Below are 72,089 nucleotides of genomic sequence, written 5' to 3'. Positions count from 1 at the left end.
TTGATAACTTCTGAACGAATTTTACTTACACGTTCAAATATATCTCGAGTCTTTCAACGATCTCTTACGGTAAAAACAATTTTTAATTAGATATCTTTGATAGTATATGCTAAATGTATTCATAACTTATTTAAATCACAGTGAAGTATACTTCATCGTTTTGCATTTAAATCAGGAGCCTGTAATTCAGTGGTTGTCGTTTGTTTATGTGTTGCATATTTGTTTTTCGTTCCATTTTTGTACATGATTAATTAGACTGTTAGTTTCTTTGTCATTTCGGGGTCTTTTATAGCTGACTATGCGGTATGGGCTTTGCTCATTGTTGAAGGCCGTACGATGATCTATAGTTGTTAATTTCTGTATTATTTTGGTCTCTTGGGGAGAGTTGTCTCATTGGCAATCATACCACATTTTTTTTTTTTTTATATAAGATACATTGTAGCAACTGTCATTTTCCCGACTTGTTACAGGACGTTTTAATAAAAATGTTGGGTTGGACCTGGTTTTGTGTCTAGCCAAACCTCGCGCTTTTATAACAATGTTAAATATACCACTAAAATGACAACATTTCATTACATGATAAAATTTCAGTACAAATAAACCATAAGCATTGAGGACAGATAAATACACAAATAAACAGTACATTAGTACATTTCTACATGTTAACAACAGAATAACAACAAACACGTATAACAACCGAATAAAATTAATCATTATCGGAATAGTGTTTTGCTGTTGATTTTATTTTTTTTTTATTCGAGGACCAAAACTGAATACAGAAAACATTTAAAACTTGATGAAAATATTACTCTGAGTTGCTAAAAAAGCTAGGGTTTTCATCATTACCCGTATGCAAAGATTGTCAGAGCCGTATTCGGCACAATTTTTTCGTAATTTTCGTTCATTTTAAAATACTCTTTCAACTTCGTAATTATATTTGACTTTGCAATTTTTTTCATCCCATGTCCACCAATGAGTCTTTTGAAGACGAAACGTGCGTCTGGTGTATCGGATAATAAGCCTGGTACCTTTGACGAGTTTTTAAAACGATGACAATTGTTCTAAATCAGATGTTATTATATTATGGATATATGTAAAATTGATTAACTTCGTGTTTCATTTAGTCTTACACTATTTATAATTCAAATGAACCCCAAAAAACTTCTTGATGTTAAGACTTTTAGAATATTTTTGCAGCAAAAATTAAAATTAACTTCTAAGAAAATCGTGATGATCAAACTTTAAATTATTTTTTTAGAAATATTGCGCACATTTAAGTCGTTATTTCGGTTATGACTTTCATTTCCTGACAATGAATGTTTATTTACGAGTTTTATTTCCTTCTTCCTTATTAAACAATTTCAGACTTGCATCTATTTATTAGTTTTCAGTCTACCTAGACGCTTAGATATCACAATCACTAATAAGAGTTTTCTATTATGGTAAAATATTTCTTGTGAAAATCTTCAATTCTCGCGACAACAGGAAGTAAAAAAAACAAGAGAAACCACGAAAGATACCTCATTGGAATAAATAGCAATGAATACTGACTACTCATTCGGAAGAAGATGTCAATAGATAGTTTGGCCAGGATCCCAGACTATGGATAGGAAACCATGACTATAAAAAAACATAAAAACTTTGAAACTTTAACATCTCAAGACACATCAAGGGTATGTGAATATCAAAAATGATAACAGTAAAATTGAGAATGGAAATGGGAAATGTGTCAAAGAGACTACAACCCGACCATAGGAAAAACAACAGCAGGAGGTAACCAACAGGACTTCAATGTAACATATATATAAATACAACAATGAAATAAATGGAATGACATGGTAATATATGCAATAGTATAATCTAAAATATCGGATAACGAAAATTTTTGGTGCATGACGATAAAATGTACAAATAAAAAATAACGGTAATTATTCAAGACGTCTAACGAATCACGATTAGGATATTTTGACGATTCGCGGTAATATTTTAACCAATTCGATGCTAACGGTAGCCGAAAATGGCCGTTTGACGCCTGACGGTAAAGGTAATTCCTACCCTCTGATATCAAGATATATGGAATATAACTTGGCAGGAAATAACGTAGGTATGGGGCATATGATTCGCGGATAAACTTTGCCGCATAGTCCACATGGTTCTGAAAAGATTATACGGCATAGTGATGCAAACGGCCATTTGGAAAAATTATCAAGCTTTATTCATAAATAAAACGTAAGCAGAATCACAGCGGTCTTGTCCAAATAACACTTTCAATATTCATTAATAAAACGTCAAAATGATGTTGTTTAAATCACTTATTTGAAATAAGATTGCACTTTAGGGTGAATGTCGTACTTAATAATACAATAATGTTTCCAATAAACAAAGTATAATTGTTTTTAAACGTTCGATAATAAGGCAAACTGAGGTCGTCTGTCAATTTTTATTGTGATTTTTCTTGTCTGTTTACGTCACAACTTGTTGACGTGTTTACGTTGTACACAATGATAAAGCATAATTGAATATAATCAGGCAATAAACTGTGACCATGGTGTTGACCCTACTGGGGAAATCCTTATGTATGAGGGTGTGGATGGAGTTTACAGAATAGATAATAATGGACTAAATGTGGAAAATAAAACTTTAAAAAAAAACATGAAAAATTGGAGTAAAATAAGTAAAAAATTAAATGTAAAGAATAGAGAATAACAGGCCAATTTTAAATGAATAGAGAAAATGGCTTAACAAATTAAAGAATGAAAAATTCGAAGAAGCAGACGGATCGATTATCGGCTGTGTGGAACCAAATACTTTAAAATTATTATTAGCTGCTTCTCTACTAAGCATGACTTTTTGTGGTATTTAACGGTAATATCAAAGACTGCATGGTCGGCTTTGAGACAGAATAGTGTGTTTGGATAGATTGACATGTATGTCTTCCTGTGGTCTGTTAAATCTTGAAATAGCAGATAAAAAATCAGACTTAGATTGTCTGTAGATTGTTTGTCTAGTACGAAACAGGATTTAGTATACCCGGTATAAGTGGAGATCACTTCTAATCTCTCATCAAATCTGCCAGAATCTGTCAGGAGAACTGTTTTATGACAATATATATAACTAGCACCCTGACACCTTTTAGACAGTTCTAACTTAGAACTGATTTAGTCAGTTCTACCTAGAACTGATTTAGACAGTGTTACCTAGAGTTGATTGTGACAGTTCTACCCTAGAAAGTTTTAGGCAGTTTTACGAAAATACCAAACTTAATTATGAACGACAGGAGGCATTTTGCGTGTGGATTTATCAACAATAGTAATAACACTAAATGGTGACCATTGAGATGCCCTAACTGCCGTGACGTCATTCATAGCTGTTCTAAAATCCTGACAAGTTCGGTCTGTTCTACGGTTAGGAACAGTTTTAGACAGTTCTGCTGACAGTTATACGGTCGTAACTAATTTAGACCCCGTTTACACTGGCAACGAAATAGAATTGATCTTTATTCGAATCGATCTTAAAAAGACCAGTTCGCGTTTACATTGCGCAAGCAAGATCGATCGAGATCGTTCTTATTTAATCCAATGCGTTTACACTAAAACATAAAAAGAATCGGTCTGACCTTTATTTTTTTATCTAAATATAACAAACACATGAAAAACATAAACGTTTACACCAAAAATGGATCGATTCAATTAAAATCGATCTTTTTAAAACCACCTCTAGAGGTAGACTTTTTAAGTCCGATTGAAGATCGATCTAAAAAGATCTTTTTTGTCAGTGTAAACGGGGTCTTAGTCAGTTAAGCTGAAAGTTATATGGTTAGAAATGATTAAGACAGTTAAACCTAGAACAGATTTGGACAGATCTACCATAGACCTGATCCTGTCAGTTCTACCTAGAACTGATTCTGACAGTTCTACTTAGAACAGTTCTATGGTAGAACTGTTGTAGAACAGTTTAGGACAGTTCTATGACAGATTATTCTGACAGTTCTAAAGAGAGGTTAGAAGTGATGTCCACTGTATGTTCTCGTCTTGAATATGTATTTCTTTGCCCATGGGCATGAAACAGCCACCCATCATTATATTCTTAATGATAAATTATTTTAAGTTTATCTTTATATTGATTGATTGATTATTGGTTAGAAACGTCCAGTGGCAAATATTTTATGCATGTTCAGGACGATTTTTTCTCAAGAAAATTGATTTTTAGTTTAAAAAGATTTTACAGTTCGTTTAATACCACAACGTTTTGAATACGAAATTGTTTTACTTTAAAGTAGTTAGGACAGAGGAAATTGAATGGTTAGGAAAGTAAAATAATGAAAGCTGTTACAGTCGATTGCATTAGGTGTGTAGACAAAAACTATAGCCGATTCTATTGAGTGTGTAGGAAAAGGTAATTTCTTTGGTTAGCTAGCTTGCTAGCTGAACCGTGAAGTCGTTATTGGTAAGGTATACTACCCTTCTTTCGAAGTAGCCTAGTCCTACAGACAGATAGATTGGTTATCTGTCAGCAGACTAGTCTACTCATAAAGGAGATTAGGTTACCTAACCTAATAATGACTTCACAGTTAAGCTAGTAAGGAAGCTAACCAAAGATATTACTTTTTTGTATACACTCAATGGAATCGGCTGTAATTATTGGAAATGATCATCGATGTTGACCTTTACATTACCGGTCTTTACATTATCGTATACTAGTATCTGGTGTCGTCTGCTTCGAACTAGTCTCGTGGCCGCGTGATAAAATAACATATGGCTGCTGAATTTGCAGTTTTGTTATTATGAAAACGACTAAAATATGAATAAATGTTTTTTAATTGTTTAAACAGGCATTCAACTTGGTAATATAAGCCATAAAACAATGACGTCAAAGAGATAGATTGAGGACTGATTGTAATTTAATATTGTAAATTTGTAGCCTTTGTGTACGTCAGACTTAGGTCTAACAACGACCTTTACTCGTAACTATTTTTTTGCAATATGGTTTATTAGCTATTTAACAAAAGCCATATTTCATTTGTAATTGTTTGTTTCCGTTTTTTCGCAATGGAGTTCCGTTTTTAACAAAATGTTAAGAGTTTCACGGTTTAGAAACTTTTAATTAAGGCGATTAATCTTAAATATTATTTTGTATTATTAACGTATAGTACCAATTTCACTTTTGTAACGAGTTTTTTCCGATACTCTCGAAACCGGAAGTTGGAGAACCTATATATATGCATGAAACTTTGCTGTAAAAAAAAATAAAAAAATAAAGGATGAGAATTTACAAAATATCGAACGCTTGTCCGATTGGCACTGAGCGTTTTTGATGCGAAAACGACACTCATACATTGTACCAATTGGGCATTTTTAAATCTTTTTATACTGTGTAAATGGAAAATGTAGCATTTGTTTAGTTAACTAGTATAATATATACTACAACATATAATTGTGGGATACCGATTCTACTGTGCATGACTCGCATTTTCGGAATAACCTTCATCAGGAACACTCTTCAGCAAATTAAATGCAAAAAACGTTATAAATTCAGAACTTCGTTAATTTCAGATTTTTATTTTATTTATTGTCCATCAAAGCAATATATCTTCTAAAACATTTCAATATATTAATTACTAAAGGGGTTTAGCGATTTAATTAGATCACTATTAGCTTGACAAATTGGTCTCCAAAGACCAAAGACAGAATCTGGGAAATATTTGTCTTTCTTAATTAATGACTAGGAAGAGAATTGAAAAGTTCTAAAATAAACACGACAGAGAAGGGTATGTGGGGAAGGGGTTTACAGATTAGGAAATTATCGACAAGGGGCGCAAAATAATTGGAGAAAATATCAAAAATAGAGAGGAAAAAAAACAAGCCAAAATTATAAGGAAAAGAGAATAATGCGTTACTGAAATATAAAGAATAAGAGAATAATGAACACTTTACATAAAGACCAGAGAAATTTGGTTTACAAAACAAAATGAATAAAAAAATAAAGCACCCCATCTGGACCCTCAGAAAGGATTGTCCTAATACAGTTGTATAGGTGTCGATTATTTATTCACTTCCTTATGTTAACCTTTCCGGTGATTTTTTTTTTTTTTTTTAGTTTTAATATCCATCATTAACGTATGAAATATATAATGTAAAATACAAAAAAGTAGGATGGGATACGATTTGTCGATGGTTGAGAGTAATTAGTGGTTAAACCTTTACAGGAGGTTATATGTCACTGACCAGAAATAAAGGCACGACGATAGCGTCAAATGTCCTGAAGACTAAATTCTATTGGCTTCGTTTACAGAAAAAAAATAGATTGGTCGATGAAGGATACATATGAAATAAAGTACATATTAACTAGACTGATTCCCTGTTTTTTTTTTTTTTTTAAATTATCTTTATTACTCTGACACTCGATATGAACTGAGCCAGATTAATTAATCCTTGCTTTCACATTGAGATTTTAATGGTTGTTTTTATTAAAGAGTTAACGCATATTTTTTCTCGTTGCAATTTTCCAAAAATTATGTCATAATTAGGAGTAAAATGAAACATGTAACCATGAATATTATATATAACCTCCTTCAGTTGATGTAACCAAGTGGAATCTGTTGTTTGCTATTCAATGTTCAACGCTACAAAAGTAGAAACAAATACATCGTTTAATCAGTGTTTACTGACCCTGTTTAAACTTTCAATAATGCATGCACATTCTCAATTTTCAATTTTCATTTTCATTCTAAATTTTACATGTTGTTGGTAAACATATTTTTTACAAGTTAACGTAGAAACAAATACATCGTTTAATCAGGTTGAAGTTAGAAACAAATGTAGCGTTTGTACTAACAAACGGTGAACGACAAACTGAAGACGCATTTTTAGCGAGTGCATAGTTTGTCAAAGTTTATGTAAATTTTGCAGCGTAATGTTAGAAACAAAATTAATATCAAAACATGTGCGCGCTTGGTCGTTTGTATCGTATGTGTTAGAAAGAAATGCACTATTAATTTTGCAATTCAAATGGAAACAACAATCGTTAACGATTCCTCTCAGTCTAGTAAACTGTTTTCTCCGATAATTGTTGTTTTTGGTATATTAAATTACTTTTTAGACGGCAATGAATGAACGCGATTCCCCGAGCAAATATTTCTCAATTATAAAATAGTTTTTTATACAAAAATGAATGGAAACGAAGGATCACTGTGTAATTATGTAATTGTGTAACATATAATGCCTAACACATGGTCAACAGTCCATATATATCAGCGCATCTAAAAAAAATAAACAACGGTGTACTGCTAATAAGTTACACTGTGAAACTAAATCGATGGAAAATAGAGAGATCACAGATCATAGATCAATGATAGAACATTGCCCTATCAAGGACTAAATTCGTCGAATGGTTCCCCAGTAGAGACGTGATGTGCTTTTACGCGTCGTTAATTATCTGAGGAGCTGAAGGATTTAGTCATATGAAGAACACTCCGAAAACCGCTTATAAACTCAGTGAATCTCGGCCAGAGACAAAATGACGTAGAAATTAAAAACAATAAGTCACCGTATGGGCTTTAATAATGAATAAACCTCATACAGCATAGTAAACATTGTTGCTCACATGTAAGTGAGGGAGTTCTAAATTTGAATACTGTGTATATATAAATATATATGTAACAGTCTGAAAGAGTATAACATCACCAAAAATAACAATAAAATGAACAAATGTTAGATATTTCGGACAGCAGATATCCTTCATCATATGATCACGATATAAAATGAATTATTTCAATCTATTCTGATTATGAAACTTAAGCAATCTTGAAATCTATATACAATAAAACAGTTTTACCCAAACATCCAAGGGGCATATGCTATATGCACCTGTATGTGTATTGTGCATGCTGAACTAGATATCTTTGGGATTTTGGTGTTGTCTTTTTTTATTCACGTGCATTGTGGTATTTAACGGTATACACGATACAGTTTTGATTCCACGATGATTTCTGCACGAAAATTTGCATACCAGTAAAATTGAGAATGGAAACTACATATATGTTTCATGTTATAAACATATACTGCATGTGCTAAATTAACCGATAGATTAGATCGAAATTTTATACGTCACATTTACTTTTCTATCTTGTGGACACCCAGCATACTTGACTTTTATTTCAAAATATAATGCGGAATTTTGTAAAACGATTTAGAATATCTGCGTTACATTTGCCCTTAACAATTACTTCAATTATGATATGTTGGTATTTACTTCTACGTCTGTGAAACTGAAATATTATAGTTATATAACGCTGTAAGCGCTAAAGCGAGTTCACCGAACTGTTTTTATGCAATACATTCACGCCTGGTTGTCAATTAATGAACTTATAATTAAGAATGTATTTGCTTTGCTAGTGAAAACTCATTCTCCTACAAAATCATTTCCAGGCAAGTCATATGTCAGTGCCAAAATGATAGAATAGCTAAAATCAACTTTGTCAATAAATCTAATATTTGCAATTCATTACTTTGCGAAAAGACAATCAAAGATATATTAGTTGTGTAACTGATTAAGAGGCAAGTGCTATGAGAGACAAACATTCCCTTAATGAGATTTTTATTTGAATCCATCCGAGTTTTATGAATGAAAAATTGGATAACGTTCCACGTACTCCCATCCTAGAATTCTTCTTTTCATTGATTATATGCATTTAAAATTACAATGTTTCATGATTTATTCCAGGTTTATCTTTTATATATTAATTCTGTCCTTTTGGTTTATAGTTACGAGTGCATAAATAGTTCATCATGTAATAAAATATAGATTCGTTTTGTCGTCTTTTATTTGAAATATAGAGAAATCTTGATTATCTCTAAATATCATAGGGAAAAATACTATCTGTACGTATTGAGAATATTATTGCGTGTGTTTAGTCCCATTCCTGTCTATCAAATGGATAAAAGTGGGGTACCAAAGAGATACAATTCATTTCCACTCGCTACAGGATAACAACTCTACATGCCTGTTTTGTTTCTGTTTCTAAATCTGGTTCAAATAAGTATTGTATGGGATGTACATGTACCAACATATCCACTTGAAATGTGGGCGGTACAAATAAATATTAATTGTCAGGGACGTAGCTACCCGGAGGCACGACAGCACGTGCATCCACGTCGTTTTCACAAAAAAAAAAAAAAGCAGAAGAGAGAGAGATGAGTTGGTCAATCGGAATCGGAGACTGTTGGTGTCTTTTCCGTCTATCCCGGATATTAGTTTGACAACCTAGTTACAAGTGTTGATGAAGCTGTTCATTCAGAAAAAAATCGTAGCTCCTAAGTTGCGTGCACATTGATTCGGCATGCAAAAAAAGAAATGGCAAAATAAAAATTTATAAATTGAATGTTAAAGGAAACAACTATGTTGTCACTTTTTTTAATTGATGAAATATCATTAAATAACGACATTTGGTTTCAAAATAATTGTTTTTTTTTGGAGATTATGACAAAATCGGAAGGTTACTTGTATCTTTTACAAGATTTTTACTTTTGAATTTGTAATACTCAGTCTAAGATATGTAGTTTTGGAGCACATTTTACAGTGTACAGTTCATCAGTTTGGAATGAGATGTACCAATCGGCATTAGAATTATCAGATCCCTTCGATATCGTTGAAAATATGCTGAGGCGATGTGGTTGACAGACTACCGGAGCCAATCACCCTGCAACCACGCCAAAACAGTATTGGAAAGTCTCATTATTTTTTGCGTTCATAGACCATATGATAAGGCAACTGGAGAGTGGGGTCGCGTCAAGTTATCAGAAAATCGCTTCTTTGTGCTGTATCTGCTTCATCGTGTTGTAGGAAATATCACAAACGAACAAATCTCAATATTGTCTGAAACATACGAAACTGACCTAGCATGTAATTTTGACGAATTCAATTGGGAGGTCGCTCGATGCCGAACACGTACGCTGGTTTATAACATCTCGCGAGTGCTACCATGCCATGATGGCCCTGAGATCTATCAGTCACGGTACTACGTATGTAATTGAAAACAAATGTACGATCAACAATGAACAACGAAAGTTACATAGCATTACTGCATATTCATCGGGATTTCAGTGTGAATGTTGACAAAGTAATAGAGAAGTTTGTTTCTGCCCAGACCCGAAGAGCAGATTTTGGACAATTTTGAGTAAATTCTGTATCACAAATATGTGTTTTTTATGTATTACTATATTCAGAAGATTTATTAATAGTTTTACATTCATAAATTACATATAGCTCCTCTTTTAACCGTCCTATGACCGAAAACCGAAAAAAAAAATTGCTGCATAATAGGGTCCCAAATTTTTTTCGCCTCGCTCCGCTCGGCGGTATTTGCTTCCACATCGTTTCTTTCTAGCTACGCCCCTGATTGTGAACCAAATACGCAACATGTGGGCTTCAATCAAATAAAAGACCCTGATTTAGTGAGCACCAAACTCTCTGCGCGCTAAATTACCCTTGCAACAACTTTTGGTGTTTTTTTAAGGTGGCTTGTTGAGAGGGCAATTGTCTGGCCTCGTCCAAGATGAAATTTTTAATCAAAGTCCCAAATCAATCTGCCGACCCATTTTGCCGTACCTATACTTTTTCGTGTATTGTCTAATTTGTTTTTCTGATAATTGCAATCTTTTAATCAAATTGATGAACGAACACATTGTTTATGGTGAACAGTATCTAAAATGAAGTATAAATCAGTTTCCGTACCAGTCCACTTGAGTTGATATGGGATTACACGGACTAATATGAAAAACGACAAGTTAAATTATGATTTGTCAGAAATTTTAAAATATAGAAAGTTTAAACAACGGAGTTGTTCCCGATCTCGTTCAAAAATAAAGAGCAACTCGTTATTTAAATCAGTGTCGAAATACTTTATATCCAGTGTAACTCTAATAATCCTCAATCTGCGCCTACTTAGGGTAAATGTATTATAATCGGGGATCAGTCACAGATGGGTGGAATAAAGCGACTGACATACAATAAAAAAAAATCGCTAAACAGGAAGTGCCACAGTAAAGATGAAAACGCAAACATGGTACAACCCATCATAATAAAGTTTCAGACCAAATATAAAAGTTGATCTTTAGTAGCGAAGCTCAGACATGTGTGACGGAAACATTACATATTCAGTGAGTATTTTAAGAATTAAAAGTATCTTCAAACTTCCAGGCAGGTGATACCGATGATAATTAAGGAATGACTGTAATATTTTTTCTGTCTATGAAGAAATAACATAAAAAATTTGGTGCACACTGAATAACGCGCGTAGCGGGTTATTTAACAGTGTGCACCACATTTTTTATGTTATTTCGAATAGACAGAAAAAACATTACAGTCATTTCTTATAATTTAATTCTAAATTCCATTTTAAACCGTAGAAAACCATGAAAAAACGTTGATGACGTCACGGTCACATGACTAAATAATGTCCATGGGCTCATAACAAAATAACGTCAGCCAATCAGAAGACGCGTTACATCCAAAATTAAATTATTGCAAAATACCATCCACTCAGCAAGAAGCATATAATTTAATAAACGGGATATACGTACTAGTATATGTCAACAGGGACTCAAACATACACTGTCTCTTTACTAGTTAGTATTATAGAATGTCCCTAATGTCAATGAGCAATCACCCGAAAGCCACAAGCGCATGTCATCTAGTTTAAGAGGCAAACCCAAAATTTTCAACAGGGACACAGTCTGTGTCTTAACAATATGTCAAGCTCTAAATAAACCAACGCTAAGATGATGTGAATTTAATCAGTTTAGTAGACTATAAAAGATCTGCAATCAAAACTAACATGTTAAAATGACTAGAAACATTCAGCTTTATAAACTCACACACACACAGTAGAAGTGACAAGCACGAATATAAACATTTTACAGCGATAATTAAGAATTTAAAACCTGTATCTCAAACACAATATGATCAGTTTACCATTACAACATTATATTTCTCCATTCAATATTTTTTATAAATCATTTGATTTCTAATGACATGTCTTTTATGAATGATGTCGATTAATTCCATAAGAGTACATGTTTTAACTTACTGGTAAAACTAAACTGACATATTTATCAGTGATGTTCTACTACATTTTGGCGAAGTCATGCATTCTTGTGCACAGAACATCATAAATAAGAGATGCAGTATGAAATCATGTAATATCTTCAAATAAATAAAATAATTTTGAATGTCTTCTTTTCATGATTTATTCATTAACTTCACAAAACACCCTCCCTTCATCAATAAATGATTAATGTTTAAATTTGTTGATGCCCAGTAGCATGTATTTCATGTATATTCTTTGCGAGAAGAGATTCCCGATTAATCTACGGTACACTCAGTAAAGTGGATGGATCTAGGTGAAGGGAGTCGATATATTATGTATGTCCCTGTCCCAAGTCAGGAGCCTGTAATTCAGTGGTTGTCGTTTGTTTATTTGTTACATATTTGTTTTTCGTTCATTTTTTTTTTTTTTTTTTTTTGTATAAATAAGGCCGTTAGTTTTCTCGTTTGAATTGTTTTACATTGTCATTTCGGGGCCTTTTATAGCTGACTATGCGGTATGGGCTTTGCTCATTGTTGAAGGCCGTACGGTGACCTATAGTTGTTAATTTCTGTGTCATGTTTTGGTCACTTGTGGACAGTTGTCTCATTGGCAATCATACCACATCTTCTTTTTTATATTCTCAATGGAAAATGAGGGTCACGTGTGTTGGATAGGAGCATACATATTCCATTTTAACAAAATTTATTTCCTATCGTATTGGAGACAATAATTATAAGTTTCCTGCAGTCGATCCTTACATGAGGTTTCACGTATACGATGAGAATTACGTTCAAACCACAAGCATCGTTTTTAGTGAATTTCTATATCAATTTTCTATAAAAGGAATATGCGTAAGCAGAAATCTCAAATAACGATACCAATTGGAAACATTTATTATGCATAACCACGCTAGATTCGTTCAGAAATGTGACAATATATATCCTTGTCGACATAAAATAGTTCCATTGTCCATTAATGCTACATCGTTTTCAATTCATTAATTTTTCATATACAAGATATGATATTAGCTCCGTGTCTGGATATTCACAATGACTACGTCATTGATGAAACCATATCGTAGTAGACAAATATTAAGGTTCATTACGTGGTAAAGTGGGCATTGTGGGGGTTATTGGATAGCCTTGAACTTTACAAGTCTGTCATACGAGTGTAAAGCTAGCAATTTATTAGCTTCGTATTCTTAAGTGTGAAATGTTTCAAGTTAAATTATGTATAAGAGAGGCTAGAAAGATACCAAAGTGATATTGAAAGTTCAAACTCCTAAATCGAAAACATACTGACAATAACATGGTAAAAAAACAAAACATCGAAAACTAAAACTATATTGAGCAACACGAACCAATCAAATACAATACATGAATGTCAGATCATTCGGAAGAGTAAGCAGATCCTGTTCCACATGTGGCCCCATTCGTTTTAGTTTGCAAGTACAAACCCAATCATAGAAAGTATGATTAAATAGCACTAATATTTTATATAGCATAAGACGTTCCTTAATCTCTCTTACTTGTAGTATTGAGTTGGAAAAGAGAATTAAATTGAAAAACAGCTGTTTCGTTTCTTCGGTCAAATCTATTAGAAATATATGTATTGTGAATCGAGCACGCCAAGTAATAATTACAAGGACATGCATTGCTGTTTAAACCATAGACGCCTTTCTTTATAACGGAATTGATTCGAGGTTCTAAATCCCAAACACGTCATAAACAAATGATTACAACTATTACACAATTGTTCGGTTTCCATAAATTGCAAAAGAATGCAGTCATTAATGAAAGAAAACCCCGACATTGCAGTGAAAACTCCAGGAAAACAACCATTTACTGTGTAAATTAGTTATGTCTAAAGGATTTCGATTTAACCGATAAGATTGAAAATTTCAGAGAAAAATAGCCTAAGATTGTAAATACGATACTTGATACAATAATACCCATATACTGCCTGTTACGATGTTTTTTTATTGACTTTCTGGAATGAATTGACAATTTTCGTGTTTACTGGTAAAGCGATTAATGAGGCAGTAAATTAAGGGTGGTTCTAGACAATGCCTTGTACAAGATAAATGTTTAAGGTTATATTAGTTAAATCGTTATTAAATGATATTTGTAGTTTAAAGTCGATTGGTATTTCAAAAACAATTCGAAAAAGGAAAAACGAAAAATGGGTAGAACACATCAAAGCAACGGGGCTTTAAACTCAATACGTCTTAAAAACAGACAAGAGAATAAGAACAAATAAAAATAAACAGTTATTGTCCAAAAGCCATAACACAAAAAATTTAAGACTGGGTAACACTTATCCCTTCAAAAATCCGGGATGATTTCGTGTGTTCCGGAAGGGAGCACAGTCAGTTCTTATCCACTAGTAACAGCTATCGTGGTGCACATGAAAAATCGATACCTAAATAATGGTTGTGCAAAATGGGGAAATGAGGATATGTCTCGACAGCTAAGGTAATATTTTAAATGAAATGATGTTTCAGCAATCTAATATAAAACCGATCTCTCATCGCTCCCGTTTTCAGATATGTCGCGATAGAAAACTGGAGCGATGCGAGATCGGTTTTTAATTAGATTGATGTTTAAGGTATGGGTTAAAAATGTAACTTGGTTTTATACTTATTAAAATAACACAATTTTCAGGTACTAATAGAAATGTCTTATTGAATTTTCAATGCTATTCAGCTTCATGTTTTATAAGTCATTCCACTTTTTTATTTACATGCCACCGGTGAGTGTTAAATAGACGAAAATAGCGTCTGGTTTAACCTAGTATTATAGGTCTGTCATCTTTGAATATTCAAATATTCTTATTCTACAAGGTTTTCGAAAACTTAATATTTCAGTAAAATGTATATGACCTTATCTTGACTTTCAACGGTCAAGTATGTATCCATAATTGGGTCCTGGACTTCGTAAAATCAAAACAAAGAGACAATTCGAGTTCGAGTCTAATTAATTCTTGTCTATTGTGGAGAGTTGTCTCATGTTCTTTTTGTATACATATTATTTAATTTGGGTGGCAAGCAAGCGAAGACTGACATAAAGTTTACATAATACATGTCGTACCTGCTGAATCATATGAAGATGAAGCAAGAAAATGTTTTACCAACAGAATAGGCCAGATTAATTTTTATCAAAATCGAAGAAAACAAAATTAAGAAAGAAAATATTTGTATTTTACCCCTTTTGTTTCATTTGTGGTTTGCCTTTGTTGACATGGGGATCAAAGTACATATATTTTTATATCAAATACCCCAAAATGATTTTGGCAACGTTTAGTTGAATTTGACATCTTAGTTTCAAAGAAAAGGTCAGTTATAGATGATGGATGACAGATGGTGGACAGTCACAACAAGTGATAGCTCTAGTTCACCCTGGCCCTTTGTCATCTGTCATTTCTGTTGCTTTGGTTATTATACATTCAGTTAATATCATTTGTACAACTGTATCTTTGTATTATTTAATGTTACACTATTTTTTCAGGTTAGAGCGAAATTTCGCGCATGATGAAACTGAAACTCGCTGCATTTGTTTACATCTTCCCCAAGTCAGGAACCTTTTGTTAAGTGGTTGTCGTCACAGTTGTTGATGTGTTTCATAAAAGAGGGACGAAATATACCAGAGGGAGAGTCAAACTTAGAATTTGTAAGGTGTACATTTTTTACTTCTGCAAGGTTTCAAATAACATTGACCTCATTATCATGCATCATTTGGCAATTTTCGTTATATGTTGTTTGGCCTTTTATACCTGTATGCTATGGCGCCACGGTATTTGGTGTATGGTGTACATGTCTGTCTGCATGTTTCATATATGACGTCAATTGTATTTGATATATTGAATGATAGTAAGATGTCTATGTCTGGCTGTCGGTCAGGGTTCATATACTTCGACCTTATGTTCCAAATTAATTGACCAAACCTAACTTTTACATTTGTCAGTTCCTAAGGTACTGTGAGGATCGGAACAGCTATATTTGGTGTACGGAATGTTTGTAGAGATCTTTATGGCATGGTTCATCTGACCTTGACCTCTTTTTATGAATCATTGACAATCTTAAGCGTATTTGACTCTTCTAGTAAAACCCTTAATATTACAGACGTTGAACAAATATACTATCATAAGTAAAGCAGACGAGACATTTCAGCATTTGCGCTCTGGTATTCTTTAGTCTGTAGTACATAGTTATCTCATTGGAAATCAATTGACATCTGGTACGTTGTATATAAAGACAAATAGAACTTAAAAAAGTACTGTTGCACAAAATGTTGGTTATCGTTCAATCTCAAATTGTTCATGAAAGATGCTGTCTTTGCTGTAAGTTTTTTGTTCATGGTTAATATTTTGGAGTAACGTAGCATACCCATATTATTGGCTAAATAGTGGCGGTCTGCCTGAATTGTACTAGACCGATTCTCAGAGCTGAATTTGTCACACTGATTTAGACACGATTTTAGTTGTTGTTTTTTATTTTTCGATGTAAAGTGTTGAATTAAAAAAAATAATAGCTTTAATGTTCATTCTAATCAAAATAGTTACAGGTTTCAACCAGTTGCAGATATAGAAAATGGTAAAAGAAATATTGTTTAAATTGAAATTCAAGGTTTTCGAAAACAAATTAACGCTTTTAATGGAAGAACATACTTTTATTTTACTGTACTATCAGATACACCAAAGTTTAAATTTCAAATATAACATGATATATTGAAATATGAACATTATAGGTACGAATCGCGTGTTTTTTCAAATTATTTCCACAGACATGCATTGCGCCTTTTGTGTTTTTTCGTAAAGTACTGCATATTTTCTTTATCTTATTGCACAGTAATGTTGAGGAAGTTGAACCATTTTGACAGACATATTTTTTTGTTCGGATTTGTTCCGCGTTTTAAAATTAAGCGATTTTTTTTACAGATTCTGGCCTAGAATTTACATTAAAATTCTTTCACGATCTGGTACCAGAGCTTTCACGATCGTCTCGCAATACTTGACCACCGTTAGATATTCTTTCACTGATTTCACGATCATTTCTTTCGTTAAACCGAATGACACTCGTGTAAAGAGAGAGAGCTAAGAAAACTAATCAGACAGCTGATAAGTTATCCTTTATTGACAAAAGTCCCACCTTTCATTCTGTAACACATACTCGGGGTAAGAAAATCGTCATCAAATATAGCAACACGAACAGAGCTTGGTCGCCTCCCTATTGAAGAGTATAAACTCTCACAAACATTGCTATACTTTTCCCGTTTGGAAATTCAAAATGTAAACCCTCTATTAAAAGAGATTTCTGAAATGTGTAAAAAACAATGCACTCAGACGGAATATATACATGTTATACTTATACCTTACTGATATCTTATTAATCCAGAAATGCTTAAAAATGTATAAGATACAAATATAGCCATAAATAACATTAAAAAGCCAACTACATGTAAATCTAATTGCAATGTCGTTTTTAATAATCTATTTGAAAATAAGATTAATGACTTAGGCAGCAACCATTTGATTTTCTGGGGGGGGCTATGGTTTTTTTTTCTGTGCAAACTTTTTTTTTCGCCTTCGGCGAAGAACAATCTATTTTTTTAGCGACAAACCGAAGACAATTTTTTTTCTTTCAATTTTAGCATTACATATAGTGGCAGCTGAGGGTGAAACAAACAATTTTTTTTACTCAGGGTCCAAAACAAATTATTTTTTTCACCAAAACCTGGAAACAAACTTTTTTTTCCAAAAAAAACCATAGCCCCCCCCCCCCCCCCCCCCCCCCCCCAGAAAATCAAATGGTTGCTGCCTTACTAGTAAATGAAAGTAATAAAATTTTCCTATACAAAAATATTTAGATTAACTTAAAACAAGAAATCTACCTAAAACATAACCATTCTGACTCCAGAAAACTATTAACTAAACTCAGAATTAGCGAACACACTCTTTTAATAGAAAAGGGTAGACATCTCAAGATCCCTAGAGATCAGAGGTACTGCAAATTCTGTAATGAGATAGAGGACAAAACACTTCTTTCTCAGATGCCCTAAAAATGACCTTTAAAGAAGAAGAAAAAATTGACTCCATGAAAATCAATTCTGAGTGGAAAGATACTGCTAAAGATGACATGCTAAACTTTACTAAACCACACATCTCACAGTCACATTCAAAATACAGTTTCCTTTAAAAGACAGTCATTAGAACTGAGGACGGGAGACCCAAGCCAATAATTTGAACTGCTATTTTGATATTGTAATTGTTTATTTTTGTATATATGTTATGTTTGTCACATATCATGTTTTTTTTTTTTATTTATATGGAAATAAAGTATTTGAATTTGAAAAAGATACAAGATCAATTTTGACTAGATATTATAAAGTTAATATTGATATTAAAAGACCTCCGAACAAAAAGGGATGTTTAGATCCCCAAGCCCGAAGGTCGAGATGTCTTTTAATGTCAGTATTAACTAAATCATTGAACTTTAGCTGTCTTACAAACCGTCAAAAACATAAGAAAAGTACACAAAAGCACCCCCGATTTGGACAAGTTGATATAAGATAAATATATTTTATTACCAATTAAAATCCCACAAAGGGAAAGGGAGGGGGCATATAGAGAATACAAGTATAAGCAAAAAGAACATGGATTCAGATACATAGAATATACATACACAATTACGATACAATTAGACTGTAAAAAATAAAACTGACCTTGGTTTACAGTATATGAGAAATTAATACATTTAACTCAAATTGATTTGAATAAATGTTCCAATAACTTAAAGAACCTGATTATAAATATATAATTTTTTGCTGATTGTGTAGTAAAGTTAAAAAACTTAAAACAAGAAATCTACCTAAAACATAACCATTCTGACTCCGGAAAACTATTAACTAAACTCAGAATTAGCGAACACACTCTTTTAATAGAAAAGGGTAGACATCTCAAGATCCCTAGAGATCTGAGGTACAGCAAATTCTGTAATGAGATAGAGGACAAAAAACACTTCTTTCTCAGATGCCCTAAAAATGACCTTTAAAGAAGAAGAAAAAATCAACTCCATATAAATCAATTTTGAGTGGAAAGATACTGCTAAAGATGATATGCTAAACTTTACTAAACCACATCTCACAGTCAAATTCAAAATACAGTTTCCTTTAAAAGACAGTCATTAGAACTGAGGACGGGAGACCCAAGCCAATAATTTGAACTGCTATTTTGATATTGTAATTGTTTATTTTTGTATATATGTTATGTTTGTCACATATCATGGTTTTTTTTTTATTTATATGGAAATAAAGTATTTGAATTTGAAAAAGATACAAGCTCAATTTTGACTAGATATTATAAAGTTAATATTGATATTAAAAGACCTCCGAACAAAAAGGGATGTTTAGATCCCCAAGCTCGAAGGTCGAGATGTCTTTTAATGTCAGTATTAACTAAATCATTGAACTTTAGCTGTCTTACAAACCGTCAAAAACATAAGAAAAGTACACAAAAGCACCCCCGATTTGGACAAGTTGATATAAGATAAATATATTTTATTACCAATTAAAATCCCACAAAGGGAAAGGGAGGGGGCATAAAGAGAATACAAGTATAAGCAAAAAGAACATGGATTCAGATACATAGAATATACATACACAATTACGACACAATTAGACTGTAAAAAATAAAACTGACCTTGGTTTACAGTATATGAGAAATTAATACATTTAACTCAAATTGATTTGAATAAATGTTCCAATAACTTAAAGAACCTGATTATAAATATATAAATTTTTGCTGATTGTGTAGTAAAGTTAAAAAACTTAAAACAAGAAATCTACCTAAAACATAACCATTCTGACTCCAGAAAACTATTAACTAAACTCAGAATTAGCGAACACACTCTTTTAATAGAAAAGGGTAGACATCTCAAGATCCCTAGAGATCAGAGGTACTGCAAATTCTGTAATGAGATAGAGGACAAAACACTTCTTTCTCAGATGCCCTAAAAATGACCTTTAAAGAAGAAGAAAAAATTGACTCCATGAAAATCAATTCTGAGTGGAAAGATACTGCTAAAGATGACATGCTAAACTTTACTAAACCACACATCTCACAGTCACATTCAAAATACAGTTTCCTTTAAAAGACAGTCATTAGAACTGAGGACGGGAGACCCAAACCAATAATTTGAACTGCTATTTTGATATTGTAATTGTTTATTTTTGTATATATGTTATGTTTGTCACATATCATGGTTTTTTTTATTGATATGGAAATAAAGTATTTGAATTTAAAAAAGATACAAGCTCAATTTTGACTAGATATTATAAAGTTAATATTGATATTAAAAGACCTCCGAACAAAAAGGGATGTTTAGATCCCCAAGCCCGAAGGTCGAGATGTCTTTTAATGTCAATATTAACTAAATCATTGAACTTTAACTGTCTTACAAACCGTCAAAAACATAACAAAAGTACACAAAAGCACCCCCGATTTGGACAAGTTGATATAAGATAAATATATTTTATTACCAATTAAATGCCCACAAAGGGAAAGGGAGGGGCATATAGAGAATACAAGTATCAGCAAAAAGAACATGGATTAGCATAGATACATAGAATATACATACACAATTACGATACAATTAGACTGTAAAAAATAAAACTGGCCTTGGATTACAGTATATGAGAAATAATACATTTAACCTTAATTGATTTGAATAAATGTTCCAATAACTTAAAGAACCTGATTATAAATATATAAATTTTTGCTGATTGTGTAGTAAAGTTAAAAAAACTTAAAACAAGAAATCTACCTAAAACATAACCATTCTGACCCCAGAAAACTATTAACTAAACTCAGAATTAGCGAACACACTCTTTTAATAGAAAAGGGTAGACATCTCAAGATCCCTAGAGATCAGAGGTACTGCAAATTCTGTAATAAGATAGGGGACAAAAAACACTTCTTGCTCAGATGCCCTAAAAATGACCTTTAAAGAAGAAGAAAAAATTGACTCCATGAAAATCAATTCTGAGTGGAAAGATACTGCTAAAGATGACATGCTAAACTTTACTAAACCACACATCTCACAGTCAAATTCAAAATACAGTTTCCTTTATAAGACAGTCATTAGAACTGAGGACGGGAGACCCAAGCCAATAATTTAAACTGCTATTTTGATATTGTAATTGTTTATTTTTGTATATATGTTATGTTTGTCACATATCATGGTTTTTTTTTTTATTTATATGGAAATAAAGTATTTGAATTTGAAAAAGATACAAGCTCAATTTTGACTAGATATTATAAAGTTAATATTGATATTAAAAGACTTTCAAACAAAAAGGGATGTTTAGATCCCCAAGCCCGAAGGTCGAGATGTCTTTTAATGTTAATATTATCTAAATCATTGAACTTTAACTGTCTTACAAACCGTCAAAAACATAACAAAAGTACACAAAAGCACCCCCGATTTGGACAAGTTGATATAAGATAAATATATTTTATTACCAATTAAAATCCCACAAAGGGAAAGGGAGGGGGCATAAAGAGAATACAAGTATAAGCAAAAAGAACATGTTTTAGCATAGATACATAGAATATACATACAGAATTACGATACAATTAGACTGTAAAAAATAAAACTGGCCTTGGTTTACAGTATATGAGAAATTAATACATTTAACTCAAATTGATTTCAATAAATGTTCCAATAACTTACAGAACCTGATTATAAATATATAAATTTTTGCTGATTGTGTAGTAAAGTTAAAAAACTTAAAACAAGAAATCTACCTAAAACATAACCATTCTGACTCCAGAAAACTATTAACTAAACTCAGAATTAGCGAACACACTCTTTTAATAGAAAAGGGTAGACATCTCAAGATCCCTAGAGATCAGAGGTACAGCAAATTCTGTAATGAGATAGAGGACAAAAAACACTTCGTTCTCAGATGCCCTAAAAATGACCTTTAAAGAAGAAGAAAAAATAAACTCTGGGACCATATAAATCAATTTTGAGTGGAAAGATATTGCTAAAGATGATATGCTAAACTTTACTAAACCACATCTCACAGTCAAATTCAAAATACAGTTTCCTTTATAAGACAGTCATTAGAGCTAACTTAAGGACGGGAGACCCAAGCCAATAATTTGAACTGCTATTTTGATATTGTAATTGTTTATTTTTGTATATATGTTTTGTTGGTCACATATCATGTTTTTTTTTTTTTTATTTATATGGAAATAAAGTATTTGAATTTGAAAAAGATACAAGCTCAATTTTGACTAGATATTATAAAGTTAATATTTATAGTAAAAGACCTTCAAACAAAAAAGGATGTTTAGATCCCCAAGCCCGAAGGTCGAGATGTCTTTTAATGTCAATATTAACTAAATCATTGAACTTTAACTGTCCAATACAAACCGTCAAAAACATAAGAAAAGTACACAAAAGCACCCCCGATTTGGACAAGTTGATATAAGATAAATATATTTTATTACCAATTAAAGGCCCACAAAGGGAAGGGGGGCATACAGAGAATACAAGGCCCACAAAGGGAAAGGGGGGCATACAGAGAATACAAGGTCCACAAAGGGAAAGGGGGCATATAGAGAATACAAGGCCCACAAAGGGAGGGGGCATACAGAGAATACAAGGCCCACAAAGGGAAAGGGGGGCATACAGAGAATACAAGGCCCACAAAGGGAAAGGGGGCATACAGAGAATACAAGGCCCACAAAGGGAAGGGGGGGGCATACAGAGAATACAAGGCCCACAAAGGGAAAGGGGGCATACAGAGAATACAAGGCCCACAAAGGGAAAGGGGGGCATACAGAGAATACAAGGCCCACAAAGGGAGGGGGCATACAGAGAATACAAGGCCCACAAAGGGAAAGGGGGGCATACAGAGAATACAAGGCCCACAAAGGGAGGGGGCATACAGAGAATACAAGACCCACAAAGGGAAAGGGGGGCATACAGAGAATACAAGGCCCACAAAGTGAAAAGGGGGCATACAGAGAATACAAAGCCCACAAAGGGAAAAGGGGGCATACAGAGAATACAAGGCCCACAAAAGGAAAGGGGGGCATACAGAGAATACAAGGCCCACAAAGGGAAAGGGGGCATACAGAGAATACAAGGCCCACAAAGGGAAGGGGGCATACAGAGAATACAAGGCCCACAAAGGGAAGGGGGGCATACAGAGAATACAAGGACCACAAAGGGAATGGGGCATACAGAGAATACAAGGCCTACAAAGGGAAGGGGGCATACAGAGAATACAAGGCCCACAAAGGGAAAGGGGGCATATAGAGAACACAAGGCCCACAAAGGGAAAGGGGGCATACAGAGAATACAAGGCCCACAAAGGGAAAGGGGGGCATACAGAGAATACAAGGCCCACAAAGGGAGGGGGCATACAGAGAATACAAGGCCCACAAAGGGAAAGGGGGGCATACAGAGAATACAAGGCCCACAAAGAGAAGGGGGGCATACAGAGAATACAAGGCCCACAAAGGGAAGGGGGGCTTACAGAGAATACAAGGCCCACAAAGGGAAAGGGGGGCATACAGAGAATACAAGGCCCACAAAGGGAAAGGGGGGCATACAGAGAATACAAGGCCCACAAAGGGAGGGGGGCATACAGAGAATACAAGGCCCACAAAGGGAAAGGGGGGCATACAGAGAATACAAGGCCCACAAAGGGAGGGGGCTTACAGAGAATACAAGGCCCACAAAGGGAAAGGGGGCATACAGAGAATACAAGGCCCACAAAGAGAAGGGGGGCATACAGAGAATACAAGGCCCACAAAGGGAAGGGGGGCTTACAGAGAATACAAGGCCCACAAAGGGAAAAGGGGGCATACAGAGAATACAAGGCCCACAAAGGGAGGGGGGCATACAGAGAATACAAGGCCCACAAAGGGAAAGGGGGGCATACAGAGAATACAAGGCCCACAAAGGGAGGGGGGCATACAGAGAATACAAGGCCCACAAAGGGAGGGGGCTTACAGAGAATACAAGGCCCACAAAGGGAAAGGGGGCATACAGAGAATACAAGGCCCACAAAGGGAGGGGTAACTCGAATGATTCAGCGCCCTCTATCGGTCAGTGTCCTCTCGATCATGTAGCGATCGATAGTGAGTCGGAATAAAACGACTGGATTATTCGGGTTAAGGGAGGGGGGCATACAGAGAATACAAGTATAAGCAAAAAGAACATGTTTTAGCATAGATACATAGAATATACATACACAATTTCGATACAATTTGAGTGTAAAAAATAAAAGTGGCCTTGGTTTACAGTATATGAGAAATTAATACATTTAACTCAAATTGATTTGAATAAATGTTCCAATAGTTTTAAGAACCTGATTGTAAATATATAAATTTATAAATATGTTTAGTAAAGTAAAGTTATGTATTTTAGGGCAAACAAAGTCAAAGAGAGCATCTCATAGGTATAGGAAGATGTGGTATGAGTGCCAATGAGACAACCCTCCACACAAAAAACAACTTATGAAAGTAAACCATTATAGGTCATGGTACGGCCTTGAACACGTAAGCTTGGCTCACACCGAGCAACAAGCTATAAAGGGCCCTAAAATTACAGTGTAAAACCATTCAAACGGGAAACCCCACTGTGTTATCTATATAAAAAACGAGAAACGAGAAACATGTATAAACTACATAAACAAACGACAACTACTGTACATCAGATTCCTGACTTAGGACAGGTGTCTCTATCCGAGTTAAATTTTTCACGTGAAGTTACAGAAAAAAAAGGATTTCATCTTCACAACAGCCAGAGGAGTACTTTTTGAAAATTCATCATTTTGTGGAATATTAGAAAAACGACCAAATTCAATTTGAAGCTTATGAGCAGATATACGTAATTTACAAATAGCTCTTATCAAATCAAAGTTCTTAACCAAAGAGAGATAATTCTCATAGCCAATATTTTGTTTAAATTATATGTTCAACTTAAATGATAGTTAAACTGTATTAAGACTGATATTGTGACGTTAACGGGTCATTGTAAATGCTCCTTGGTTAATTTTAGATATATGTATTATATATAACTAGGTTGTTTGTTCACTTTTCGCGGGGACCGTTTTTCTCGTGCTTGAGACTCAAATTGAATGTCCAGACTTGGGTATTTAAACCTCGTCTGGACACTACTTCTTTAGATTGGGGAAAACTTTCGCACTGGTAAGTTGTACTTTAAATTTCATTTTTTCGTTTTCATTTATTTCTTTCCATTTGATATTAAAAAAAAATCTCGATTCTAAAGTCAAACATTTCTTAATTACAGGCACTTGTGTCAGAGGAAAAAAAATCCTATATATTAAATAGGAAGATCATAATTTAGGATTTAGGGTTTTTAAAGAGATTGGAACATTTTGATAGCGATATTGAAGGGGATGTTGGGGTTAGTTACCAAATTGCAATGGAAACGGACTGATAAAATGACCGTACATCAATTATTTATTTATTTTATTTCATTTGCATTAAAATAACGGCAAATGATAGTTTTACAAAATTAAGGGGTAAATTTATTTTCTTATTTGTTAAATGAGCCATTGAGGCAATCAAAACCCTATACAGACCTTTGTTAAATGAGCCATTGAGGCAATCAAAACCCTATACAGACCTCATTTATAAGTTACAGGTGTGGATTGTACGAAACTCGTTTTGTTTACTTACAGTGTAATGTCTTGTTTCCTTTTTTGTACGCCCGTTTACGGTATACCGTTGTCCGTCCGTCCGTCTGTCCATCATCACCATGTCGGACATTTAACTCAAAAACGCTTGAACAAATTTGAATAAAATTTGGTGGATTGTTTATATCTATTGACCTGAGCTGGTTTATGTTTTTTATAATTTTAGATTTTACGTTTCCGAGTTCTGGGGTTTTTATTCATTAAAAAGGGGAGATTTTCCCGTTTTCGGACAATAACTAAAACTGCTTACAGTAGTTCTATTTAAACTTTGGTGAATTGTTTATATCTGTCGACGTAAGCTCCCTTTCAAGTTTCGTGAATTTCTGATTTGACATTGAGAAGTGATTGAACTTTATTCTTCGAAAACGCGATTGGCGTATCATGCTCTCATGGCGCAGCTGATTATTTGATATTGCACTTCAATATATCGTCAAGTTTTTAAAGCACTTTCTGTTCATATGGTAATTTTGTTTTATGTATTTATTTTTTAAACAAACTGGTATATATCGTTGTAAAATTTTACGATTACAAATGTGTTTTTGTCGAGCCTTCGACTTTAGTCGAAAAAGCGAGACTAAGCGATCCTACATTCCGTCGTCGTCGGCGTCGTCGTCGGCGGCGTCCACAAATATTCACTCTGTGGTTAAAGTTTTTGAAATTTTAATAACTTTCTTAAGCTATACTGAATTTCTACCAAACTTGGACAGAAGCTTGTTTATGATCATAAGAAAGTATACAGAAGTAAATTTTGTAAAAATAGAATTCCATTTTTTCCGTATTTTACTTATAAATGGACTTAGTTTTTCGGCGAGGAAACATTACATTCACTCTGTGGTTAAAGTTTTTAAAATTTTAATAACTTTCATAAACTATCCTTGATTTGTACCAAACTTGGACAGAAGCTTGTTTATGATCATAAGATAGTATCAAGAAGAAAATTTTGTAAAAATAAATTTCCACTTTTCCATATTTTACTTATAAATGGACTTAGTTTTTCTGCGAGGAAACATTACATTCACTCTGTGGTTAAAGTTTTTAAAATTTTAATAACTTTCATAAACTATCCTTGATTTGTACCAAACTTGGACAGAAGCTTGTTTATGATCATAAGATAGTATCAAGAAGAAAATTTTGTAAAAATAAATTTCCACTTTTCCATATTTTACTTATAAATGGACTTAGTTTTTCTGCGAGGAAACATTACATTCACTCTGTGGTTAAAGTTTTTAAAATTTTAATAACTTTCATAAACTATCCTTGATTTGTACCAAACTTGGACAGAAGCTTGTTTATGATCATAAGATAGTATCAAGAAGAAAATTTTGTAAAAATAAATTTCCACTTTTCCGTATTTTACTTATAAATGGACTTAGTTTTTCTGCGAGGAAACATTACATTCACTCTGTGGTTAAAGTTTTTAAAATTTTAATAACTTTCATAAACTATCCTTGATTTGTACCAAACTTGGACAGAAGCTTGTTTATGATCATAAGATAGTATCAAGAAGAAAATTTTGTAGAAATAAATTTCCACTTTTCCATATTTTACTTATAAATGGACTTATTTTTTTTGCCAGAAACAAAACATTCACTCTGTGGTTTAAGTTTTTAAAATTTTTATAATGTTCTTAAACTATCCTGGATTTCTACCAAACTAAGACAAAAGCTTGTTTCTGATCATAAGATATTATTCAGAAGTAAATTTTGTAAAAAAAAAATTCACTTTTTCCGTATTTTACTTATAAATGGACTTAGTTTTTCTTCCAGTTAACATTACATACAGTCTGCAGTTAAAGTTTATAAAACATTTATTAGATTCATAAACTATCCTGGATTTTTTACCAAACTTGGAAGCTTCTTTCAATCAAAAGACTGTATCGAGAGGGAAATTTTTATTGATGTTTTTCCTCATTTTTGTTGAGTCTGCGATTAACAGCAAGCGTAGGCGAGACACTGGGTTCCGTGGAACCCTTACAAATTTTTCTATATTGTGATGTTATACTATTGTTTCAGAAAAAGGGAGAAAGTTTGGTACCATTAAAACGTTTAATCCCGCTGCAAATGTTTGCACCTGTCCTAAGTCGGGAATCTGATGTACAGTAGTTATCGTTTGTTTATGTAATTTATAAGCGCTTCTCGTTTCTCGTTTTTTTTTATATAATTAGACCGTTGGTTTTCTCGTTTGAATGGTTTTAAACTAATAATTTTGGGGCCCTTTATAGCGTGTCGGTGTTCGGTGTAAGCCAAGGCTCCGTGTTGAAGGCCATACATTGACCTATAATGGTTTAATCTTATAAATTTTTATTTGGATGGAGAGTTGTCTCATTGGCACTCATACCACATCTTCCTATATCTAATTAGAATGGGATTCACTTTATTTTAATGTTTTTATTCATACATGCATGTACACTTTCTTTTTCGTTTACTTATTTAAGGTTCATAAGGAATTCAAAAATATGGCCGCGTTTACCCCTCAAAATTTACTATGAGTACAAACAAACTGGTACATCTAGGAAAGTTTTAAGGCATGGCAGGAACTAGATATATAAAAGTTATATGAAGTACACGTTTCAGAAAATTAAAACTTACCTGGATTTTTATGTCCAGTTTTTTCCCAGTCTGCAGAAGATAGCAAAATAAACAAACACCCGAGTTTCATTTGATACGGTCCACTCATTTACAGTTTAAATCACCTATTGTCTGCAGATGTCAATTGTCCATCTATTGTCCATTTAAATCAATACTACTCACAACATGTATTATGAGGAGAGATTCTCAAACCTCTTTCCCCGACTTGGTTTATTTTGGCACCTTCTGCAGGAACGAAAAAAACTTGATAGCAAAATCTAGTAAAGTTTATAATTTTCTAAAACATAAAATGCAGTTACAATTTATATATCTAGTTCCTGCCATCCCTTAAAACTTTCAAGTGCAGGTGAATAGGTTTGTCTGTACTCAGAGTAAATTTGTGGTGTAAATACGGCCACATTAGCCAAAAGGTTATGATGAACCTTAAAATTGATTAAATTATGCCAACAATTACTTTCTCCAATTGACCGTAACAAAATATTTTTTTATATAGAACAGCGTATAATGTATCGCTACATGTACTCTATAACTTAAATTATTTTATTATTTTTCGATAAAAATAATAGAAATATATAAGAGTTGTTTTACCCTTATTGCTTTAGAATTATTTGTAATGAGGAAACCTATACTATTATCAAAAATAATCATAATCATCGGTACAATCGCACACATTTACCCTTGAAAAGATCAAGACAGTTTTTTTCAAATTTCTTCTATAGCAGAAATTCTGAAGTTCTAACATTAAAATACTAGTAGTTGATGGGCAGAAATTTTGTTCTGGAACGGTTTTTGACGGTACTTTGTCGGATCATTCTGACTGATCTGAACAGATAAAAGAATTGATTCCAACTGTTATCATGTTATCATTATACATAACACATCAGCAAAGTTAACAGTTGTAATTATTTACTTGAGCAACACAACGGATATAGTATGTGGAGCATGACATGTTTACCCTTCCGGGGCACCTGTTTTTGGTGGGGTTTGTGTTGCTCAGTCTTGAGTTTTCTGTATAATGTTTATTATTGTTTTAACCTTTCTGTGATTGGTCTTATTATTTTCAAGTGCCACAGCGGTATATCCTATTTGTATGCCCCATTTATGGGCATTACGTTTTCTGTTCTGTGCATGTGTCCGTTTGTCCCGCTTCAGGTTAAAGTTTTTGGTTGAGGTAGTTTTTGGTGAAGTTGAAGTTCAATCTTGAAACTTGGTACACATGTTCCTTATGGTATGATCGCCAAATTAGAGATGTTACCCCATTTTGACGGTTCATTGAACATAGAAAATGGTGGTGCGGATGGAGCATATGTGTACTTGGGAGACATTCTTATTTTATTCTGACGAAACTAATTTCACATTTTCATTTCAGCTTTTCCAGCACACATAATGGCTAGAGTATTATCCATTCTCGCAGTTGTGACATTGTTCGTACTTGCAGTAGAATCACACGAACTTAACTTCTGTGATGAAGTAGATTGTACAGCTAGCTCTTTCTCTCTACGTCCTGCAGAATGGCCTCGGTGGTATGTAGCTATGGGGTCGGACGCAAAGGGTCAACTGCATGGTATTCACAGAACCATATCTTTCGGTAATAGTCACAAATTCAATTTTGAACGCATCCGTGCAAACGAACCATATTTCTACATAACATCAAAGAAATGGAATGAATGGTATGTTTACATGACAGATACACGAGACGGTTTGATTCAGTCGACCAAATCAAAGCCAGGTGCGGAAGGCGAATGGAAGATCCAGAAAGTATCCGAAGGAGTATATACATTGTTCCCAAAGAAATGGCCTAACTGGCACATGTGTATGAAAAATGACTATAAGGGTACCATGTACGGGTGTCCAGAAGGGCGTTTTTTCATAGACAAAAATTAAAAATATGGAACTGAATTTTTGACCTTTTGTTTATCAAAATCTATGAATAGAAATAAATTGAAAAAAACATGTATTTTAACTTTATTCTTTTTAATTGGACATGGTACATGTGTAACATTTATGAAACCAAAGGGAAAGAGTTTTTTTTTTGTTCTGTGTTACTCATCTCAAAGTAAGGATATCGCTAACATTTCCTTCACCTCACTGCGATTTTCAGTTGACTCCTAGCAGAGTTTGTGGCAAAATTTTTTGGTTGGTGTCAAAAATAAAATATTGTCAAGTTTCCAAAAATAAAAAGATAATATTGTCAAAGAAATCTAGAAAAATTTTCGTGTTGACTATTCGACAATCACTGTAATATACATGTAGCAACAATCCAACAATTACTCGATTGGGGAACACATCATTATTTAAAATGCATAACTTGGCAGGAACGTACATATAAATGGACCAAATACTTCAATTGGACCGGAAAACAATTCAAATAGAGCGCACACGAAAGAGCATGTATCTAAAAAAATATTGCCTGAAGAGAGACGAATGGTACTAAATAGACATTCAACTCACAAGTCACAAATAAATTGATAACGCCCAGGATAAAAAAATGAAAAAAGACGAACAAACAAACACTAATTATACAAAAAACATAACATATAAAATAGACTGAGCTAAACGAACCGCACCAAAAACTAGGTGATTTCATGTGCTCCGGACAAGTAAGCGGATCCTGTTCCCCATGTGGCACCCATCGTGTTGCTCATGTTCGTACAAATCCGTTAATAAGTCTCAATTCTGTAAGCAGGTGCGGATCCAGAGGGGGGATCCGGGGGTTGGAAACCCCCCTTTTTTTTGGACGATCAATGCATTTGAATGGGGACATGTAATTGGAATCCCCCCTTTGTCCTGGGTTAGGAACCCCCCCTTTTTTTTAAATGGCTGGATCCGCCCCTGGTAAGTCATTTTTCAGAAAAGTGGACGGGATTTCAGTTACGACATAAGGAACACAAGGAACATATCCGCTATCATCTGTGAAACGGATGTTTCGTAACGATTTTTTTATCGTAACTTTTAAGGAATGATTTCAACTTCACCACGTTTACCTCTTTGTGTAATATCTTCCTTGTGAGCCGCAACCTTCTATCCGAAAATCATAATAGGAAATAAAAGTCCTGGATTATCATATCAATTAAGAAATGTATACTCCGTAATCAGGCGCTGCCGGAATTTTTTTACTATTAATATTGATACATAAGAATAGAAAGTTCACAATAGGTAAGCTGAAATCTTCTTTTTTTCATAAAGTTTTGTTTTCGACCGACCCACATTGTCAATTTTGAGATGTAATTCACAATACGAGACGGACTTGTCTGTATCTGGTGTATACCTTATCTCAACTTCAATGGGATATATGTGTTCAACAGTTACATAGTCACCACATTACAAATATGTTGTCAATCAAGAACAGCCGATTTCATTGAGTATGCATCCAAAGGTATTATCTTTGGTAAGCTTGCTTGTTATCTGAACTGTTAAGACTTCCAAACTGTTCCCTTAATTTTGAAGGTAGTTAAGTCAGCAACTGTGGTTTCATTTTGTTTTCGTTTTTTAACGGGCTCGAACATTTACCAAACTGAATAAAATCATTACAGCTGATTTCCTAATGTTTGTAAAGTAAAACTTTGGTTGGCTTGCTTGCTTTGTGTGTATAGTTGTTTATACAAGCTTTGAACAATATATATAAAGGCATAGTTTAACTTGTATATTTTAAATTTAATTTAATTGGTTGTTATCCTAATATGATTATACAATATACAAACAAAGCAATCAAGCTAACCAAAGTTTTGCTCTACATGCATTAGGAAATAAGCTGCAATGATGTTATCCATATATTATGTATGTGCGACGAGGTGGAAAATTTGATATGTTTTGTGAAAATTGCAGCGTTGGATCTAATATAAAAAAGAAGATGTGGTATGATTGCCAATGGGACATCTGTCCACAAGAGACCAAAATGACACAGAAATTAACATGTATATGTCATCGTACGGCCTTCAACAATGAGCAAAGCCCATACCGCATAGTCAGCTATAAAAAAAACCGGTTTGACAATGTAAAACAATTCAAACGAGAAAACTAACGGCCTTAATTATATGAAAAAATGAACGTAAAAACAAATATGTAACACATAAACAAACGACAACCACTGAAATACAGGCTCCTATATATACAACTCAATTTTGATCAAGTACTCAAAAGAACGAAACAAAGATGTCTTGTTGAAAGCACACCAGTACCAACAATCTATGCAGACGAATTAGTCAAACTACGCAACAGAGACTAGGACAACGACTCCGAAAGACTAGTCCAGAGTATGCCCACCTTTACAACCTGCAAGACATCACACCATACCCGGCACAGTCAGACGATACCTCAACTGCCAATTTCAAGACATGAATGGATGATGGAGACCAAGACCGTATCCTGATATTCAGCACCACTTCAACGTTTTTTGTGATGCAACACTTTTCAAAGTTCATTTTAAGAAAATCCATATTGTTCAAGCAGTAACAGCAAAAAAATACTTTCAACAGCTCGACAAATATCTATTAGATTTAGGGACGACATCAAAAGATCGATGTAGGATAAAAAAACTTAAATCAAATAGTTTGGGGGTGGGGGTTAAAATTCTGCAAGTTTTGTATATCTAAAATCGATTTTTACATATATCCCTATTGGTAAATCAATTTTTCCCAAATTAAGTTAAGAGGGGGGTGGGGGAGTCGGTGAAAAAAATATGTGAATTAAGTTTTTTATCCGACATTGCACTTTTGATGTCGTCCCTTAGCTACCTGTAATTTACTTTTCTGTTTAATTAGTATGATTGTTTTGATAAGCATGCACTTTTGTTGTGATAACTATTTGCACCTATTCCTGGAATGCCAACATAATTTTACAGGTAAATTGTCGGTAGATCAAAGGATGTTGACATTCAAGAAATAAACCCTATATACAATATATGTATTCTGGACCATTCTTGTGGAATAATTTGCCAATACCGTTAAGAAATATTACAAATGTTAATTCTTTGAAATACAAAATAACAGATCATTTATTGACATCAACCTAGCTGTATCAATAATATTAAAAACTGATCATGTCATCATGTTTATTTTTTTTTCATCACATTTTATCAAGTTGTATTGAACATTATTATCATACTTGACTTTTTATACTAATGTATGCAATGTATATGTTTGCATTTTGTTTGATTTCTCATAATGAGGGCCTCAGGGAAGATTAGTTATTAGCTAACTGTGTAACCCTCTTAAAATAATTGCTGTTGTTGTTGTTGTTGTTGTTGTATACAAAGCACGTTTTAGAATAAAAATAATAGGTAATATGGCACCCACTGTGATTCAGAGGCTTTAAATATTGGACCTGAAATATTTCACATACGTCAACATGAACGATCAATGCATTTGAATGGGGACATGTAGTTATGTAGTTGGAACCCCCACCCCCCCTTTTTATACTGGGTTAGAGCCCCCTTTTTAAAATGGCTAAATCCGCCCTGCCGCTTTCATAACACTTATTTTAAGCATACTGAATATTATGATGTTCTTACTTTCAGTTCAGATCCTGATAAAAATTTTACTCATCCAGTACAGAAAGAAGTGTTTCATTGAAAGTTTTTGTGTTTTTCAGAAATGATTTTTGAATGACATTATACAGGTTTAAAAGAGCTCATAAAAATTTCATAATGGACAGTGGTCATTTCATCTGAAATTTCACTGTTTCAGGTCGTAAAATTATTGCACAGGTACAATGCATAACAATGGAAAAAAAACCTGTTCAACAACTTTAACAAGGCGAAATTGAAGGTCGAATAGTGAAGCGCGTAAACAATACTTTTTTAATCTGAGCATGCAAATCGAAGATTATGTTATATATTTTACAATAATCATATTCGCAGAACAAAAACATATATTTTGAGAATCCCAGACACTATATTAGTTGACAGTTCTTCCACTAATTCCACGTGTTTTCCGTTGTAGTAAATTCATAGTAGCCCACAATGCATTGTAGCTCATTGAGTCGATTGGTCAGTTTTTCAAGGCCGTATTGGCCTTGTGTTTGGGAAATTAATATGCAAATATATTCTGACGTAAAGATATCTAGAGTTCTCGACCTGTTAAAGTATGATAGTTTACCTAACTTACAATGACTTGACGGTTCGACTAACAAGCAAGCTAACCAAAGATATTACCTTTGGCTACACACTCAATAAGATCGGCTGTAATTAAGCATCTTGATAATGTCAGTTTGAAAGATATTTTTTTTACTTTACTTTACGCTACATAGATGTTCACTTTATTTTGCGCTACATAGATGTTCACTTTATTTTGCGCTACATAGATGTTCACTTTATTTTGCGCTACATAGATGTTCTCTCACTTATTAGAATCCATGTGATTTTTTTACAAACAGTAATGTAAATTAATATCTATATACGTGTTTCGTGCTAGAAATCTAGCAGCAAAAAGTACAGCTGAAATTGTAAATTTGTTGTTGGTGCCACTTTCAACCTTTTGCATATATCATGGCGGCCAGATTATCGCTTGATGAAGCTTGATAGATGGTAGAGAACCAACGACCAAAACTTGCAATCCAAACTAGAGGCTCTAAATTGTTAAAATTGCATGTTAAACAAAGGACACGGATGGATTCATGACAAAATTGTGTTTTGATGATGGTGATGTGTTTGTAGATCTTACTTCACTGAACATTCATTATCTTTATCTATAATCAACTTGGCCCAGTAGTTACAGTGGAAAGTATTTTGTAAAAATTTACAAATGGAGTAGGTCCAGTAAGACCCCTTTTTGCCCCAAAGTATAGCAGTTTTACAAAATTGTTAAAATCTAAGCTTTTAGTTATTTGTTGGAATGTAGAATGCTTCTGCTGCATAAATATGGGCTGTTTTGACAATAAAATGCACATATATCGGACACTAGCACCATTAAGTCATGCTAAATTACTGAAATCTTCACAATTTTAGCATTTCAGTTAAATTTTATAGATCTTTAGACGGTTGTCGTCTTAAATGAAAGTGGCCGCATTTGTGTTCATTCTTAATATTGAAATGTAAGTTGTATTTGATGATAATACAAAACATATATAAAAGTTGAGATGGGCACGGATGCGGCCACTTTCTTTTTTGACAACAAAGAGTGCACATGCTGAAATGTCTCGACTTCTTAACTAATCATTGATATTATGTTGATAGTCCTAAATGTAAAGCTTTATTACACTGTCACATAAACTTAACATTAACCAAGAAAACTAAACATTGACCAATGAACCATAAAAATGAGGTAAGGACAGATGAACAATGCCAGGCAGATATGTACAGCTTACAATTCTTCCATACAACAAATACAGTTGACCTGTTGCTTATAGTTTAAGAAAAACAGACCAAAACACAAAAACTTAACACTGTTCAATGAACCAAGAAAATGAGGTCAAGGTCAAATAAAACCTGCCCGACTGACATAAAGATCATAAAATATTTCCATACACTAAATATAGTTGACCTATGGCATAAAGTATTAGAAAAAAAGACCAAAACTCAAAAAACTTAACTTTTGACCACTGAACCATGAAAATGAGGTTAAGGTCAGATGACACCTGTCAACTATATATGTACACCTTAAAATCATTCCATATACCAAATATAGTAGACGTATTGCATACAGGATAAGAAAAACAGACCAAAACGCAAAAACTTAATACTGATCAATGAACCGTGAAAATGAGGTCAAGGTCAAATAAAACCTGCGCGACTGATAAATAGATCATAAAATATTTCCATACACCAAATATAGTTGACCTATTGCATATAGTATTAGAAAAAAGACCAAAACTCAAATACTTAACTATAACCACTGAACCATGAAAATGGGGTCAAAGTCAGATGACACCTGCCAGTTGGACATGTACACCTTACAGTCCTTCCATACACCGAATATACTAGACCTATTGCTTATAGTATCCAAGATATGGACTTGACCACCAAAACTTAACCTTGTTCACTGATCCATGAAATGAGGTCGAGGTCAAGTGAAAACTGTCTGACGGGCATGAGGACCTTGCAAGGTACACACATACCAAATATAGTTATCCTATTACTTATAATAAGAGAGAATTTAACATTACAAAAAATATTAACTTTTTTTTTAAGTAGTCACTGAACCATGAAAATGAGATCAAGGACATTGAACATGTGACTGACATAAACTTCGTAACATGAGGCATCTATATACAAAGTATGAAGCATCCAGGTCTTCCACTTTCTAAAATATAAAGCTTTTAAGAAGTTAGCTAACGCCGCCGCCGCCGGATCACTATCCCTATGTCGACAAAAACCATCTGAAAAATGACATTTTTTGGCATATTTGATAGATTTTTCCATATTTAAGTTTGAATCGGAACGTTTTAAATGACTTGATTAGTTAAAATCTTTCACAGAGACTAATTGAATCAACTGAAATAGACACTTTTAAAAGTGTTTAAAAAGTGTCCAAAATCTTTCATCAGATGAACCTGAAATTTGAGGTCAAAATTGGCCCTTACCACCCTACTCCTTTATGCAACCCATCAACGGATTACCCGATTGTTCTGAAAATTTCAGGGCAGATAGATCTTGACCTAATGACAATTGTATCCTGTCAGATTTGCTTTAAATGCTTACAAAGTTTGCTTGTAGAGATATTAGCCAAAAACTGCATTTTACCCTATGTACTATTTTTAGTCATGTCGGTCATCTTGGTTCGCGGGCATGGTCATATGACACATTTTTTTTAAACTAGATACCTTAATGATGATTGTGGACAAGTTTAGTTAAATTTGTCTCAGTAGTTTTAAAGAAGATTTTTGCAAAAGATTACAAAACTTTACGAAAAATTGTTAAAAATTGACTATAAAGGGCAATAACTCCTTAAGGGGTCAACTGACCAATTTGGTGATGTTGACTTATTTGTAGATCTCACTTGACTGAAAATTATTGCTGTGTACAGTTGATCTCTATCTATAATAGTATTCAAGATAATAACCAAAAACGGCAAAATTTCCTTAAAATTACCAATTCAGGGACAGCACCCCAACAATGGGTTGTCTGATTCATCTGAAAATTTAAGGGCAGATAGATCTTCACCTAATAAACAATTTTACCCCCATGCCGAATCTGCTCTAAATGCTTTGGTTTCAGCCATGGCGGCCCATTTTGGTTGGTTGGTCAGGTCACCAGACACAGTTTTTAGACTAGATACCCTAATGATGATTGTGGCAAAGTTTGGTTAAATTTGGCCAATTAGTTTCAGAGGAGAAGATTTTTGTAAAAGTTAACGACATACGACAACTATGGACCACGGACAAGACACCAAGTGATAAGAAAAGCTCACTTGACCCTTTGGGCAAGGTGAGCTAATATTTAAGAAACGAGTCCAGCACACCATTTATGAACTGTATTCGCACTGACAAGCTAAATGATCACATGGTAGTGATTACAATTATAAACAAACTAATTTAATCATGGCATTGCACAAGGTCATGTTTTTCTCTGACTGTTATGACGTCTTTACACTAAATCCATTGGATGTTGGATGTGTACTAATTGATAATTTAGTCTAAGAATAAAATGCATGATTTTTTTGTGGCTTTGAACTAGCTGTCAGTAAGTGCGAGAACTCTCAGATCTGTAATTAGTGTCTTTTTGTTGTTTGGATATACAAGTAACCAGCCACTTCCACTCTGTGTTCTTAAATTCATGGTTCTCTGTGCCCTTCAAACCCCACGAAAATTTGTTTAACACGAATTAAAATGAATCCACAGTATATGTATTTGTATCCATCTGATGAGTTAAGCCTTTTTCAACTGATTTTTATAGTTTGATCTTATGTTGTACTGTTACACTACTGTCAAAGGTTAGGGGAGGCTTTTGATCCCTCTAACATGTCTAACCCCGTCACATTCTATATGTATGTGCCTGTCCCAAGTCAGAAGCCTATAATTCAGTGGTTGTCGTTTGTTTAGGTGTCACATATTTGTTTTTCGTTTATTTTTTGTATATAAATTAGACTGTTAGTTTTTCTCATTTGAATTGTTTTACATTTTCATTTCGGGGCCTTTTATTGCTGACTATGCAGTATGGTCTTTGCTCATTGTTGAAGGCTGTACAGTAACCTATAGTTGTTAATTTCTGATACATATACCTGTATGCAGATTTTTCTAATATTACAGTAAATAATCTTGTATCTTTTAAGATCGTTTCTTGTTACTTCAAATTCGTTGAACATATATTCAATAAAATGTCTAATCATTTCATAAGTTTATAACAATAACAAACAACAACAACAACAACACTTCAATATGAAACAAAATATGTTCTTTTTTCTATGAAAATGAGATTTACGATAAAAAAAAAAAAAAAAGATTACTAAAATACTGAAAAAAAATCATGGTCTAAAATCAAATTATTCTAACTATTTGTCAAGAAGAATGATACTTTCTTAACAAGTAACACACTTGATCATAAACTAAATAGTTAGCACCAGCTGCCAACCCCCCTTTTATCAGCCCTGGTGAAAGTCCTTTATAAAGACCTCTGACGCTTCCCTCTTCTTTCATTATTGTGATCATACAGTCCCACAGTCCATTATAATGTCTTACGGCACCAAAACCTTTCCTGGCTTTCTCAAAACCCTGTATTTCTAGTCTCTTTTTAATAACATCCAGAGGGTAAATTATTGTTTTTGCAATAGCTCCTGCACTAGATCCACATACTAAGACTTCTGTTACACCTACAAATACAAAATAAATTTCTTTCTCATTTACCTAAGTTAGATGATGGTTTAAATCAAAATCCATAGAAGTCTTTTTAAACTAAGATGTCATAATGAAGTTAGATCATGCTTTTTTCAAAAAGAAAACTTCACTATAGAATTTTGAGATACAATATGAGAAGATAGCTCTTATAATATGCTTTCAAATTAGAAAAGAAATAAATGGGTGACTGGACTAATTTTCTTGCTTCGTCATAAAATATATTAATTCACAACACATTCTATTGTAAAGTTATTTCCCCTCATATCTCAGTTATCTTCCCTTAGGTAGGTCGTAGCAACTGTAGCAACATTTAAACTAGAGGCTCTTAAGAGCCTGTGTCGCTCACCTTGGTCTATGTGCATACATGTATTAAACAAAGGACACAGATGAATTCATGACAAAATTGTGTTTTGATGATGGTGATGTGTTTGTAGATCTTACTTTACTGAACATTCTTGCTACTTACAATTTTCTCTATCTATAATAAACTTGGCCCTTTAGTTACACAGAGGAAAATATTTTGTAAAAATTTACAAAAATTCAAAAAATGAATGAAAATTGTTAAAAAATTGACTATAAAGGGCAATAACTCTTTGAGGGGTCAAATGACCATTTAGGTCATATTGACTTATTTGTAGATCTTACTTTGCTGAACATTATTGCTGTTGAAAGTTTATCTCTATCTATACTAATATTCAAGATAATAACCAAAAACAGAAAAATTTCTTTAAAAATTACTAATTGTGGGGCAGCAACCCAACAACCCATTGTCCAATTCATCTGAAAATTTCAGAGCAGATAAATATTGACTAGATACACAATTCAACCCCGTTTCAGATTCGCTCTAAATGCTTTGGTTTCAGAGTTATAAGCCGAAATCTACATTTTACCCCTATGTTCTATTTTTAGCCATGGTGGCCATCTTGGTTGGTTGGCTGGGTCATCGGACACATATTTTAAACTAGATACTCCAATGATGATTGTGGCTAAGTTTGGTAAAATTTGGCCCAGAGGTTTCAAAGGAGAAGATTTTTGTAAAAGACTACAAAATTTACGAAAAATTGGTAAAAAATGACTATAAAGAGCAATAACTCCTTAAGGGGTCAACTGACCATTTTGATCATGCTGACTTATTTGTAGATCTTAATTTGCTGAACATTATTACTATTTACAGTTTATCTCTATCTATAATAGTATTCAAGATAATAACCAAAAACAGCAAAATTTCCTTAAAATTACCAATTCATGGGCAGCAACCCAACAACGGGTTGTCCAATTCATCTGAAAATTTCAGGGCAGATAAATATTGACCTGATGAACAATTATACCCCTTTCAGATTTGCTCTAAATGCTTTGGTTTCAGAGTTATAAGCCAAAATCTACATTTTACCCCCTATGTTCTATTTTTAGCCATGGCGCCCATCTTGGTTGGTTGGCCGGGTCACCGGACACATTTTTTAAACTAGATACTCCAATGATGATTGTGGCTAAGTTTGGTAAAATTTGGCCTAGTAGTTTCAGAGGAGAAGATTTTTGTAAAAGTTAACAGACGACGCCGGACGACGACAGACGACGATAGATGACACCGGACGACGACAGACAAAGGACGCAAAATGATGAGAAAAGCTCACTTGGCCCTTCGGGCCAGATGAGCTAAAAATGAATCAAACAAAACAAAAAATGTTTTTTTTTGTAAAATACAGCAGTAAGTATGATAAAACACATAATTTCATCTGATCTAAACATTAGTTACTGAAATAAACTCTTAGAGATGCTTGATTATTTTTTATCATAGATATTGTGGCTCTATATAAACGGCTTTTTTCAAGTTTAGATGACAAATCCACTACAATATAATCAAATTCTATCTCATGATTGACAGCTATGCAAATTTCAAAATATTTGATCTGCAATACTTGAATCATCACCTGAATAAAATGTGAGGCAACTGAAGATATGCTTATATCTTCATATGTCAATCTGAATGTCTCCCCAAAAAAAATTTAGACAGGGATTTACTATTTCATGGATAAAGAAAATACATTTGATCATAATCAGGCGGAAACCCAGTTGAAACAGAACTAAAGAATCGAAGCTCTTTGTTAGAGAAGGCGATAAATGCTTACTGTAATGTTTACCATAGTAACAAAAAAATTAAAAGTTAATAGAAACAAGTAAAATGACAATTTTCTTCTCAATTAGGATGTGTTCTATTTTAAAAACACCATTTGCATAGGTTTAAATATATCTATTACATAGTTAAGCAGAACAGTTAGATATAAAGTCGACGACATGGGTATCTATCAAGTTGGATGTAGAAAAACCTCTGATTTTTTTGAAACAAGAGTGCACACGCTGAAATGTCTCGCCTTCTATACTAATCATTGATATTATGTTGATAGTCCTAAGTATAAAGCTAAACTTTATTACAACTGTCACATAAACTTAACATTAACCAAAATAACTAAACAAAGACCAATGAACCTTGAAAAAGAGGTCCAGGTCAGATGAACCATGCCAGGCAGACAGGTACAGCTAACAATGCTTCTATACAACATATATAGTTGACACATTATTTATAGTTTAAGAAAAATAGACCAAAACACAAAAAAAACTGACACTGTGCAATGAACCGTGAAAATGAGGTCACGGTTAAATAAAACCTGCTCGACTGACATAAAGATCATAAAATATTTCCATACACCAAATATAGTTGACCTATGGCATATAGCATTAGATAAAAAGACCAAAACTCAAAAACTTAACTTTGACCACTGAACCATGAAAATGAGGTCAAGGTCACATGACATCTGCCCGCTAGACATGTACACTTAACAATCATTCCATACAACAAATATAGTAGACCTATTGCATATGGTATGAGAAAAACAGACCAAAACACAAAAATTTAACTATAACCACTGAACCATGAAAATGAGGTCAAGGTCAGATGACACCTGCCAGTTGGACATGTACACCTTACAGTCCTTCCATACACCGAATATACTAGCCCTATTGTTTATAGTATCTGAGATATTGACTTGACCACCAAAACTTAACCTTGTTCACTGATCCATGAAATGAGGTCGAGGTCAAGTGAAAACTGTCTGACAGACACGAGGACCTTGCAAGGTACGCACATATCAAATATAGTTATCCTATTACTTATAATAAGAGAGAATTCAACATTACAAAAAATTTGAACTTTTTTTTCAAGTGGTCACTGAACCATGAAAATGAGGTCAAGGACATTGGACATGTGACTGAAGGAAACTTCGTAACATGATTCATGAAGCATCTATATACAAAGTATGAAGCATCCAGGTCTTCCAACTTCTAAAATATAAAGCTTTTAAGAAGTGAGCTAAAGCCGCCACCGTAGCCACCGCCGCCGTATCACTATCCCTATGTCGAGCTTTCTGCAACAAAAGTTGCAGGCTCGACAAAAATTACCACAGACGGAGAACATATTTATCCATTAGTTCAGTAATTTTCGTGTCTGCCCTTCCATTATTTGACTCAAGAAAAAGTTCTAAAAAAATGGGTAACAATTGTATCGAAAAGAAAATGGAGTGCGCCTTTTTATGTTAGAGCATGTTTGAGTTGAATATTTTGTCTTGAAAACGTACAAAGCAAGAATATTTAATACATCATCTTGCTTCAGATTCTATCATTTTTATATATTAAAGCTACAGGTTGATTTATAACACAAAAAAATCACAGTACTAAAAGATGAAATATATGGGTCAAGTGAAATACCTATCTAATGAATCATAAAAACAGATTAGGTGTATTCGAATAGCTATTTTTTTTACTAAAAGTACTTGACGACAGTCTTTCAAGTATGAAGATGAAAATGCATATCTTCGAAAACAAATAATTTTTTGTGTGTGATAACTAAGGTTTATAGTCTTCAACCACTAAAAAAATCTAGTCTGCCCTTCCACGAAATATTTAATTAGACATTTTTTAAATGTTTATAAATTTTCAAAAATTCCACCTGACAACCGATTAGACAATAGTTTTAAGTTGAATCTATGCAGACAAGATCATTAACTGATGCTAATTAGCTAGTAGATATATTTGTATTTTAAAATTCAACTGACATATAAGGATTGTAATGGTGCTATGCGGATAAATTTATCGGTTTTCAAGAGCAAAATTGGCAGTGCGTCATCCCTACAATGGCTTCCATTTCTATAATAGTGATAATGAACTGGCGTAATGGGGAGATAAATTTGACGAAGTAGAATCCCAACTGCATAATGTAAACAATCAGATATCAAACTTGATTAAATAACAGTTCAATCCTGTTTATTGTTTGACAGGTGCAACAAATACATTTTTTCTAAATCCATTTCCTCTACCTGCATGTGACCTCTTATGATCTGGATTGTCAAACCATCCTCTCCACAGTCTTGTAAACAAAGCAAAGAATCCAAATTGGAGGCCCATTTGTGGTCCAATTTGTGCAACAGCCGCACCAAGACCTTTGTAAAAAGACAGGAAACCTTCTTCTTTGATCATGGTTTGAATTCCTGAATATAATGAGGAATATGTCTGAAAAGAAGTAAAATAAGTTCATCCAAATTTCATTTCTAAGATAAGTCAATTTTTTTTCAAAACTTCTATGTAGACTACATATAAGTATTGATAAAACTCTACAAACAAGATGGAATATTGAAAATTATTTCCAAGCATCAAATGGCTTTTGCCTTCTTGCAAAATAAAATAAGTACAAAAAAAAAAAACAAAAAACACAGAAACTTTTATAAGGGGGGCCCACTGACTGCCTAAGAGGGGGCCTGCTCCAGTCATGCTTTTGTGATTCCCTACAAAATCAACCAATTTTCCCCATAAAAGGGTCCCCTGCCCCCTGGATCAGCATATATCCACTCATTTGATCACTATATTATAGTATGAATTGAAGAAAATGTGAAAACAAAGTAATTTAAATCTAGATGACAGAAACATAAAAGTACAAGCTGCTATTATAAAAGTTGTCTTTTCTTTTTTTCAATTTTATTTAATTTCTCCATTTCATTTCATTTAATGAACTCTATACAAAGAGAGATAACTCAAAAATATCTAATGGAAGTTTTGACATGTTACAGAGGTAAATAAGACAGTAAGACACATGGTGGTTTTTTACCGTATATTATATATCTACAGAAGTTTGTGAAATGCAAGGATACAGCTCTTACCTTCTCATTTCCCTGGGCAACAAATCTAGTCCTCAGTACATCCATTGGTTGTGCCACAGTAATAGCAATACATCCTGCTAGTCCTCCACAAACTGTGTGGACTATTGGACGGTGCTTTGTCGTAAACTCATGTGGACAAAATCTCCATGCAACAGAGGTCAGCAACTCAAATGATGCAAACTAAAATCAAAGAATAAATTCTACATATTATTGAGAAAAAAAATATGAAATTTTTCTACATTATCGTTTATTTCAAATCATTGTGAAGACTGGTTAATTCTTTTATGATACAATGCTGCATGAACATTTGTTTTCATTTTCGGACAAAATCGCAAACAAAATTATTGTAGTAAATAATACATGCAGTTGTCTCATTGGCACAACAACCATAACTTCCTATATCTATATACAGTAAAGTAAATCATATTGCAAACTATTAACTAATATACACTTTCCCAATAGTGTACAAATTAAGTAAAGTATACATATAAATACTAGGTTTAACAAAACGAAAAAAACAATATTAAAACCTTGTGTGTCTGAATCGCATCTCTGGACTCAGAGATAGCAAACTTCAGATTAACTGATATATGTTTAATTTTTGCCTAATCTGTGACAAACTATCTAAAAATTATAAAAAAAAAACAAAAGGGTCTATAAATTCTATTTTGTGTAAATATTTTATAAATATTTTATAATGATGCATGAAACTACATCATATATGTATGATCAAAGTCTACTTGAATTATCATTACTCATGAAATTTGGACAGAACAAGGGACATACAGACTACAGCATATCGTTTTAAACCTCTTTGTTAAAAATACTACAGATATTTAAAAATTGAATGAATGTGTAAATATATTTGTAATATTTTTATACCTGAGTGAAACCATATGCAACAGATAATATCTGTGCTGGAACATGCCCTTTCCACAATGCAGTTACTCCTTCTTCTTTTATGATAGACTGGAATGCTTGTCGGATTCCCCAATACTTAGAAAATGATGTACTTGTTGGTTTACATACAGGTTCAACTTGAAGCTACAAGAAATCAGAAACTAAAGTAAAATCATGCCACAAGAAAGATAACTCTATTTTATAAGTACATTCACTTGGCTCAATAGAAAGTGTCTTCCGAGACCTGCAAACATTTTTTTATTTGACAACCATCACATTGTACACATATATAAATCCATAATACTTGAAAAATAGCTGTTCCTTTTAATAAATTACAAATGCATTGATATAAACATAAATGTTCACTGTAGGGGAACTTTGATTCATATATCATGATTAAAAAACATAAGTAAACATACATAATAATCACAAAACGATACGGTGTAGATCCGTTATTTTTCCCGATTTGTAAGCAGACAAGGTTTTTTTTATTAATGAATGAATCAATTTATATTGATGTTTACTTAATTTAATTTATGTATTATGTTTAATTGTATAATACTAACATTTATATAATATTTTATCATATATTCTCCCTGGATGTATAATAACTGATATACAGGGATACTTAGCCTAATGCTGTAAGCTAGGTAAATTGTTAAACAGCATTTAGTGCAATAAAGATGATTTAATTGTTTCAAAAAAAAAAAAAATGATTAAAAAACACAATTTTCTGTTTTTGTTGTATACATTTTTGTATTCAGGCTAATGCATAAAATATAATTTAACACTACATTTGTATACAATGTGTTTTTGCTATGAAAAATTATATTAACAGTTGCACAAGGTAGATACGATGTTCAGATGTCATGAGAACTTCAAGACAATGTTTTATTCAATGTCAAGTGGGATAGTCTCAACCAATCGAAAATCTATTTAGCTATCAAAATTTACATACAATTAATGGATTAATATCTTTTCATACCTGAAATCTTATTTTGAGAACATCAAATGGTTGACAGACAACCCTGGCTACAAATCCAGAGAAAGCTCCAACAGCTGCATACTCCTGTGAAGATAGTTTATACTCTTCTGGTCTATAGCCTACCATTTAATGGACACAGTTTATCAATAGGAACCCTATTAATATGGACGGTCACACAAGTAGCATCTGCAAAATAGGTACATTTTTTTAATACTCAACCCGAAATTGTATTAAATTTGAAATCTCATTTACAAATGTACATAAAAGAGGGACGAAAGATACCAAAGGGACAGTCAAACTCATAAATCTAAAACAAACTGACAACGCCATGGCTAAAAATGAAAAAGACAAACAGAAAAACAATAGTACACATGACACAACATAGAAAACTAAAGAATAAACAACACGAACCCCACCAATGTGAAAAAAGTCTAATTCGGAAGGTCACATTCATGAAAGGGAAGGGGATTGTAGTTACGACGTAAGGAACATATCCGATATCATTTGTGAAACGGTTATTCCATAACGGTCAACCAACTCGTGATGGTGTCCGTAAAATTTACGAAGGGATGATTTCAACTTCACATGATATACATCACATTTTACTGTAAAAGCATTGACATTTACACAGTTAGTCAGAGATTGTTTTGAGGTGAAGGCCCCATAGAGTCCTCTTAATGACTTGAGATGTCTCAGTTTGTTTGCTGTACCAACCCATGCTTTCTGTCCAAGGTCATGTGAGATGTGACAATGTCATGTACAATTTTGTTTCTTACTTGCTTTAAATGTTTCCCAATACAGTATTTGATACCTGAAAGGATACTGGTAAAATAAGCACACAGTTTGTTTCTTAATTTTATTAAACATGCAAAATAATCAATTAAGGTGGTATTTCAGGAAAGTTTAAACAGTGTTAAACCAACTATCATGCAAAATGCTCAACTGGTTAAAACATGCATATATAACAAATATCCAATACACATTTTAAAAGTTGAACCAAGTATTTGTTTAATAGTAATCTTACTATACAAATACTTGGTTAAACGAAATAAATACATACAGAAACCACAAAAAAAAATTATACGAAATAAATATATACAGAAACCACCAAAAAAAATTATACGAAATAAATACATACAGAAACCACCAAAAAAAAGTATACGAAATAAATACATACAGAAACCACAAAAAAAAAGTATACGAAATAAATACATACAGAAACCACCAAAAAAAAATTATACGAAATAAATATATACAGAAACCACCAAAAAAAATTATACGAAATAAATACATACAGAAACCACCAAAAAAAAGTATACAAAATAAATACATACAGAAACCACCAAAAAAAAATATACGAAATAAATACATACAGAAACCACCAAAAAAAAGTATACGAAATAAATACATACAGAAACCACAAAAAAAAATTATACGAAATAAATATATACAGAAACCACAAAAAAAGTATACAAAATAAATACATACAGAAACCACCAAAAAAAAATATACGAAATAAATACATACAGAAACCACCAAAAAAAAGTATACGAAATAAATACATACAGAAACCACAAAAAAAAATTATACGAAATAAATATATACAGAAACCACCAAAAAAAAGTATACGAAATAAATACATACAGAAACTACCAAAAGAAAGTATACGAAATAAATACATACAGAAACAACCAAAAAAAAGTATACGAAATAAATACATACAGAAACCACCAAAAAAAAGTATACGAAATAAATACATACAGAAACCACCAAAAAAAATTATAAAGTCAATTATGAAAAAACATATATATTTAACATGTTCAACATAGGTGCCGAAATGGCTACATCAGGTGTCAATATTTGACTATTTTTGATTTGACTATCCTGCGCAGGGTGCCGATTTGACCAGATGCCGATTTACACCAGTTCGATTTGACTGCATTCTGTATTATACAAACAAAAGTTAATTTAACTGTCATAAGCTCTTTAGAGCATTTGATACCGACATTACTGAACAAATTATGGATCACCTGAACTTGGCGACCACAATACTTGTATATCAGTATTGTCAACAATACTCGTATATAATTAATGTACAAGTATTGTATACAAGTATTGTCCTAGTATTGTTCATATAAAATATAAATACATATAAGTAGAATGTTATTATTACTGCATAAATTCAAAAGTATTAATTTGAAAATAGACTGGATATATACTGTTCAGTGATGTGGATACACAAGTTGTTGAATGCATCTTATGTATTCTTCCCCAATCAGTCTCGACACATTCTTTTATCTAGATAGGAATCGAGTGCTTCACATGAAACCTCTTTCATTATTTTAAATTTCTGTTTTGTTTTGGCCCTTTTGTGTGCGTACGCCTGTTTCTGGTATTCATAATATTATATTATGTATTAATTTAAATATGTTTCTTTGTATATTTTCTTGTGTAATTAACGGAGTGTTAATTTAAGTAGGTTTTAGTTATCATGTTAATGAATAAAAGTATAAGCAAAAGTCTTAATTTTTATATCTGACAAAATGCATTAAAACAAAAAAACACCAACAAGTTGTTAATAAAACACATATATAATTGCAAATAACAAACCCTATCGATAAAACCATACATGAAATTAGCATACATTCCAAGAAACAAAAATTTAGAATTGCTTCCCTTGTTCCATGTTTGAATCTCATTTTGGTGTTTTAAGTTAAAGTAAAAGAAACTTATAAATTTATATATAATTTTGATAACTGAAAGAAAAGAAAATACACATTACACATATCAATGATTTTACAAATATATAATTATGTCCCTGCATATATTATTTATTAACCAAAAAGATCTTTAAAGTAATAATAATTGAGTTATTTCCCCTTCCCCATGTCCTTTGTAAATAGATAGATTTTTGACTTGCTATATGAATATTGCCTATTGGAATATTCATGGTTTAAATGAAGATAAATTTCAGGTGATTTGTTTATTGAAAATGTTTGTAAATATGATATAGTTTGTTTTACAGAAACAATGTTGAGAGAGTCTCCAGGAAATCTTCCAGGTGTTACATCTCCCTATATAGTTAAGCCTATTAAGGCAAAAAAAAAAGGGGGAGACCATCAGGTGGCATGCTTATATTTATAAAAGCCAAATTTAAAAATGTAATTTCTGAAATAAAACAGAACAACTTCTCAATATGGTTGAAAATAGATGGAACTTTTCTCAATTTGGAGAAAAACATTTTCTTTGTTTTACCTACATCAAACCATATAACAATAAGGATATTTCTGAACTGACATTCACAAAAATGGAAAATGATATTTCTTTTTTCTTATCCAAAGGTGAGGTGATTTTAAGTGGCGATTTTAACGCACGCACAGGAGGGTTAAATGACTTTATTCAAAATGATGGTGTTAATGACAATTTTACAGACTGTCCAGTACCGGAAGATAATACACCTGATCTACCTTTAGAAAGAAATCAATTAGATCAAAAAAACAATTTACATGGGAATTTACTAGTAAATATCTGTAAGTCCTCTCAAATGAGAATTGTGAATGGAAGATTCCTTGGTGACTCACTTGGCTACTTTACATTTTATAATAGTAATGGTAAGAGCACAGTAGATCATATGTTGACATCACAGAATTTATTTTATACCATCAATAATTTTATGGTAAAACTACCTTCTGATCTATCAGATCATTGTTTAATTAAATAGCATTGAATATTTTTAATTATAAAAATTCTAAAGAAATAGATAAGGAAGAACTATGGTCCCTTCCTGGTACTTTTAAATGGACGGATCAGAGCAAGGACATTTATATTGATGCTTTATTAGAAGAAAACAGTGTAGAAGACATTCTATCTTTAAACAAACTAATTGATGATAATAATTTTAATGATTTTGACTTCTTAGTGACCAAAACTAATGAAATCTATTTAGAAAGAAGCTGCAAAAAAATCAGTTTCTTTTAAAGCAAATTTTAAAAAATCTATAATGCAAAGACATACAAACTAGAGGCTCTCAAGAGCCTGTGTCACTCACCTGTTACTGTATTTACTGATGTCGTCCATCTTGGTTGGTAGGCGGGGTCATTAGACACTTTTTTAAATAGATACACTAGTAATGATTGTGGCCAAGTTTGGTTAAATTTGGCCCATAGTTTTAGAAAAGAAAATTTTTGTACAAGTTACAAAAATGATGAAAAGTTGTTCAAATTGACTATAAAGGGCAATAACTCCTTAAGGGGTCCTCTCACAATTTTGATCATGTGACTTATTTGTAGATCTTACTTTGCTGAACATTATTGCTGTTTACAGTTTATCTCTATCTATAATAGTATCTAAGATAATAACCAAAAACTGCAAAATTTCCTTAAAATTACCAATTTTAGGGCAGCAACCCAACAACTGGTTGTCGGATTCATCTGAAAATTTGTGAGGGGATAGATCTTATTCTGATGGACATTAAAATCTTAAAAGATTTGCCCGAAATGTCTTAGTTTCAAAGATATAAAGCAAAAACTGCATTTTACCACTATGTTCTAATTTTAGCAAAGTCGGCCATTTTGTTTGGAAGGCGGGGTCATCGGACACATTTTTTAAACAAGATACCACAATGATAATTGTGGCCAAGTTTGGTTAAATTTGGCCAAGTAGTTTCAGAGAAGAAGATTTTTGTACAAGTTACAAAAAATGACAAAAAGTTGATAAAAATTGACTATAAAGGGCAATAACTCCTTAAGGGATTGACTGACAATTTTGGTCATGTTGACTTATTTGTAGATCTTACTTTGCTGAACATTATTGCTGTTTACAGTTTATCTCTATCTATAATAGTATTCAAGATAATAACCAAAAACTGCAAAATTTCCTTAAAATAACCAATTCAGGGGCAGCAACCCAACAACAGGTTGTCCGATTCGTCTGAAAATTTCAGGGCAGATAGATCTTAACCTGATCAACAATTTTACCCCCATGTCAGATTTGCTCTAAATGCTTTGGTTTCAAAGATATAAGCCAAAATATACATTTTACCCCTGTGTTCTATTTTTAGCCATGGCGGCCATCTTGGTTGGATGGCCAGGTCATTGGACACATTTTTTAAACTAGATACCCCAAGGATGATTGTGGCCAAGTTTGGTTAAATTTGGCCCAGTAGTTTCAGAGGAGAAGATTTTTGTAAAAGTTTACAGACGACGGACGCTGGACGACGGACGGCAAGTGATGAGAAAAGCTCACTTGACCTTTCAGGTCAGGTGAGATAAAAAGGCAAAACCTAAAAAAGTATGGATGTCAAATGATTGCTTACTCCTTAGAAAAGAAGTTCGTTCCCTTGGAAATAGATTAGCTAAAGCCCCTAATAATAACGCATTAAGATTGACTTATTGCAACTGTAAAAGAGAATACAGTAAACTTAAAAATAAACTGAAAAAGGATTTGTTTCATTCCTTCATAAAACAAATAAATGATATAAACCCAAAGAACACCAAAGAATTTTGGGGAAGCATTAATAATTACAAAAAAAAAGAATAATATAAACTGTGAGCCTGCTATTTCTGCCAAAGAATGGGAGATTCATTATAAAAATTTGCTTGCTTCAAGTGATAATGATAAAACTGATACAAATCAAAATATAGAGAACAAAAACCACAACTTTACTAATACATCCCTTGATGTCCCTATTACATGTAAAGAAATCAAACTGCATTTAGAAGTTAAATAAAAAGGGAAAATCTGGAGGTCCTGATCTGATAATTAATGAATTTCTAAAGGTGGGGTCAAACACTCTAGTTTTACTTCTGACAAAACTTTTTAATAAGATACTTAACTTAGAAAAATTCCCCAAAATTTGAAACATTTCTCTATTGACATCAATTTATAAATCTGGTGACCCATCTGATTGTGGGAACTACAGAGGTATAAGCATAACAAGCTGTCTTGGTAAAGTCTTTACCTCCATTTTACAAAAACGACTTAGTGATTTTCTTGAAACACATAATTTATTATCTTCAAATCAAGGTGGTTTTAGAAAAAATTACAGAACTGTAGATCATGTCTTTATTTTAAAAACAATAATAAACAAATATTTGTTTAAATGTAAAAAGAAACTATATGTGTGTTTTGTAGGTTTTAAAAAGGCTTTTGACAGTGTCTGGAGATCAGCTCTATTCTTAAAATTACAAAATAAAGGAATACAGGGCAAATTTTATAATATACTGCATGACATGTACTCTAATACCTTATATTCATGTAAATATCAAAATATGTTTACCAAGCCTTTTCTTGCTAATCAGGGAGTCAAACAAGGAGACAGTTTAAGTCCAACTTTATTTAATATATTTGTTGATGACATTGGAAAATACTTAGATACAAACTCAACTAGTGCAGTTAATTTAAACGGTCAAAAAGTGAACCATTTATTGTATGCTGATGATTTATTATTGATATCGGAATCTGCAGATGGTCTCCAGAACTCTCTTGATTCTTTACAAAAATATAGTACTGAATGGAAACTGGACGTGAACCTTAAGAAAACAAAAAATATAATTTTCTCTAAAAATAAAGTAAATAAAGAAAACTTTTACTTTTATTACAGTTCTAATGCAATTGAAATTGTTGATTGTTATAAATACTTAGGAGTTGATTTTCATAGCTCTGGAAAATTTATACAGGCAGTGTCAAGCCTCTCAGATAAAGCTGAAAAAGCATATTTTGCATTGAAGTCAAAACTACCATATAGTGAAAATTTGTCTGTTAAGACTTGGCTTCAGCTTTTTAATTCAATGATAATTCCTATTTTAACTTACGGATCAGAAGTATGGATATCAGAATTCAAACCAAATTTTGAAGCATTAGACAAAAGTAAATTAGAAAAAACTCAAAATTCCATGTTTAAAAACATACTTAGGGTTCATGGAAAGTCTTCCAATCTAGCAGTGAGGTGTGAATTGGGCACATTACCCATTAGCATTAAATGTTATCAACTTATGTATAAATACTATGTGCATCTCAGTGATATTGGTGAACGATCTGGTGGTCCACATGAAATTCTCAAGGCTGCTTTTGAAGTGGACAAAACTCTCACAAATAGAGAAAATTCATGGTCTAACAAACTATCTGAATTAATGAAATATATTGGAATACCCTTAAACAAGCATTGTCATAGTAATTTCAAACAGAAACTAGAAAATTTCTACAAAAATAAAATTATATTTGAACTATCTAAGAAAAAACATGGAAACTGTGGTAAACTTTTATTTTTTAGTAAAATCTATACTAAATTTAAACAACAAGAATATTTAAACTTTAATATTCCTAAATACCTTAGAAAAAAACTCACTAAATTAAGAATAAGTGCACACTCATTAGCAATAGAAACTGGTAGACCAAAAATAACCTCTAATGAGAGATTTTGTAAATTTTGAACAGGAAAAATTGAAAATGAGATACATTTCTCTATGATTGAATGTCCGCAATATAACAAAATTAGATCTAAATATAAAATTAATGATATGAATTCAAATAATTTGGATGAAAATTTTACCAAAATGTTAAATCCTATGTCTGAAAAATAATTAAAATCTATTTGTATGTATATTTAAGAAGCTCTTGATTTGAGAGACCACCATACCGTTTCAACAGATAATAATCTTTTACAGTAGTTCGTGCATATACACATATATCTTATATAGGTGATTGTATGTTTTAAGTAAATTTATGAAAATTTAGAATAATACTGATGTATAAGTTTATGGTATCAATATCAGTTTATAATGTAATGGTATACATAGAATTGGCTTATGACTTGTTGTTACATGCATCTTTATTTCATTTATATGTTGTTTTTATATTATAATTGTCTGTATTTGGATCACGCCTCTATTTAGCTGCAGTATCGTAGCTCTTAGGTCCTTATGTTATTTTTTTACTATTTGTGGACCATAGAGCTACGGATTTTTCCTATTTCAAAACGTTCGGAATTGCGACCCAGGTTCAGGTCGCACTTATTTCCCAAAAATTTATTCTTTATAATCCATGCAAAGCTTGTCAATATATCTACATTTTTTGCTAGTTCGTTTCGTTAGATATTTTTCTAGGATAATATGACGTACCTATTTATCATAAAAATTAGATAATAGTGTTAAGAAAATGAATATTCAAACATTCATTTCCTTAACACTATTATCTATTTATTTCCATTTGTATATAGGAGCTACGATACCGCATCTACCCTCTATTGTGCTCTTTCCAATAAAATATTGAATTGAATTGAATTGATAATACCAGTATTGTGGTCGCCAAGTTCAGTTGATCCCAAATTATTTGCATTGATTTAAAAATAGTATTCAAATATGTTCTTTTTAATTTCTTACCTTCTTTTAAACACTGGGACAAAGAAAGGTTGTATCGATTTAATTTTCAAGTTAAATTTTGTTGTGTTAGGGGTTAATCTGATACGGGGAAAGAAACTTGCAATCAGACGTCGGTATGTATATATGTACTGGTAGATTCCTCCGTTATTCGGAGCACCCCTCGAGGGCTGCGAGGGTACAGTGGAATCCGTGTACACTCCCTTCGGGATTTATGGGTACATGCTTAAAATAAAGTTGACCTTTCGCATATAGTATATATGAAACAAACTAATCCAGGAAAATTAAGATTGACCAATGAACCACGAAAATAGCGGGTCATGGTCAGATGATAATTGCCAGACAGACATATACACCTTACAATCATTACATACACCAAATATAGTTGACCTGTTGTTAATAGTATGAGAAAAACAGACAAAAACAAAACATTGAGCAATGAACCATAAAAATGAGGTCAAGGTCAAATAAAACATACCAAACTGACATGCACATCGTAAAATATTTTCAGACACCAAATAAAGTTGACTAGCTATTGCATGCAGTATTTAAAAAACAGACCAAAACACAAAAACTTAAATTTAAACACTCAACCATGAAAATGAGGTCAAGTTCAGATGACACAAGCCAGATGGCAATGTACACCTTACAATCATTCCATACACCAAATAAAATTGACCTATTGCATACAGTATAAGAAAAACATTCCATACACCAAATAAAATTCACCTATTGCATATAGTATAAGAAAAACATACCAAAACACAAATACTTAACTATAACCACAGAACCATGAAAATGAGGTCAAGGTCAGATGATATCTGCCAGTTGGACATGTAGACCTTACAATCATTCCATACACCAAATATAGGAGACCTATTGCTTATAGTATCTGAGATATGGACTTAATCACGAAAATTTAACCTTGTTCATTGATCCATGAAATGAGGGCGAGGTCAAGTGAAAACTGTCTGAAGGGCATGAGTACCTTGCAAGGTACGCACATACCAAATATAGTTATTTTTATTACTCATAATAAGAGAGAGATAAGAATGCTAAAAATCTTAACTTTTTTTTCAAGTAGTCACTGAACCAAGAAAAGGAGTTCAAGGACAATGGACATATGAAAGACGGCATAAGGCATCTATATACAATTCCCCAAATGTATGAATGATCTAGGTCTTCTACCTTCTGAAATTTTACGCTTTAAAGAGGTAAGTTGACGCCGCCGGATCACTATTCCTATGTCGAGCTTTTTGCGCTAAAAGTCGCAGGCTCGACAAAAATCAACAAAAGAAGGCAATTGTTTCATAAAGAATAATGCAAGTTTGTTACGTAAAGGAGGAAATATAACTTCGGAATCATTGGCACAGTTTTTGTTTCACTGCCACTGAGTCGGTTTACTATATCTTACAATCAATACTCCTGTTTTCGGCGAAACTTTTCAGCATTCGTATATTTTTTGTCCTTTTCAACTTTTTTGATTCGAGCATCACTGATGAGTCTAATGAAGTCGTCTGGCGTACAATATTTTAAGCCTGGTCTTTGTGAAAATGCAAAAGATAGCAAATCTGTATTCGCTCAATCAAATGATAGATGTGCCTGAAAATTTCATATATACAGGCGTGAATCCAGAATTTGATGTAAGGGGAGCACATCCGAGAATTAGGAGTTTGAGTACCATTTTTTTGTAGTACAATTATCCTAATCAGTGTAATACATTACCGGCTTTGACCCATGCTAATATATAGTTAGCTAGACAGGAGTCGAAACGGTTAGATTTCAGTGACAACTCTGGAAAGCTTGCACCACTTTCGGGTTTAATTGGGGTTCGATATGTCCAAAGCAGAAGTTTTTGATCTTCGTCGGTGAATGTGACTTGAAATTTCCGCTTTCTGGTTTTCACATTCAATGGGACTAGGAACTTCGACATACAGTGTAATGGTATTAAGCGAAACCACCTGGTTTCACACGGAGTTAGACTAGGTACATGTACGTCGACGGGTTAAGTTTTTGATTACAAGCAAATCCTGATTAAACAATACCATTTTTACATACCGTTAATACATTTTCCCGGTATTACTAGTCGACAGGCGGGAAAATTCATTTGTTTTCTAACAAATGATACCACATTGATATTTTATAGTGTGTATTTCTATGTTGTGGTGTTACACTATTGTTTCAGATAAGGGTGAAGGGTTGTACCTACTTAAAACGTTTAAACCCGCTACATTTGTTTGCACCTGTCCTAAGCTAGGAATCTGATGTTTAGTAGTTGTCGTTTATTGATGTGGTTCATAAATGTTTCTTGTTTCTCGTTTTTTATATAATAGATTAGACCGTTGGTTTTCCCGTTTGAATGGCTTTACACTTGTAATTTTTGGGACCCTTTTAGCTTGCTGTTAGGTGTGAGCTAAGGTTTCGTGTTGAAGACCGTACTTTAACCTATAATGGTTTACTCTTACAAATTGTGACTCGGATGGAAAGGTTTCTCATTGACACTCATACCACATTTTCTTATATCTATATATCAGATCAACAACAAAAACTGAATATACTAAACAAAACTTTCATTTACACAAAACAGTGAAAACACGAAGCATAACGAAACATATACCAGATATATATCCTGACCAAATACCACTTACATAGAAGACCTCCGCTATGACTAGTGTTTAGCAAAAAGATCGAACATGTATCTCCCTTGGACGTATTTGCATATTAGATGTGTGATAGAAGTGCCAAAAAAAACCAGGGGAGTATACTTTGTGGATTGCATTTTTTTTTTTTAAATTAAATCAAGTTGATAATCTTTTAAAATGACAAACAAAACTACTATTCAATTGATATGACATATTTAATTGCTATATTCTGTATACTTAGTATACATTGAAAGATTGTTATATTGATTAATGCTTATTTCTGGTTAAAGCACTTAATATTCATCTCCTTCTTCTTCTCCCTCTTCATCTACTGAATCTACACCGACTTCTTCGTAGTCCTTCTCTAGAGCAGCCAAATCTTCACGGGCCTCTGAGAATTCTCCCTCTTCCATACCCTCTCCGACGTACCAATGAACGAAAGCACGCTTGGCGTACATCAAGTCGAATTTGTGGTCAAGACGAGCCCATGCCTCAGCAATGGCAGTGGTGTTACTCAACATACATAATGCTCTCTGTACCTTAGCTAAGTCACCTCCTGGTACAACAGTTGGTGGTTGGTAGTTGATGCCGACTTTGAAACCAGTTGGACACCAGTCGACGAACTGGATGGTTCTCTTTGTCTTGATGGTAGCAATGGCGGCATTGACATCTTTAGGAACAACATCTCCTCTGTACAACATACAGCAAGCCATGTATTTGCCGTGTCTTGGATCGCATTTGACCATCTGATTTGCTGGTTCGAACACTGAGTTTGTTATTTCAGCTACAGATAATTGTTCGTGGTAAGCTTTTTCAGCAGAGATAACTGGTGCATATGTAGCAAGAGGGAAATGGATACGTGGGTATGGTACCAAGTTGGTTTGGAACTCGGTCAAGTCCACGTTCAAAGCACCGTCGAATCTGAGGGAAGCAGTAATTGAACTGACGATCTGGCCGATAAGACGGTTAAGGTTTGTATAGGTTGGTCTCTCAATGTCCAAGTTACGTCTGCAGATATCGTAGATGGCTTCGTTGTCTACCATGAATGCGCAGTCGGAGTGTTCAAGAGTTGTGTGAGTGGTCAAGATGGAGTTGTATGGTTCTACGACGGCTGTGGAGATTTGAGGTGCTGGGTAGATGGCGAATTCAAGTTTTGATTTCTTTCCGTAATCAACACTGAGACGTTCCATGAGAAGTGATGTAAATCCTGATCCGGTGCCACCACCAAAGCTGTGGAAGATGAGGAACCCCTGGAGACCGGTACATTGATCAGCTAATTTACGGATTCTGTCCAAAACAAGATCGACAATTTCCTTTCCGATTGTGTAATGGCCCCTGGCGTAATTGTTTGCAGCGTCTTCCTTCCCGGTTATCAGTTGTTCTGGGTGGAACAGTTGACGATAGGTACCAGTTCTGACCTCATCTAAAAGAGAAAGTAATATAATGTAAATTTGTATTAAACTATACATGTAAATGAAAAACGGAAGCCGGTTAGTGTCAGGGTAGACTTTTATTTTTAAGTCGTTACAACGACTTAGCTTACTTGTTTAAACGACTTAACTAAGTTGTTATAACGACTTAGCATATTTATCTTGTTATAACAACTTAGCTAACTTGTTTAAACGACTTAGCTAAGTTGTTATAACAACTTAGCATATTTATCTTGTTATAACAACTTAGCTAACTTGTTTTAACGACTTAGCTAAATTGTTTAAACAACTTAGCTAAGTTGTTATAACGATTTAGCATATTTATCTTGTTATAACAACTTAGCTAACTTGTTTTAACGACTTAAATTACTTGTTTAAACAACTTAGTTAAGTTATTATAACGACTTAGCATATTTATCTTGTTATAACAATTTAGCTAACTTGTTTTAACGACTTAGCTTACTTGTTTAAACAACTTAGCTAACTTGTTATAACGACTTAGCTAATTTAACTCGTTATAACAACTGAGCTTACTTGTTATAACGACTTAGCTAAGTCGTTTAAACAACTTAGCTAAGTTGTTGAAACGAGATAGGTAAGTTGTTTAAACGACTTAGCTAAGTCGTTATAACGAGTAAGCTAAGTTGTTATAACGAGTTAAATTAGCTAAGTCGTTATAACAAGTTAGCTAAGTTATTTAAACAAGTTAGCTAAGTCGTTTTAACGAGTTAGCTTAGTTGTTTAAACAAGTAAGCTAAGTCGTTAAAACAAGTTAGCTAAGTTGTTATAACAAGATAAATATGCTAAGTCGTTATAACAACTTAGCTAAGTTGTTTAAACAAGTAAGCTAAGTCGTTAAAACAAGTTAGCTAAGTTGTTATAACAAGATAAATATGCTAAGTCGTTATAACAACTTAGCTAAGTTGTTCAAACAAGTAAGCTAAGTCGTTAAAACAAGTTAGCTAAGTTGTTATAACAAGATAAATATGCTAAGTCGTTATAACAACTTAGCTAAGTCGTTTAAACAAGTTAGCTAAGTCGTTATAACGACTTAAAAATAAAACTCTACCCTGACACTAACCGGCTTCCGTACTACGAGAAAAGCATGTCATATAAGCCATATGAAAATTCTGGAAAATAATAAGAGAAGTCTTGCATGGCCAAATAATCAAAATTTCAATATTTGTCTGAAACCTATACTTATATATATATATATCAGTTCCTGGCATTTTTTTTCTTATCCGAACAGTGCATATTACAACATCTTATAAGCTACAAACTGTTTAAATTGAGGTGGTGTTTTTTTCTTCTTCAAAAACAATGTTATTCTATTTGTTTAATTTAGGATGCTTTCGTAGTTTTCTAGCTCTTTAAATGGTATTATTGTGGGGAAGTTCTAAGAAGTACATTCTTTTCGTCACATTATGGAACGACCATTTAACTTCAAGGGGGTGGGTTGGGGATTCTTGTTTGTTTTCCTACAAAAATATTCTTATTCTGATTCCTAAATTGATGGGGGAAAAATATTCTTAATCCGGATTTTCCCCATATCTTATAATGTTATTTAAAAAAAAAATCTGATTGATAGCGTTGAAAAACTAAATATAATTGTGAAATCGCGGGAAAAAAATCTGACTCAGACAAAAGACATACCCCCTCTTGAAGTTAAATGGTTGCTCCCTTAGCGTTTTCAACTTAATCAAGTGACCGATTTCAATCCAAGCATCCTACGACGTGAAAATTAAATGTTTGCTGCTGCTAATGTCAATAACGTTTGGCAGCAGGAAATATAGGGTATGTAAACCAATGATTTTTTAGATAAAACAGTATCTTAGTGCTTCCATGGAATAACGCATATGCAAGTAAGGGAACGACCATATAACTTCAAAAAAAGGGGGGTATGGTTTCTTTTCTAAAAAAAAATATTCTGATCCCCAATTTGATGAAGAAAAAAATGTTCTGGTCAAGCAGATGACAAAAAATAATTCTGAATGCAGATTTCCCCTATACCTTTGTTAAATTTTGAAGAAAAAAACAAATTTGATTGATAGCGTTGAAAAACTAAATATAATTGTGAAATCGCGAAAAAAAATATTCTGACTCCCCTTGAAGTTAAATGGTTGCTCCCTAAAAGGGAGAACATTCTCGCTACATTGCTGCAACTTTATAAGCAAACGATCAGTATTTCTTTCACAACATACATTTTTTTTTGTTTTGATTTATATATATTCTGTTGTTTACTATCTACGAGTAATAAAATTATCGTATAAAAAATTAACGGAATCCCTTATACGCAAATATTTGATATCAGCTTACCGACTACAGTAGGTTCCAGATCAACAAAGACAGCCCTGGGTACGTGTTTGCCAGCTCCAGTCTCACTGAAGAAGGTGTTGAAGGAGTCGTCACCGCCTCCAATGGTCTTGTCTGAGGGCATCTGACCATCAGGCTGGATACCGTGCTCCAAACAGTACAGTTCCCAGCAGGCATTTCCGACCTGAACTCCGGCTTGCCCGACGTGGACAGAAATACATTCCCTCTAAAAAGAAGTAACATACAATATGTTAAATAATGATCAAAAAGAAAAACATACATATATTTAAACTATCATTTTTCGAATAATAAAGAACTTTATTTGACAATTAATGATTTTTACAAATATGAAATAGTAACGCAAAGGGCTATTTATCACAAGCAGATTAATAAAGAAAGCCTGATCTAAGTTTAACTTTTGAATTCTGAAAGAATAATTCAAAAAAATCCAAATGTCCATGTAGAACATCTTAGTATTCATTAATCTTGTTAAAAACTGAATAAATTCTAAATCATTCGATTCAAACAAATATAAGCATACCAATTATAAAAAATAAATTATGAGATTGTAATTAAAAAATGATAAATATATACACAAAAAACATAAGACTAAAAGACTTACCATATTTGATTAGCGAAGATAAAGGTCACAGTAAATTTTCTATGAAATCTCTCAGGGAATCCACTAAGACGTTAATGTGTCGTTGTGAGTCTTTATGTGTTTGTGAGACAGTTTTAAAAAAAACTTTAATATATACACCCATGTAGTCCCCTTGGTTACAAAACACAATTCAAGTCGTAACATACATGTAATTCCCTAGGTTCACAATTCAAGTCGTAACATACATGACATAATTATTAGCAACTTAATGACAGTAGTACTATTAATTATGTATGGTTTATAACAGTTTTACGGATTATAAGATCACTGTCTATTTTTAATATTTATCTATATCTTTATTCCCACAAACCAAATTACAAATGTATAACAATAGATAATTATACATATTTTAAAACAATTACATAAATAAACAATGTACGAAAGTAGATAGAGGCATTTTCTATTGTTAATCAAGAACAGTTTAATATGTTATTGGTCTCCTTAATAAGTTTACATAACTCATTCAGTTTTGAACATGTTTTGGAATTCTTGAAGTCCTGAAACTTCAACGTATTAGGTCTATTCGTTTAATGAAATGTAATAATTTGGGGTTGGTTTTTTTAACAATTATCAAAAAGCTGAACAATCAAGAATGTAATGTTATTCAGCACAAATGGCATCTAAATTATAATTGGTATATTATATATAATATCTCTAACCCCTATAAAGAAAAAATAATTAAAAACGGATTTTGAAAGCTTATAAAATAGCCTCTAAGATGAAATAAAAAGACGTTTATTTTGATATGCGTTCTAACCGAAAAGATGACCGGAAATCTTGCTACACGTGACTCTGACAATCCATTTTTGAACCTTTTAAAAACATATAATTTCACGAAAAAGCATATAAGCCGTTCAAAATCGTGAAAATTATTCTTAAAGACAATTTGATAAAAAAAATTACATATTAAAAACAAATATAAATACATTAGGTAAAAATACCAAAAATTTGACCGGAAGCCTCTCTTCTGTAAAATGGAGAAGTGTAATTTTCAACTTTGAACTTAAATTCACGAAAAATATACATCCCGATCAAAATCCTTAATGACAAAACGAAAAACAGATTATGAACAAATACACTTATAAAGTCTTGTATGATATAAAAAATGTAATAGATAATTTCTGTCTTTGAATTTTTTTAGCACAGAAAATGGTCATCCGCATTCGCAATAAAATACCTGATTCAGTCGTAGGGTCTTTCATCATCGTTAACCTTTCTTTTGAGTGTTTGCAATGTCTTATGGTTTTGCTCTCCAATCCGCGAATACAAATCAAATGTGTTTTCTGTGCAAGAGCTTTGCGAAGGGTTGAAACGGCTTTAGCTATACTTTGTCCCTTTTTTGGTTTATGAGCTCTTCATTTTTTTTTTATTTTATTTTTTTTATAAATTTAGGATTTTCAATTATTTTGGCCTCGGACATCACAGAAGAGACTTTTACGAAAATCTTTTACTATCGAAACATTTCTACATATTGTACTGATAAGTCTGAGTTTCTTAACTGATTCTTTTTCATTCGATAAAGAGTATAGAGCATCAATTAATATGCCAATGAATGAGAGCCTTTCGGTTGCATTTTTGCTAAAAGAAAAATAACGACATTGCGTGTGTTGTTTTCTGGTTACTTCCCTTTAACCATGTTGCATGATTTACATTGTCGGATCTCGTGCAACAATCGACGAAAGAGGTACATAAGGTCTATGTCCTCCTAAATTATTCCTTTTTTTATTCCTTATTATTTTTTGTTTTGTTAAGGTGCCTTTTTAATTATGAAATACATTGCATCATTGATTCATTTTAAATGTGTACTTGATGGTTTTAAAGTCAGTAAACTTTTGATAATAATTAAACACTTATGTAAGAGATGGACACTTAAAAAACAGATTATATTCCTGGGACGAAATGGTTTATGTTTCCATACAAATTAATTCAGTTTGGTTACAGACGTCTTTCGGTGCAATACCAAACAAAATGGAAAGATGCAATGTGGTCTTGAATAGTAGCCAATGCGTACGCTGAATGTTAATTCATGTTATGTTGAAATAACTAAAATGTTAAAAATTTGTATAAGAATATTACTCGCACTCATTTATACTTGAATATTACTCAGAGGCGGATTTAGAGGGGTCCCGCACCCCCTCTTTTTCTGGTAAAAATTTGGTTGATTATATATAAGGAATCACTGGAGTATGACCGAAGCAGGCCCCTCTAAGGCAGTCAGTGGGCCATCACTTGTGAACATTTCTGGATCTGCCACTGTCACTTTCATGTTCATAGGTTGAACCTCTTCGAGCAGGAATACATTATAAACTTTCCCACTTAAACCATACTATATTCGTGTCTGATATGTGTCAAATTAAAGATTAATTTACAAAGATAATTGAAAATAAGATACAAAATAGGATACAGTCACATAAGAAGACATCAATACTTCATTTGCACATGCGCATTTGTAAAAATTAAACAATAGACTGAAATGTTGAACACCTAGCTAAAAACAGCATTAAACCAACAACTCGGAATAATAACCATAGGCGGATCCAGGAGGCCTGGGGGCCCGGCCCCCCTTTTGCGATAAAAAAAAATTGGTTGATTATCAAATTATATGGAATCATTGTAGCATGAATGGAGCGCCCCCTTCCTTAGGTCAGGCAGTATACCCCCTCCTAAAAAGTTCTGGATCCGCCTCAGATAACAATGAATCCCGTTTAAAGTTTGGATGTCGTGACTCCGAAGTTGGGGTTTTGAAGTGGGTATTTTTTTTTTTTAAGCAGTATAAGCAGACCAAATTTAGAATGTTAATTTTCGTTTCATGTTTGATTAACTTAAGCCTTCTAATTGATATTTTATAGTGTGTTTTTCTATGTTGTGATGTTATACTATTGTTTCAGAAAAGGGAGAAGGTTGGTACCATTAAAACGTTTAATCCCGCTGCAAATGTTTGCACCTGTCCTAAGTCAGGAATCTGATGTACAGTAGTTGTCGCCTGTTTATGTAGTTCATACGTGTTTCTCGGTTTTCGTTTTTATAAAGATTAGACCGTTGGTTTTCCCGTTTGAATGGTTTTACACTAGTAATTTTTTAGGCCTTTTATAGCTTGCTGTTCGGTGTGAGCACAGGCTCCGTGACTTTTATAAATTGTTATTTGGATGGAGAGTTGTCTCATTGGCACTCACACCACATCTTCCTATATCTATTGATTGAACGAAAAAATAAGAAATAAACCCCGAGATTTATTTGTTATAAATACAACTGAACTGGTTCTGCACCGCATAACTTCTTTTCTCATTTCTTCACACTAAGCGCTAAGGTCACACGTAAAGTTTCAATTAAACCATTGTAAAATAAGAATTCATTCAATATGATGCTGAGTGTTTTCATGTTTATACGTATGGTTTCAATTGGTAAACAAAAATGGAAATATGATTGTGTGATAAACAAAAAATCTATTTCAAAAATGACATTTACAAGACGAAAATAAATAATACTGTTTCCATTGATTCTAGTATAAGTATATTTTATCTAAGCAATCTTAAGATTATAATGAAATTCCTTTATTAAATGGTGTTTTTTTTTGTGTTATCAAATTTCAGCAGCTTTTTTTTTAATATTATAATGAATGCTTCTGCTTTCAATCATTATAAATCAAAACACATCATGTTGAAGATTAAACTTATTTGTTATTACTTCCTAAGAAATATCAACAAAAGAAAACATTTTTTTTTAAAAGAAAGTAACAAGTTATTTACAAATTTACTTGCAGACTTTAAAATCGTTGAAATTAAAACGTAACTAAATATTGTAACTTTACATTTTGGAACATTTACTTTCTACGGAAGCCGATAAGGGCCATTCAAAAAAAAAATTATGTCGTAATTACGACATAGCATGTCGTAATTTAGACATAGGATGTCGTTATTACGACATCGCTTTGTCGTAATTTCGACATAATATGTCGTTAAATAATTTCGACATAACATGTCGTAATAACGACATCGCTATGTATATAAAAGAACTAGAACACACCCGCGAAATCGCGGTCATTCAGAGCGTAGTTTAAAGTATGTAAAGTGTTGTTGGAAGAATTTTGTAAAATATTGAATGACTGGAGAATTTCAGCAAAAGTGTCATAGGTTATTGGGGACAGGGAAATGTTTTCTTTTATCCCTCCTCCTTTATTTCCAAAATTCCCAATTTTTGGTTTTCTATCAATTTCAATGTGAACATACCTTTAGTATGTTATGAACATTTAAGTAAGGAGCCTTGTCGTTTGTTTATGTGTTACATATTTGTTTTTCGTTCATTTTTTGTACATAAATAAGGCCGCTAGTTTTCTCGTTTCAATTGTTTTACATCGTCATTTCGGGGCCCGTTAAAGCTTAGTATGCGGTATGGGCTTTGCTTGTTGTTGAAGGCCGTACGGTGACCTATAGTTGTTAATTTCTGTGTCATTTTGGTCTCTTGTGAAGAGTTGTCTCAACATGGGAATCATACCACATCTTCTTTTTTAAAAGATTTAATGACTGGATAATTTCAGAAAAGGTATCAAGTTCACATGAATAATTTTAGCGCTTATCTGTATATTATGAACATTCATTACTATATAAATAAAGTGTATTTACTTTCAATTCTAAGTTTACTAAGGCAGCAACCATTTGATTTTCTGGGGGGGGCTATGGTTTTTTTTGGAAAAAAAAGTTTGTTTCCAGTTTTTGGAGAAAAAAATAATTTGTTTTTGATTCTGAGAAAAAAAAATTGTTTGTTTCACCCTCAGCTGCCACTATATGTAATGCTAAAATTGAAAGAAAAAAATTGTTTTCGACTTGTCGCGAAAAAAATAGATTGTTTTTCGCCGCAGGCGAAAAAAAAAATTTGTCCAGAAAAAAAAACCATAGCCCCCCCCAGAAAATCAAATGGTTGCTGCCTAATCGATCCAGGGTGGTCATTGATATAGTATACAGACCCTCTATTTAATAAACTCTGTGACCACCGTGGATAGTAAACTTGAAAATGATAGCAGATAGAATTAAAGTACACTTTATTCGTAGTATATGTATGTTCAAAGTATACAGAACAACGCAAACCGGAAGTATAATCTGACTTAAAATTTCTTCCAATGACGGGACAATATCCGGATGCCTTTTTTCTCGTTTTCTCCCCAAATAACTCAATCTGAATAATCATATGAATGGATGACAAATGCGACTATGCACTGTACCTATAAGACACAGAGGCGTGTTGATTAATTTATTGTGGAAAGAAGAGAAGCGACACACAAAATGAGGTCTTCTCGTTTAATAGTATAGATAACGTTAATTACGTCATTAACTAATCCTAACGTTTTGGTGTACGCTTTTTGAAATATTACCCCTTATGCATTAGATTCTGAAACGGTGAATTGTTCCATGAGATATCATACCTCAACTTCTTATTTTACAGTGAAATGATAGAACGAGGATTCTATATAAATATATGTTCAATCTTTCATATATGACAGTAGGATAGAGCGTCGTTTCAATTAGCATTATTGGTCTCAATGCACCACTATTATTTGCATAAAAAGCGTCATAAAGGGACAAAAATTCATTATCATGATTCGTGATTACCATGTTTTATTATCTGATACAAAGTTACAATCTACCGAAATTAACCAATTTTCTCATCGACGAGTTGTCTGTTTATTAACGAATTCTTTAACATTCTACTTATTGCATTTTCCATTTCCAAATAAGCACATTTTACAATTCAAGAGCCTTGTATGTATGCAGTTCTGGAATGGATCAGAATGTCGTTCTTCTTCATGTAGATATTTTTTTCGTTTAATAATTTTCAGTTAAAGCGCTACCAGGCTCAAGCTAGCAACCACTCGCAAGCAGCCACTTCGCTAGCAGCCAGTTTTCAGATATGTCTATATATAATCCCAAAAGTTGCATTTCAATATGCCATGGAATTTGTTGTATCGATGCACGTATAAATTCGTATTTACAGTGATAGTTTTGTAAGGAGAAAAAATATTTTCTGGAATTCATTAGCGTTTATAAAAAAAAAAAAACAACAGATAGACAGAAAGTTACGGAAGCCGATAAGGGCCATTCAAAATAAAAAAAAAATATGTCGTAATTACGACATAGCATGTCGTAATTTCGACATAACATGTCGTTATTACGACTTCGCTATGTCGTAATTTCGACATAACATGTCGTTACAACGACATCGCTATGTCGTTATTTCTATATAACATGTCGTAATAACGACATAGCTATGTCGTAATAACGACATCGCTATGTATATAAAAGAATATGTATTATGATTGCCAACAGATTAGATGACACAGAAATTAACAACTATAGGTCATCATAATGCCCCCAATAATTAGAAAAAAACCCTGCATAATCAGCTATAAAAGAGGGACGAAAGATACCAGCGGGAGAGCCCCCGAAATGCTGTGTGACAGACAGTGTTATTAATTATTAGCTCCCTTGGTAAAACTCCAAATTTGATATTTAATGTATTTCATTGTTAAATAATTTACATGAAGCTTAATAAATATATATTTGTTAATTGAATAGCTTTTGCTATTTGAATTCATTGGTTAAAGATATTTATTCATATTGTAAAGTTTACTATTTGTATCGTCGCAAAATCTTTGGTCACCTTCTTTGGTTACCTTCTGTGAGAAACTTATATGTTTTATAGATCCCACTGAAGATTATATTAATACCGTCCGTGGAAGGGTTTGTAGAGTCAGTCAAAGTGTCATTAAATATCTACTTGTGGGAAGGATGATGTGTGGGCTTATATGAGGACTGATATTCAGTCCTCCCAAGACAAGCTAAGCTTTCAACCTCCTAAAAAATAAGCGCTAACTACATGTCTTCTTGTAAATAAGAATAATTTAAGTATTGATTGCTCTTTTTCTACTTTCAAACGTTGGACACGATGTTCCTACAACCTCTAGGATTTAAAACAGAATCTTTATGAAAAACTGTTTTAACTCTTATTTATAGTGATCATATTTCTTATTCTCTGATCTTCTTGATTCTTGGCAGGAACCACGACATGTGTGGGTTCTTTGTGGCGTTAAAGCTGTTATTTTGCCAAATATCATTTGACTCGGTGGCTTCATAATAAGCTGGAATAAGAAAAATGTCCAACGACGTTTTTCGTTAACTCAACGACTGAAAGTGAATGTTGTAAGTACATATAGCAGAAAATGAATAAAAAGAGTTAGACAATAATAATATCTAACAAAAGTACAATATTTGCCTCATTGTTCGTGAGTTAAAATATTGCTGATTCAATAAAATCTTCTCTACACAGTCGTTTTTCAAACAGTAGCCATTTTGTCCAAATTGATATTTCATTTTTCAAAGCAGTTAACGCGTATTTTTCATAATTGATCAAAACAAATGTTAGATACACGAAGAGTAAAAAATGTCAATATTCTTTTCTTATTAACTACATATTTGGGTCGTAAAGGAATAAAATACTTCCACACATTACAATACGGTAGCTAATTTTTCCAATCGTCTAAAATCTTTTAAATTTCCGTCGTTACATGTGCTAAAGTTTCATTAAATGTTCATGATGATTAAAACAAATCGTGTTATGAAATTTGGAAAAAGAGGTTGATGATTGCTGCCGAAAATAAAGAATAGCGCATGTTGCTATAGATTGACCCGGGGATATAGGTTTGTTTATACAGTTTTCAAAGTCTAAGTCGACCTTCACTTTTTTTTTTTATCTTTATTCAATTCTTCAACATATATATACAACAGATATATTACATATTACACAAAAATATCACAAAGCAATGTTTTAAGTATAATCACATATATATAATCAGCACAATAATTAGAAATTAAATGTTATGACACCTTCGGTTTCTTGTACCAGAATATTATTTTTTAAAAAGTGTTTCTCAAAAACATTTCTCATACATTTTGCATCACATAAATATTCATACAGGTAAGTTATATAATGTTTTACAGTGAATTTAAATAGTCTAATAAGATCAACATTACTGTTTAAATTTTTAAGTAAATTCCTTCTTCTGAAGATACAATATCTCGCTACAGATAACATGAAATTGACAAAACTTACATTTACGCCTTTGATAGATCCAAATAAACCAAACATAAATACCTCTTCATACACTAAATTATCAATTTTGTCAGAATCAACATTATCAAATAAAACTGACAACTTCTGTTGCATAAACAGATGAAATTCTACTAATTCAGAACATAATAGAAATAAATGAGTGATATTTTCTACTTCCTTTTCACATACATCACATACATTGTAATTTATAAGTTTCATAGTCATAAGTTTAGAATTTGTGAAAATACAATAATGTGCTATTTTGAAATCTAGATCCATTAAAATAGATGGTTTCCAATAGAAATTAACGTTTTTCCATACTTTACAAAGATCATTCTCTTCAATCTCAAAAACTTCTGTCCACTTTTTATAGCAAATAGGATGCTGACATAGTTTACTAGTAAGTAACAAATACAGTTCTTTTGTCGAACACATAGAAAACTCTGACAATTTATCTTTGAAAATGACATTAATATTTATAGAGCGAGAAACATTTCTCCTATGAATATTTTTATGAATAATTTCTGTCCATTCTTTAGGCAATACAACTTTTAAAGTATTATATCTTTTTACAATACTGTTAATATCACAATGATTAGTTACATTTTGTATCATCTCAACTATAGCCATTTCTGGTAAAAACCCCTCTATAACTTCATAACATATATCTTTTACTTGAACAATTCCAGCATTTATAAAATCATACCATATAACAGTTTTTCCATCGAACAACACATTTGGATTACAAAATAAGGGTTGATCATATACATTTTCAGTGCTAAGATCAAATTCAATATCATCTCTTAAGAGATCAAAACCTTTAAACATTTCTTTGTAAACATTAGGAATACACTTCAAGTTTTCTGGTAAAGAAATGAATAATATTTCTTCTGATAAGTTCATATTTAAAATTTTTGAAATAAAATATTTAAATGTAGACTTCCATAGCACTTTATAATTCTTGTCTAAAAACCTGGCTAAAAATTTTAATCTAAATGCATACATCTTTGATTCAATATCAGGTAACTGTAAACCTCCATTACACTTTTGATCAATGATGGTGTTATATTTTACTAAGTGTGCACCATTATTCCACACAAAACTAACACATGCAGTTTTAATATCTCGTAAAACTTGATCTGGCATCGATGTTACAAACAAAGAATACCATAATCTTGACATAAATAATGAGGAAATAACATTCACTCTACCCTGTATTGTCAATTGCCTCTGCATCCACATATTCAATAAGGACTTAATTTTACTAACTTTGCCACTCCAATTTAAATGATCACAAACAGTTTTGTCTTTGCCAACATACACTCCTAACAATAAAATATAGTTTTCGCAAATCTTGTAAATTATATTTGTTTTTTTCATTATCAGACTTTAAAAATTTCATCAATAGAACTGGCACTATAGTCCTTCCACTTTCTGTGAAATGGGATCTATAAAATATATAAGTTTCTCACAGAAGGTAACCAAAGAAGGTGACCAAAGATTTTTCGACGATACAAATATTAAACTTTACAATATGAATAAATATCTTTAACCAATGAATTCAAATAGCAAAAGCTATGCAATTAACAAATATATACTTATTAAGCTTCATGTAAATTATTTAACAATGAAATACATTAAATATCAAATTTGGAGTTTTACCAAGGGAGCTAATAATTAATAACAGTGTCTGCCACACAGCATTTCGGGGGCTCTCCCGCTGGTATCTTTCGTCCCTCTTTTATAGCTGATTATGTGGGTTTTTTTCTAATTATTAGGGGCATTATGATATGACCTTTAGTTGTTAATTTCTGTGTCATTTAGTCTCTTGGCAATCATAATACATATCTTCTATACTATTAAACGAGAAGACCTCATTTTGTGTGTCGCTTCTCTTCTTTCCACAATAAATTAATCAACACGCCTCTGTGTCTTATAGGTACAGTGCATAGTCGCATTTGTCATCCATTCATATGATTATTCAGATTGAGTTATTTGGGGAGAAAACGAGAAAAAAGGCATCCGGATATTGTCCCGTCATTGGAAGAAATTTTAAGTCAGATTATACTTCCGGTTTGCGTTGTTCTGTATACTTTGAACATACATATACTACGAATAAAGTGTACTTTAATTCTATCTGCTATCATTTTCAAGTTTACTATCCACGGCGGTCACAGAGTTTATTAAATAGAGGGTCTGTATACTATATCAATGACCACCCTGGATCGATTAGTAAACTTAGAATTGAAAGTAAATACACTTTATTTATATAGTAATGAATGTTCATAATATACAGATAAGCG

The 72,089-nt window shown here is 32.7% G+C and overlaps 2 protein-coding genes and 1 long non-coding RNA gene across 3 annotated transcripts; 1 reads left to right on the top strand and 2 right to left on the bottom strand.

Annotated features, from left to right (window-relative positions):
• Positions 1-25,207: 25,207 nt before the first annotated feature.
• Positions 25,208-30,308, top strand: LOC143044870 (uncharacterized). Its single transcript, XR_012968797.1, has 2 exons — positions 25,208-25,309; positions 29,779-30,308. It is a non-coding gene; the product is annotated as an uncharacterized LOC143044870 (long non-coding RNA).
• Positions 30,309-38,664: 8,356 nt separating this feature from the next.
• Positions 38,665-54,754, bottom strand: LOC143044869 (mitochondrial thiamine pyrophosphate carrier-like). The gene is made up of 6 exons (XM_076217087.1): positions 54,644-54,754; positions 46,266-46,451; positions 45,263-45,424; positions 44,381-44,560; positions 43,544-43,736; positions 38,665-39,151 (listed from the first exon to the last, which is right to left on the bottom strand). Exons 2-6 carry the CDS (start codon positions 46,389-46,391, stop codon positions 38,841-38,843), a joined length of 972 nt encoding a protein of 323 aa, XP_076073202.1. The 5' UTR covers positions 46,392-46,451; positions 54,644-54,754; the 3' UTR covers positions 38,665-38,840.
• Positions 54,755-57,478: 2,724 nt separating this feature from the next.
• LOC143044868 (tubulin alpha-1A chain-like) lies at positions 57,479-61,758 on the bottom strand. The gene is made up of 3 exons (XM_076217086.1): positions 61,648-61,758; positions 61,029-61,251; positions 57,479-58,705 (listed from the first exon to the last, which is right to left on the bottom strand). The coding sequence occupies exons 1-3, from the start codon at positions 61,648-61,650 to the stop codon at positions 57,576-57,578; spliced, it is 1,356 nt and encodes a 451-aa protein (XP_076073201.1). The 5' UTR covers positions 61,651-61,758; the 3' UTR covers positions 57,479-57,575.
• Positions 61,759-72,089: the final 10,331 nt, after the last annotated feature.

This window comes from Mytilus galloprovincialis, chromosome 9, assembly GCF_965363235.1.
Source record: "Mytilus galloprovincialis chromosome 9, xbMytGall1.hap1.1, whole genome shotgun sequence".
NCBI classification, from domain to species: domain Eukaryota; kingdom Metazoa; phylum Mollusca; class Bivalvia; order Mytilida; family Mytilidae; genus Mytilus; species Mytilus galloprovincialis.
Note: the sequence above shows the minus strand (reverse complement) of the source record. Positions and strands in the feature narration are given on the sequence as shown.

Excerpts from the sequence above, each read along its gene's own strand:
- LOC143044869 (XM_076217087.1), bottom strand. The coding sequence starts at position 46,391 with ATGGTAGGCTATAGACCAGAAGAGTATAAACTATCTTCACAGGAGTAT. Across the intron at positions 43,737-44,380 it reads TTGCCCAGGGAAATGAGAAG|ACATATTCCTCATTATATTC; the intron begins GTAAGAGCTGTA and ends ACTTCTTTTCAG. Across the intron at positions 39,152-43,543 it reads TCATAAGAGGTCACATGCAG|GTGTAACAGAAGTCTTAGTA; the intron begins GTAGAGGAAATG and ends TTGTATTTGTAG.
- LOC143044868 (XM_076217086.1), bottom strand. Across the intron at positions 58,706-61,028 it reads TCTGGAACCTACTGTAGTCG|ATGAGGTCAGAACTGGTACC; the intron begins GTAAGCTGATAT and ends TTTCTCTTTTAG.